Source organism: Manis javanica, chromosome 3 (assembly GCF_040802235.1).
Source record: "Manis javanica isolate MJ-LG chromosome 3, MJ_LKY, whole genome shotgun sequence".
Classification (NCBI taxonomy): Eukaryota; Metazoa; Chordata; class Mammalia; order Pholidota; family Manidae; genus Manis; species Manis javanica.
This window is the reverse complement of record NC_133158.1, coordinates 187,341,553-187,413,641: the sequence shown is the minus strand read 5'-3', so window position 1 is coordinate 187,413,641 and position 72,089 is coordinate 187,341,553. Positions and strand designations below refer to the sequence as shown.

General features: G+C 38.3%; 1 long non-coding RNA gene across 1 annotated transcript; it reads left to right on the top strand.

The window, feature by feature from the left end:
- The first annotated feature begins 35,438 nt into the window (after positions 1-35,438).
- Positions 35,439-40,901, top strand: LOC140848534 (uncharacterized). The gene is made up of 2 exons (XR_012129596.1): positions 35,439-38,998; positions 39,396-40,901. It is a non-coding gene; the product is annotated as an uncharacterized lncRNA (long non-coding RNA).
- The last annotated feature ends 31,188 nt before the right edge of the window (positions 40,902-72,089 follow it).

Genomic DNA, 72,089 nt, shown 5'->3' with positions numbered 1-72,089 from the left:
CAGCTCCAGGAATTTTGTTCTTAGGTAGTTTTTTGATTACCAGTTCAATTTCTTTGCTGATAGTTGGTCTGTTCAGATTTTCTATTTCTTCCTGGGTCAGCTTTGGAAGGTTGTATTTTTCTAGAAAGTAATTTCTTGTAGGTTGTCCAGTTTGTCAGCATATAATTTTTCATAGTATTCTCTCATAATTCTTTGTATTTCTGTGGTGTCTGTAGTGTTTTTTCCTTTCTCATTTATGATTCTATTTATGTGTGCAGACTCTCTTTTTTTCTTGATAAGTCTGGGTAGGGGTGTTTCTATTTTGCTTATTTTCTTAAAGAAACAGCTCCTGCTTTCATTGATTCTTTCTATTGTTTTATTCTTCTCATTTTTATTTATTTTGGCTCTAATCTCTATTATATCCCTCCTTCTACTGACTTTGGGCCTAATTTTTTCTTCCTTTTCTAGTTTCATTAATTGTGAGTTTAGGCTGTTCATATGGGATTGTTCTTCTTTCCTGTGGTAGGCCTGTATTGCAAAATATTTCCCTCTTAGCACGGCCTTTGCTGCATCCCACAGATTTTGTGGTGTTGAATTATTGTTGGCATTTGTCTCCATATATTGCTTGATCTTTGTTTTTATTTGGTCATTGGTCCATTGATTATTTTGGAGCATGTTATTAAGCCTCCATGTGTTTGAGGAATTTTTCATTTTCCTTTTGTAATTTATTAGTTGTTTGATACTTTTGTGATCTAAGAAGCTGGTTGGTACAAGTTCAATCTTTTTTAATTTACTGAGGTTCTGTTTGTGGCCTAGTATATGATCTATTCTTGAAAATAGTCCATGTGCACTTGAGAAGAATGTGTATTCTGTTGGTTTTGACTGGAGTGTCTGTAGATTTCCATTAGGTCCGTCTGTTCTAATATGTTGCTCAGTGTCTCTGTGTCTACTTATTTTCTGTCTGGTTGATCTTTCTGTTTGGATGGGTCACACAGTTCTCTCAATATTCTTTCATTCTTAGAAATTCTTTTTTCTCTCTGTGCCTCAGCTTCTTTGTATTCCTCTTCTCTAATTTCTATTCCATTTACTATCTCTTCTACTGCATCTAATCTGCTTTTAAATCCCTGCATTTTATGTTTCATTTCAGATATAGAATTTCTTAATGATTGAATCTCCATCTAAATTCATTCCTGAGTTCTTGAATATTTTTCTGTACCTCCATAAGCATGTTTATGATTTTTATTTTGAATTTTCTTTCAGGAAGATTGATGGGTTCAGTTTCATTAGGCCCTTTTTCTGGGGTTTGTGAGATTTTCGTCTGAACTAGGTTCTTTTGACATTTCATATTTGTGTGTGGTGCCCTCTAGTGCCCAGAAGCTCCAGTAGAGCTGCTCAGCTGCTAGAGAAAGGTTGGGGGTCATAGGGAAGCAAAGCTGGTGCCTGGGGGGTGGCAAGATCTGTTTCCTGATTCCCATCTGCAGTGACTGTCTCCAGTATCAGAGCCAGTGTGCTGAGCATGCAGGTATAAACCTCTGTGCTTGGCATCTCTATGTGTTGTAGGCGGGACCTCCCTCTGGCTGGCCTAATGCCAGCACAGTGACTGCTGTTTTACAAGCTGGTGCTGTCAGGCCAGGAGGAAGGCTCAGCAGGCTGTGTGTTACAGTGGGGGATTTTGGAACTGTGCAGCCAGCCATAGGATTGGAGTGCCTTATGCTCCTCTAAGTTCCCAACCTTCTGGGCAGAGCATGCTCAGACAAATTGTCCAGCTCTCCCTTCTCCCATGCAGCAAGCTCCATGCCTACTCCACCCCTTCAGCAGCCCTCTTGCTGCTAGGAAGCCTCTCAGACCGCCTGCTCTTCCTCTATCACAGAGCAGCCGGATATAGATTCCATTCTCCACAAACAGCTGGAATTTCAGTCTCTCGGGCACTCCACCTGTTCCAGCTCTCCAACCTCCAGAGCACCACACAGTGTAGGTTTCTGCTCTTAAAGCAGATCTCCAGGTCTAGGTATTCCATAGTCCCAGACTTCCACCCCCCTTCCATCTCCATTTCTCTTCCTCCCAGCAGTGAGCTGGAGTGGGGGAAGGGCTTGGTCCTGCTGGATCAAGGCTTTGGTACGTTACCCTGCTTTGTGAGGTCTGCTCTGTTCATGATGTCTGCATGCAGTCTGGCTCAGCCTTCTTTCCCATTCCTGTTTTAAGGTTAGTTGTATTAATTAACTATATTTTCATACTATTTGTCATTTGGGGAGGAGTTCTGTGTCTCACCTCTCACGCCACCATCTTGAATCTCCCTCAATAAGTTAATCTTTTTAAAAATTATGGATAAAATCCTGCAAATGTCTTAGGCCACTGAAAGTTATTACTAAATGTAAAAATGTGTTATTTTCCCTCTTATATTTCCAGTCTTCATGTTTTACTGAGTATGGTCCCCAAATGAAAAACAATATTAAAAGTAAGAGAAGCTTTTATTCTCAACTTGTTCTAAAATATCCATATTGAAGTGAAAGAAGAAGAAATGGAAATACTAATGTCTTGATTAGAAATTTAATAACTCAGAAATTGTCACATACTTCTCCATTGAATATTTATCTGAGATGATGAATTAGCTTGAGCAAATATAGTTTTCTATAGAAATACATGGGGAATTCTTATTTCTTTTGAATAATATTTTGAGAAACTAACAAAAAAGTTTGTATTCAAGTCCCCTGAAATTTAAAATTCAGGTGATAAATTGATAAATGTTTAGGCAATGGTTATATCATTCCAGACACATGAGGGAATGTTTTAATCTGTTTTATGCATTAGTAAGAATTTTATATATATATATATATATATTAATTGAAGTGTAGTTGATATACTATATTATACTGGTTTCAAGAACACTAGATAGTGATTCAACAGTTATATACATTATAAAATCCTCACTCTAACAACTGTAGTTACTATGTGTCAACACAGAATGATGTTACAGTGCTGTTGACCATATTCTCTGTGCTATACTTTCATCCCTGTGACTAACTAATATTGCAATTGAGATTTTGTGCCTCTTTATCTCCTTCATCTATTTCACCCACCCACCCCAACCTCTCCTGCATGGGAACCACCAGTTACTTCTCAGTGTCTATGAGTCTATTGCTATTTTGTTCATTTGTTTTGTTCTGTTTTAGATTCCATATATAAGTAAAGTCATATATGATTTGTCTTTCTCCATCTGGCTTATTTCACATAGCATAATACCCTCTAAGTCCAACCATGTTGTCACAAATGGCAGGATTTCTTTCTTTTTATGGTTGAGTAATATTCCATTGTATATATGTACCATATCGTCTTTATCCATTCATCTGTTGACAGATACTTTGATTGCCTCCATATCATGGCTATTGAAAATAATGTGACAATACACACAGGGGGGCATATATCTTTTTAAATTGGTCAATTTGTCACATACAAATTTTCTTTGAGTATATCCCCAGAAGTGTAATTATTATATGGCTCTTCTATTTTCAATTTTTTGAGGAACCTCTACACAGCTTTCCATAGTGGGTGGACCAATTTGCATTCCCACCAACAGTATAGGAGGGTCACTTTTTCTCCACACTTACAACACTTGTTATAAGAATGTCATGTTTTAAGGTGTATCTAGATCCTAAAATTGTGGTAGCTAAGAAATTGCCTTATGTAGATAAGAATTTGACACATAAAAAGTAAAAGAAATTGTATAATTTGCTTTATCAAATTTACTTTAGTTGAAATCTGAATAAAGAATGACATAGAATATTAAATAAATAGGGATTCACTTAAAAATAGCCAATTAGCTATTTGAAAATTAAGTTAAAAACTGAGAAAAGTCAAGTTCAATGTCATTCTAGTTTTTTACTCAAGCTGCCACAATAAAAGAAGAAATCTCAGATACTTGGAGCCATATTTGAGATATCTTTACTGCTAGAAAAACATCACCTTTTGTTTTTGGGGTTGGTGGTTTTTTTACTCTAGTGAAACTGGAATTTGATAGATTTTACTAGTCTGACTTAAACTTTAGAATAGAAAATGTTTTTATTTTCTTTGGTTGTAGAACTATGGCATACTTAGTCTGACACATCACTTAAGAAAGGTTTACTAAGAAATTAAGCACAAATTAATATTTGTAATGCATTATTTATTAAATGTAATTTAGCAAGGAAAAAAATGGCACTAAAGAACTGGGATAGATACTATTTTCATCCAAGGAGTAACTTATCTGGAAAACTTTCACTGGCGTGGCAAAATGACCAGATTTTAAGAAATCAGGCAAGTTAAGAAATCATTTGTGAGGAAACAGTAATTAGCAAGTAGAGACTACAGGTTTTGACCATGACAGAATAGCCCATAGCAGACTCAACTGCTTACTTAAAAGAATTGTCAAAACTGGACTAAATACATAAATCCTATTTTTAAAGGCACAGGGGATCGCAGTCAGGATTGCAGGGATAAAATTCAGAGAGAAGAGAGCCACTCAGAGGATAGCTACATATTCACCCTGTTTTGTTTTCCCTGAGGACCTTTACCAATTCACAGAGAGGTAGCACATAGAATGCTAAGATTAAACATAAGTAAGTAGGATACAGACACAGGAGTTTATGTTGAGAGATACCAAAGTGGCTGAGCAAAATCCCAGAAATGGAGAAACTCCATGCACTTGAGCCACTATGCTACCCTTGAAGCTTTGTAGAGGAGATAAGAATCATGAACTAAAGGCTTTGTTTTCCTGAGGGTATTTTGAGATTCTGGTGAAGAAAGAGGGCTGGAGTCTGACACAGATATTGACAAGATAATTCCATGAGGTGCCTAGTGCATCTAGACCTGTCCTGGAAAACAGTAGGTGTAGCATAGATTAGGGGAAGATCATACGTACAATATCTATGTTCAAGACAATAACATTCTGGCACCTCAAGAACTAAGCATTCTTGATGTTAATGTCAGACTTCTAAAACCAGACATCTCCATGGCAGAGGTAGTTTTCTTAAGCAGCTTCAGTGAGAGGAGCCACTACAACATGGAACCTAAGTAGGAGATAAAGAAAAATACAGAACTCATATACTATCAGAACTCTAAACATGTGTGTGCATACTTTAAAAGATCCCAGTAATAATTGGGGAATATTTTGAAAAAGGCTACTTTATGTGATGTATGTTTATGTGTACATGCATATACACAGCAAGCTGGCATCTATCATAGTTTGTTTTTTAAAAAAATTGATATGATTTAAATCTTGATCTCATCCTGAAATGTGGACATTTTGATTAGATTACAAACATGGACACTTACTAAAAACCTTAGACTTCTTCAGAAGTAAATAAATAGTAAAACAAATGCAGATGCGCCTATTGTATTGTTTCCACATAAATCTCCATGAATCTTAGACAAGCTAACTTGTGGTGATAAGCAAAACCAACTTGTGGTGTAGCAAAAGGTGTTTATCTCAACAAAAGCAACTTATAGAATAAGAAAAAAAAGTGACATAGTTTGATTCCTCAATACATAATTTAAAAATAAACAGGTCTGGGAATTTAAAAAAAATTATTTCTAACTGCTGCATTGTAGAGAAAAGAAATTCAAATTCTGAAATGTAGAAGCAATGTCAGGCATACATTACCCAGTGAAAACATCCTGAATTTCATCCACAGGTGATATTTGATTTATCTCAGATACCAGGAAGCTAAGAATTTTGGGCAAAAGTAAAATAGCCCTGAACTGGGATTCAGAAAACAAAAATTCAAGTCTGAGTAAATCAATTATTCCACTGGCACTTAGTTCTCTCAGATAAAGACTAAGGAAGTTTAACTAAATGATCACTTGGAATTTTTCATCTGGGACAGTCTAGTTTTCTTTTTTTTTTTAAGGATAATAGATTATACTTGCAATATCTTAACAAAGAATAGGAAAATGACAAAATCCTTGTTCTAATCATCAGCATATACTTTGAACCTACAGTTTCTGAATGGAAAGCAGAATGGATTAATAGTTAACTTTGTAGACTCAACGTTAGGCATGATATCTAGTTAGCTATTCTGCTTTTAGCAATCATCCCTTTTTTTCCCTCCCTTCTGAGGTTGTGACCTCCCAGATATAATCTTGAGCAATTTGTAACAACAACAGCTTTTTCAAAGCTTTTGGGTACCATCACACTATTACCAGGGGACTGACATTAAGTAGAATAGCCCCTCATTAAACTGGCATAGTTGAGAATTAGCTGGACCCACACAGGTGCAATTAGTTGTGAGTGCATAAACTTTCAGCTTTAGGGTATGAGCTTATGGCACCCTTTTTGATGGCTTACAGTTCCGACTCTTGGTTCAGGTCTAATCTCATGGATGATGAATTTTGTTAGAAAATGCCTTATGCTAACTGGTATCATTGACTGAAAATTTTACTTGCCTTGAAAGAGCATAACATAATTTCAGAAGTGATTTTAACTGAAGAGAATAGACATAATTTTACTTAATATTAAAAATAACTGTGTTTGCAAGGAAGATTTTGCCATTCAGAGATTTATGTATTCATTATTATTCTCATTATTATTATTATTATTATTATTATTAATTGTTCAGCAGAAATCCTACTTATAAGAACTCAGTTATATGGGATACTTTTTCCTTAAGGAATTCTTTTTTTCTATTCTAAAATTGGTACAAAAGGAAACTGTGTTCTAGATCCACAAGCTAATGTGGAAATTGCCCTTTGGTAGCTGGTAGTGTGGGGAAAATGGAAGTTCCTATGGCCAGGATCCTCACCTGACCCTAAACTACTTGATGATGTAACTGGCCTACTGCTAGGCTACTGCTTCCATGCCTGTAGGCAATAAGCTATTATTAACTGAGTCACTAGATAAAGAGCCCTGCCCAGTGCTCTGGGTGGAGGCAGAGACAGAGGTGGGTTACAGACCTGCAGACTGCTGGATGCAGATGTAATTCTAGTGCTTGGCCTACCACCTGGAGAATAAAGGCAGGTATAAACCCTTTTTACCCTAAGAATGGCCCATTGTCATTTCTCGTTCCCACTGAATCTGTAGTGAACATGCCTAGGGCTGAAACACTCAGGCAAGACAGGTAGTAAAGAGCATAACTTTATAGTCTGGTAACTAAATTTCACATATAATTGTAGCATTAAGAGTCGGAACACAGTTTGAAGACACAATGAAATCATCATGAAGTGGAGCCATAAAACCAATAGAAATTGAGCAAGAAGTTTAGCAACGTCACCACCATCCAAAAGGCAGATAAATAATGGCTTTGAAAGCAATAGGGAATCCAAAATAAAATTTCTACAGATGTAAAAGAATGAACTACAATAGAAATTGTAGCATTATGACCTGTTAAGAAAAACAAATTTCTTCACTTTTTTTTAATGAAAAAATATACCTATTTCAAGTCTAACACGTTTTTAAATCTATGTAACTGTAATTACCAGAAAATCTACTGAGCTAGAATGATCTTTGAAATGAAATACAAATCTTATGTTAAAAGGATATTGATATGATAAAAAAGTAACCTTACAAAATATTGAATTTGTAATATAGCTGATATCTTTTAGAAACAAGGACTACATCTATATTAAAAGTGTTTATAATAAATATCTTTACATTTTATCTTATTAAAATACTATGATAAACTTCTAAAATAATATCGCTATAAATTACACTTCAAAGCTGAATAAAAAAACTTACAGAAACTTTTCATGATGTGAAGGTGTGGATAAAATGAGAGTTCCTGTGGCCAGGATTCTCACCTGGCCCTGGTTGACTAGCTCACTGCACACCTGTGGGCAATACATGACTGTTGACTATAAAAAGAGCTCCACCCAGTGTTCTGGGCATGACACGGAGGCAGGGCTGCAAGGCTGCAGAAGAGCTGAGCAGAGGCTGGAGTGATGGCAGCACTGAGGACAGAGACCTGGAGGATGGCTGTGTGGGATGACTGTGCAGAAGCCCAGAGGATGGCTGTGCAGACAGAGGGGCCCAGAGGCAGAGAGCGGCTTGCTGCATGCAGACTTGCTCTGAGTGAATGGGATTTTAGTGACTGACCTGCCACCTAGAAATAAAACTGGGTATAACCCTTTCACCCCAAGAATGTTTTGCTGTCATTTTATTTGGTCACACTGAATCCACAGTGAACTTGTCCAGGGCTGAAACCCATTGGCAAGACAGTAGATAATCTTGTATTTTCAGACAATTCTATCTGATACATGATTCCTTTATAAAATCCATAAACATTAGTCAAAAATGATTAGATTTCTAAGAATTATTTTATTAACCCCCATGTGCCTTTCTGAATTAATGACAAGCATACTTTTTCAGTAGATACAGTTTAGAATATAAATGATATAAATGGATTATAGTGGTTCATGTAAAGTTAGATTATTATGGATTGGGGTAGTCAGAGAAAATTTAGTTTAGAAAAGAATTAAGCTTGCTTTAAAGGAAGGGATTATCAGAATTGAGCTTTGTGTCTTGAGAAGGAGAAGCAGGATGTGCATATTGGTGGGAATTAGCACATATGTTGGAACAATGAGGAATTAGGGCAGACACAACAAGAATTTATACAGAAAAGATAAGTGGTGAAAAACGAGCAGAATCCATCACTTTTTAACAGAGAAGTAAAATTGTTCAGGCTTAATGTATGCAAAAATAGGGAGTCAACGCGTCTGATATTTACTCTTTAATACTGAATAGGGACATGCTGTACATGTTATTTTAGAAAAATTAATCTTACAGCAATATTCAGGCTGACTCTAAGAAAGCAAAAGCAATCACCAGAAAACACCAAAAAAATAAAATAAAACATTTGAATAATGTGAATGTAGGAGTATGAACACCTGGTTTCTGTAGAGAATAAATATAAATGGAGGCGTGGCAAACCAAGGGCCCTGTGGTGCTCTGGCCTGACTGGAGACAATAGGGAGGTATATTATTGGTAGAGAATTTGAAAACAAAACTGAGTATAAGTCTGTTTCTAATGCCAGTAATAAATGCTTTTCCGTGAAAATAATCCTATTTTTGGTTTACATTCTAAATGATCACCGTAATTTACTGATGAGTTTTAATCATATATACACAAACTTTAACTCAGCATATTTTACTTACTTTTCCTGTAAATAAACATTGTTTCTGCAGGGATATTAATGCAAAGAACTCCTAACTATAAAATCAACTCCCATTACCTGTGGCCTCAGCTGTATCAGGTCATTTCAAGACAATTCATAAGAATTTGAAATCCTTTGATTTCATTTTAGGTAGAGTTTGTGTTTCAATCCCTGTAGTATGAGATATTCTTCCCATGAAAATCAATAAGTTTGAAATAAGCAAAGAGGGTATACTGTTTTAAAAATGAAGAAACAATTTCAGTTGTTAAATTTCTGAATTTTTTACTTATTATTAATTGTGTATTTTTAAATGACAAAGTTGTATATATGAGGTTCAATAAAACAAAAATTTCACTGCTTTTATTCCCCTGGCCATTGTCATAATTTATCTTACTTTACACTAATAACTTTCCTGTAAAGAAAAGGTAGATGTTAGAAAATAATCCACTTGAAATGTCAAAATGATAAGCTTGCCACAGAAATAAAGTGAGAGTAGAGGCATTGGTAGGTCTATATAGGAGGAAAGTGAAATAGAATCATCAGAGAATTTTTGGGCTTCTTGTTTAGGGATTTGGAATATTAAAAATAATAAATAATTTGGAACAAGCAGTCATTTCGTGAGTTCTTGAGAAAGAGGGGGAGAAAAAAAGTTGAATTTTTTACATAGTTTATGTTATATGGTGGTGAATACGCTGAGATAGAACATATACCTTTATGAATCTATGTATACATAATAGTACTTACTTTATATTCTATTACTGTGATTTTGTTCGAATATTTATTTCTTTGGATATATTGTGAATTTTTGATATTTAGCCAAGAGTAGGGCACAGAACATTCAAAAGCACTCAGAGCCTGAGCAATTAACACATATGGATCAGTTTCAGACCTGAGAACAGATGGTCTGTGAGGGCTAGAATGTTTATTATTTGTATAACTGTATAATATAACTGATGGTGTGTTTCATTAATCTGGTACATGAAATATAATTGTATATATAAAAAGACTAACAGGATATGATATACATTTTTAACATTGGGCATAAATTTTAGTAAAAAGCTATTAGTTGAATAAGTATGTGTTTTTACCTCCTTATTAAGAACAATAGTGATTATTGAGAAAAAAGAACTGACAATATATAAAAATATCATTTTTCCTTAATTTGAAAAGTGTTAGTTATTGACTAAATTTTATCTTCAAATAAGATCCTATATACTTTGTCATGCAACATTTCAAAACAAATGAGCTTCTTGCGCCTTAAACTTACAAATTCCAAATCAGTGACATCATGTTCATGAAGTTTTATCTTATTCTCACCATGATAGAAGGGGCAAGAGAAGTTTGTCAGGGGCAGACAGGATGGCTGGCTGCTTAAGGATTTTGTTGCATTTCAATGTCTTATAATTAGACAGGTGTCATGTCCATTCTAAGGAGACCTATCAAAATAAGCTGCATTTTTTCTTTTTTTCTCGTCCTGTCGTTTGAATTGACTGAAAAGAAAATTGAATAAAGAGAAATGTTTGATTTTTTTACTTAAGCTACTTCCAAAATAGAAAAGCAATGAGAAAGCAGAGATTGAGTGACAGGCAACTAACTGAATAATGGTTAATATTTACCTCATAAGAAAGCTTCATTTTCATGACGGTCCTCTCTGGGACATAAAGAAGACTTTATCTTGATTCTAGCTATCATTTGTACATAGATTAAGGTTTATGTAGCTCTGTTTGATCATCTCTAAGACCAGTTGTGTTAATTCAAAGAGATATTGACATAGAACTATCTTTGTAGAGTCAATGTGTACATGGCTTAATTCACTAATATCACTAATATATATCATATATATCATTATATATGACATACATAATATAAAATAATATATATATATAATATAATATAAAATTTGGAATAAGTAATCAGTTGGATGGTTTGTGAAGAGAAAGAATGGAGAGAAAATAAAGTGTTTGTTTTTTTTCATATTTAGTTTGCTGTGGTGATGGTTGCATAAATTGCCACTGCACAGTACACTTAAAAGTCTTTAAAAATGATAACTTTTGTGTTATGTATAACATACTATGATAAAAATGTTACATAAATGTGTTTTCATGCAAATGCATTCTTGTTTTCTCAAGATATCCTTATGCCCTTTTCATATTTATTCACAGCATATATGGATCATTCACTCTCATACATGTGAACGCAGCACAGAAAATACTGACTTTCCTCAAAATTGTCCAGCATCAAATTGACCATGACACACTTACATGATCCAAGATATTCACAGATATGTGTATTAAATAGTGGTTAATGTTTCTTTAACATTTCAAAGCCATACTAATATCTATCTAAAATATCATGATTTTATTTAATTCAGGATACAAATACTATAAGCTATAGTACACATTGGAGCCTGAACAATTTTTTCCAAGAATTCTTTGGTATCTAAGGATAATTTTGAAATTTTCAATGGGAAATACAATTTGAAATAAAGAAGATAGAGTTCAAATATGGATAGATGATGTCACTGTGGTACTAACTATGCGACATATTGAATCACTTCTATGTATGTACCAGACAACTAGACCAAAAAAATAAAAATAGAATTTAAAGAGAGAACTGCAGGACACTAAGCATGGCCTATAGAAGAGAAGGTAAATTCTCATGTCACTTGATTTTCAATTACTTTGTTCTGTGCATTTGTTAGTTTTTGCTGTATATCAAATAGCCCCAACATTTAGTGGCTTAAAAAGCAATCATGTATTTAGCCTATAAAACTGCAAGTCAACAGTCTGGGTTGGGCTTAGATGGTGGTTTTTCAAAGTGAGTCTTAGCTGGGCTCATTCATGCATCTATAATGGCCTGTGTAGCTGAGGGATGTCTGGTGTGAATAGCCTTGAATATGATAGTTTGTCTTTACTTCACGTGGTCTCATGTCCTTCTATAGGCTAGCCTGTGTTTATCAAGTAGGCCATGACAAAATTTAAGCACGCTAAGATTGTTAGGACTGAAGCTATAGCTGGCACAAGGCCACTTCTACCACATTTTATTGGCAAAGAAAATATCATAAAAATAGGCCAGAATAAAGAGTTAAATAGACTACATTTTAATGGGAAGAGCTTCAGAATCTCATTTCAACTTTCTGTGGATAAAGGGATGGAAGACTCTATATACATTTTTATGATTCGTCACATTCTATAAGAGAAGTAATGAAATCAGCTTTATGTGAAAATGAATAAGACACCATCTTTGCGTTCCAGAAGCTCTATAACATGATTAGAAATGGTGCATGTTGTAGGAACTGGGATGATGAAAATGTAAATAAAAATAAATATTTTCTCAGCATTAGAGCAGATATTCTGAAGTAAGTATAATTTTGCATAATGCCTTGTTTTATAAGAGCTGATCTAGAAACGCTGCAGTGGTCTGAAATAATCTGTACCATTTTCTCAGTCATAAAACTAACTCAGAGAGTGGCCTCGGTACTGGACGAAGTGGCCTACAGGCAGTTTTGTGGCAACAACAGTGATATGAAAGATAAATTTGTATCTCAAAAGTGAGTCAAAACTTCTGAATTTTTCAATTTAATATCTGTTGTGAATACAAAAAAAACAACAACAGGGAAAGGAGAGGAATCACTGAATTAAAGAAAAATTGCCAAAGTTAAATGAACATGTTTCATTTGACATTAAAAATGTGTGGAGAATAGAAGAACTTGTTCGTTATGCTTCAGAAGATTGGAGACTGACGAAAATTAGGCTTGGAGTGGATTAATGATTGTGCATTGAGCATTGAATTCACTATACAGAATTTTATTGTTGTTAACAACCATTTGATCAATAAATATGAGAGATGCCCTCTCAAAAAACAAAAAACAAACAAACAAACAAAAAGTACAGACTTCCAATTGTAAAATAAATAAGTAACCGGGATGTAATGTATAGCATAAGGAATATAGTCAAAATATTGTAACAACTTTGTATGGTGATAGCTGGTAGCTAGAATTATCATGTATACAAATGTTGAATCACTGTATTGTAGACCTGAAACTAATGTAATACTGTGTGTCAACTACCCTTCAATAAAAAAAAAAAATGTGTGGAGAAAAGCTCATACTCGATAGTGAATACTAGACTAACAGAATAAATAAATAAGTGATGGCAATGGAACTTGTGTCCTGGGATATTTTGAATATTTCCCATAGTGTAAAATGCAACTTCACAACAAAGAATTAAATAGTGCATATAAATTGTACTATTCCTGCAGTAGATCTTGAAATTTCACGTGTTCAAAAATGTGGAAACAATTTTTTCCTTTGGAATAACAAGTTCCCAAACATTCTCAATTTCTGCAATGCAGTGCCTTTATTAGTGAGATATTTTTATTTCCATCAAAAGCTTCAGTTTTAAAATAGTCTGTTATTAGTGTATAATTTGTTATTCTATGGCTATTTATGTGTTTTCTTTCTTGTTTTATTTGTTTTTTGAAACTATAATGAAACGTCTTGTCTGCAAAATGAATTTTAGATATTAGCAAGATTATGAGGGAGTTGTGGTTTTTTTTTCTCTGAGGTGTGACAGCATTGTACATACATAAGGATTCATGTTATTCCTTGGTTGTATTGTATAATCAAGTAATCTTCAAAAATGAGCCATATACTCCTGGAGTCTGTAAAGCCTTCCCAAGGGTTCAGGGCATCCAACTAGTTTTGAAAGAATTAATTTCCACATCCTCAACTTCCATATATGCTTTTCTCCAAAACTGCCTTAGAATTTTTCTGAGTTTAAAATATCCTGTCTCCTACTTGTCAAATAAAGAACATTAATTTTTACTAAGTTATGCTTTATCAAAAATACTTCTAAATTTCAGAGTCTTATAAGAGAAAATTATTTGGTACTCACATTGTACATTGGCTGCTGATGGGCTAGGCCTGACTCTAGGCTAAAGGTCAACTTCAAATATTCTTCAAGTGTCCTCTTACTTTTTGAATCTAGGCTGAAAGAGCAGCACCTGTTTGGGATGTGGCAGAGACAAAGAAATAAACATTCAGAGGAAACGTTACAGGAGCTCTCAAAATTTCCCTAGGGTCTTGTCAAATGTGACCTCCCCGTATATTTCACAGGCCAAAGAGGTTCATACCAAAGCCTGAAAATGAGACAAAATTGATGTTGTTCTTCTATATAAAGGCCTAGGATTCACACGGAAGCTGGCAGGGATGTATCCTCCTCTTATAAGGGACAACAGGCTCTAACAAAGAAGCCAAGCTCCTCAGACATCCTGAATCTCACTGGGGTACAGTGTACCAGAATGTAAAAATATCCCAAGAACTAAATTAATGAGTATTTCAAGGTTTGGTATTTGCTTTAGGAAGCATCCTTAATTAACACATTAATTAAGCCAGTTTAGTGCCAATAGTAAAACTGATCCTCAAAGACCACCGTTTTGAAGTGGGCTGGTACACTTATACATGAGATGTTTTCGATAAATATATTGGAAAAAATTTTGGAGCTTCATGACAGCTTGAAAAAACATTTTCTTTTCTCTAGCTTACTTTATTTTAAGAATACAGTTTATAATACTTATGACATACAAAGTATGTGTTCACTAGCTATGCTTTATTTTAAGGATTCTTGTCAATAGTAACCTATTAGTAGTTAAGTTTTTGGAAAGTCAAAAGTTATGCACACATTTTTAATTGTACAAGGGTCAGTGGCCCTAACCCTCATGTTGTTCACGGGTCAGCTGCATTTTTGCCTTACCCTCCCTTTTTCATATTTATATTCTTATTCATATATATGGGCCAATGTTGGGACATTCAGAATTTAAAACAAATATATATTTTTTGTATTGAATCTGGTTTTAAAATTTTTAATTAGAATATTTTCCAGATAGAAGGATTTTTTATGAAATAATTTTTACATATGATAACATTTCAAATCCATCGTGAGAGATGTAATAAGACACTTCAGATGTATTTTTATAAACTACATAGTGGCAAATTAATCCACGTAGAGTTGAGTCCTCATTTTATTTCTAACTCATGTTAACACAAAAATAAATATATTTAAACTTATGATGAAAATTTTGAATTTCAGCTTAATAATGTGCAAAGTAGTACATAACATTTTTAAAAAGTTGTTTTAAGTAGTTGTGTAAGCTCTTGTTTCTCATTTCTTTTTCCTCACTTTAATATCTTCTTCAAAGATGCAAGGAGTGAGGTATACCACAGACTTCATTTCTCCCTTCTGAATTCTTATTGAGTTCTGCAAAAAAGAAATGCAAGATGGAGATTGCAAGACAAGAGACAAAAAGTACTTACTTTTCACCCTAATACAAAAACCAGGCAAAGAACCCACCAAAAAAGAAAACTACAGACCAATATCCCTGATGAACGTAGATGCAAAAATACTCAACAAAATATTAGCAAACCGAATTCAAAAATACATCAAAAGGATCATACACCATGACCAAGTGGAGTTCATCCCAGGGATGCAAGGATGGTACAACATTCGAAAATCCATCAACATCATCCACCACATCAACAAAAAGAAAGACAAAAACCACATGATCATCTCCATAGATGCTGAAAAAGCATTTGACAAAATTCAACATCCACTCATGGTAAAAACTCTCAACAAAATGGGTATAGAGGGCAAGTACCTCAACAGAATAAAGGCCATATATGATAAACCCACAGCCAACATCATACTGAACAGCGAGAAGCTGAAAGCTTTTCCTCTGAGATCGGGAACAAGACAGGGATGCCCACTCTCCCCACTGTTATTCAACATAGTACTGGAAGTCCTAGCCATGGCAATTAGACAAAACAAAGAAATACAAGGAATCCAGATTGGTAAAGAAGAAGTTAAACTGTTACTATTTGCAGATGACATGATATTGTACATAAAAAACCCTAAAGACTCCACTCCAAAACTACTAGAGCTAATATCGGAATTCAGCAAAGTTGCAGGATACAAAATTAACACACAGAAATCTGTGGCTTTCCTAGACACCAACAATAAACTAATAGAAAGAGAAATCAGGAAGACAATTCCATTCACAATAGCATCAAAAAGAATAAAATACCTAGGAATAAACCTAACCAAGGAAGTGAAAGACCTATACCCTGAAAACTATAAGAAACTCTTAAGAGAAATTAAAGAGGACACTAACAAATGGAAACTCATCCCATGCTCATGGCTAGGAAGAATTAATATCATCAAAATGGCCATCCTGCCCAAAGCAGTATACAGATTCGATGCAATCCCTATCAAACTACCAACAGCATTCCTCAATGAACTGAAACAAATAGTTCAAAAATTCATATGGAAACACCAAAGACCCAGAATAGGTAAAGCAATCCTGAGAAGAAAGAATAAAGTGGGGGGGGGGATCTCACTCCCCAACTTCAAGCTCTACTACAAAGCTACAGTACTCAAGACAATTTGGTACTGGCACAGGAACAGAGCCACAGACCAATGGAATTGAATAGAGACTCCAAACATTAACCCAAACATATATGGTCAACTAGTATTTGATAAAGGGGCCATGGACATACAATGGGGAAATGACAGTCTCTTCAACAGATGGTGCTGGCAAAACTGGACAGCTACATGTAAGAGAATGAAACTGGATCACTGTCTAACCCCATATACAAAAGTAATTTCAAAATGGATCAAAGACTTGAATGTAAGTCATGAAACCATAAAACTCTTAGAAAAAAACATAGGCAAAAATCTCTTAGACATAAACATGAGTGACCTCTTCTTGAACATGTCTCTCCAGGCAAGGGAAACAAAAGCAAAGATGAACAAATGGGACTCTATCAAGCTGAAAAGCTTCTGTACAGCAAAGGACACCATCAGTACAACAAAAAGGTATCCTACAGTATGGGAGAATATATTCATAAATGACAGATCCAATAAAGGGTTGACATCCAAAATATATAAAGTGCTCACATACCTCAGCAAACAAAAAGCAAATAATCCAATTAAAAAATGGGCAGAGGAGCTGAAAAGACAGTTCTCTAAAGAAGAAATTCAGATGGCCAAGAGACACATGAAAAGATGCTCCACATCGCTTGTCATCAGAGAAATGCAAATTAAAACCACAATGAGATATCACTTCACACCAGTAAGGATAGCTGCCATCCAAAAGACAAACAACAACAAATGTTGGTGAGGTTGTGGAGAAAGAGGAACCCTGCTACACTGTTGGTGGGAATGTAAATTAGTTCAACCATTGTGGAAAGCAGTACGGAGGTTCCTCAAAATGCTCAAAATAGAAGTACCATTTGACCCAGGAATTCCACTTCTAGGAATTTACCCCAAAAATGCAGCACTCCAGTTTGAAAAAGACAGATGCACCCCTATGTTTATTGCTGCACTATTTACAATAGCCAATATATGGAAGCAACCTAAATGTCCATCAGTAGATGAATGGATAAAGAAGAGGTGGTACATATACACAATGGAATATTACTCAGCTATAAGAAAAAAACAGATCCTACCATTTGCAACAACATGGATGGAGCTAGAGGGTATTATACTCAGTGAAATAAGCCAGGCGGAGAAAGACAAGTACCAAATGATCTCACTCACATGTGGAGTATAAAAACAAAAGAAAACTGAAGGAACAAAACAGCAGCAGAAGCACAGAACCCAAGAATGAACTAACAGTTACCAAAGGGAAAGGGACTGGGGAGGATGGGTGGGAAGGGAGGGATAAGGGCGGCAAAAAAGAAAGGGGGCATTACGATTAGCATGTATAGTGTGGGGGGCACGGGGAGGGCTGTGCAACACAGAGAAGACAAGTAGTGATTTTACAGCATCTTACTTCACTGATGGACAGTGACTGTGAAGGGGTATGTGGAGGGGACTTGGTGAAGGGGGGAGCCTAGTAAACATAATGTCCTTCATGTAATTGTAGATTAATGATACCAAAATAAAAGTAATAAAAAAAAGTACTTACTTTTACCTGTTTTGTACCACCTTAGCAATAGCTCTTTTTTCCCTCAGCAGTGGTTGGCTTTAGTTTCCAGATTCTTAACTATATTGATATCCTGACCTTACCATGGATTCTAGACTTAGTGAGTTGGCTCAAGCACCTCAAATTCCCTCCCACTTCATTTAATTAATTTAAATCTGGATTTATAATAATTGAAATGCTATAAGAACTTCAAAGGCAGAAAGAATTTCTTTGGAAGAAAGAAATTATTAGAGTACATTTATCATGTGTGACCTGCACACCATCCTCCATTACATCCCTAATAGAGCCTAGAAGGCATTCCATTCACTAAGACATTGACAAATACATTAATGAAGGGAATGCCAGAATGCCTGAAGATCTCTGTAGTGGTGGCCCTCTATAGGCTGGATATCACTCTGGGAAATATTGCCGTTAAGATGGCTTCCCTATTTCAGTAGGGCTGACATCATCTTAAAGTAGTAGGGTTCAACTGATGTATAAGACTTAACCCTTACAGACAAGTCCTCACCATCACTGTATTGCACAGCATTACACAATGTATGTGTGTGTGTTTGGATTTCCCTTCCCTTTCTCCTTCTATGACCATATTGTTTACAATTTTGTCAGTACATTGAGGAACTGGCATTCATTCAATCTGAGGAGAAAGATGATTGTTGAAATGTGTATCCCCCTCTCTTGGGGAAGACTGTGAAAATCTTTTTTATTTGTAAGAAATGTATATATGTAGAGTGTAAGTAATACCTTGACTAGGCATAGGAGTGGACTATGAGGCTGCAGTTGCAATCTATATTTCTTCTGTGCCTACTGACTCCTGTCAGGTCCTACCAGTAGGTCATACAAGGGGAATCCTGCCAGGCAGGAGGAAGAGACAAGTTTCTTCCTGTTGGCTTCCGATTTCTGCTAGTGTCACTCCAGTCACTGTTTATCACATTAGCGGAGGCAAAAGGTTTTAGTTTCCAGCTTCTTCCAGTATTCTCCGATCCAGCCTCGTAGAGACAACATAGAGACATTGACGTGAGCTGGGTTTCTCTGCTTTCTCAGAGTTTTGAGTCCCAGCTCTTTAGGGCACCGCATTTTGGACTGATGACATAGAATTTGTGGACCAACACTGGTATACAGATTACACACAGAGTGACACTGACGTTCAGCAGCCATTCAATTTTTGTCTTTAGGCCTAGTGGGGACAAAAATATTTTATTTCTTCTGCCCTTTTGTTTCTTTCTTTTTTCATCAGGTTTATGTTTACTCAGCCCCCCACCCCTTTCTCCAGATGAAACAATTGTCCCCAGTGATATTCACACCCTTCTGTGGTTGTTTACATTGTATCAGAATTTTCTGTGTGACTGAAAGAATGTGGTAGAAGTGAAGGTGTGTCACTTCTGAAAAATCACTGTAGCTACTTCTTTGCTCTCTTTTATTCACTCACTGTTGGGGGAAACAGCTGCCATGCTATCAGCTGCCTTTGGAGAGGTCCATGTGTCAAGACCTTGAGGTTTTCAGCCAATACTGAGGAACTGAGACCTTCTGCCAGCAGCCATGTTTATGAGACATCTTCTGGGGGGATCCTCCAGCCCCACACAGTCCTTCAGATACATTCAGCTCCAGTCAACATCTTGACTGCAGCCTCATGGCAGACCTTTAGCTAGTACTATCCAGCTAATATGATCCTGGGTTCCTGACATTAATAAATTGTAGGATCCAGAAAATATGGGGGCAGTTTTTTGCACAGTAAACAAATATGCAACATGTCTTCTATCAGGTAAAATTGAATTTTAGATGTCAATACTTCCAGTAAGCTAAATACTGCAACAGTATATAGAGCTTGAGAATGTAGAGGAATTTTCTTTGTATTGTGTCTGTCTTAATTGCTAGTAAGGAAGAATAATTTGGTTTGGTGCATCCAAAGAAGACAGACCTTCTGAAATCCTTAATTACTTAGATCGTATTATTAAAACATTAAGTATGTATTATATGTGACTGTCTGAAATTTCTAATAGTAACAGTTTGTATCTCTTTAAGCAATGAAAATAAGGCTGAATTTTTTTAAAGGAATGTTGAGGAAGAAAAAAGTCACCTAGGTGCATGCGGTGCTGTGGGGTTTGAATATCATCTTTCTCTTACATTCATACTTTTTTTCTAGTCTGTAATTTCCTAAAAATCTTATTCACAATGTTAATCCTGATTGTTTATTTAAGTTCTAAATGATACCCTCTCTCCCAGCCCCTCAATCTTTAAATTTCCTTTCAATACCTAAATCCATATTCAGAGCTGCCTAAAATGTAATTCTTCTTAAAAAAAAAAGTCCTCTTACTTGTGAGGACACACATCAAACTCTTCTTTCAGCTTAAATTTCTTAGTTTATAATAAAAAGTTTTCAGATTAACATAATTTCTTTATTCTTTCTGAAACTATTACAAGACTTGCTTACTTAGCTACAACTCTTTACTAAAATTTACAACAAAAAGGGAAAAGTATGTTCATAACAGGCCTAATGAGAAGAAACTTAACAGAATTTTAAACAGAAATATAATTTAACTTCATTTGATCTTATTGCAAGTACTAAGACATGCTCTTTACCTGCTTCTTCTGCAGCACCTATGCATATAAGTGTTATGATTGATTTCTAGTGCATAACTATGGATAAGGCGAGCCTCATTTGTACGAATGTGGTTTCCCCCTTTCACTGTTTTCAATTTTTGGAGAGTAACTATGGCTCAATTCTATTATCAATTAGTGCCTTTTCACATTTATTTAACAGATAATTACTGAGTTAAATCACATACAACATGGACAACATTGTTTTAGATGATGAAAAGTCTATATGAGAGGAGCTTGCATTTAAGCAAAAGGAATAAGGTATGCATCCAAATAACTACTGTATTGCTAGGATTACTGTATTCAATTTAATATATTTTGATTAATTATTGTCTTAGGCCATTAGATGTCATCAATACAATTACATATTGTGATAGCAAGTATGTAAAAAATGTCAACAATTTGGTAGAAAATTTAATTTTTCTAACACATAATGTTTTAATTTATAACATTAATATGTGTGGTAATTGAAAGGAAAGGAGCGACACATACATAGCAGCAATTCACCAGAGAGTCCCGCTTTATTAGGGAAAGGTGCTGGGTTATATAGGAAGGGGCATGAATTGATTGAGGTGTCACTTCTACGGGGCTGGTGGCTGTTGGCTAGATGCTGGGATTGGGAGGGGAGTGAGAGGTGATTGGGCTTCAGGTGGCGCCGGCGGGAACCGAGGACCCCGAAGAGAAGCCAGAAGTTTGCCATCTTACTGGTGGGGGCCCTTCATTCCCCCCTTTCTCCTCTATGGGTTTGTGGACGTTGCTTTCTCTCTGACTGCTTCTTGCTGAACAGGGGTGTAGAAGGGAGTGAGGGTTTGAGGATTAGGAGGAAAGGATTGATAGGATTCCCCACAGTAAGGATGAGTAGATGTGGACTTCTTCAGGTTTGGAAATCAATGAAGGTTCCCTGTAACCATAGGTTGAGGACCTGTTGATTCCAATGGTGCCAAGAGGATATGGGTGTCAGGAGCCAGGCGTCTGCGGCCATTGTTTCCAGGAACAGTTTCCAGTGGAGAGAGGGGTCCATCTCAGCGTGTGGTGAGGAGGTCATGTGAGGGTGAGAGATCTTCTGTGGCCAGAAGCTGGTAGTTCCTGAGTAAAAGCTGGTTGAAAGCTTGATTAGAGATTTTTCCGACTTGGGATTTGATGAACTTTATTATACAGGGTAAGAAGAGACAGATGAGAAGAATGATTATTATGGGGCCTGCAATGGGCCAAAGCCAGGTGAGGAGGGGGTTTGTTAGTATTGAAGAGAATGGATTGGAATTGGAAGCAGAGTGGAGGCTGGAGGCAAGGTCAGTGAGTTTGGTAATGTCAGTTTCTACAATGCTGGATTCGTTGATGTAATAGCAGCACTCTTCTCAGAGGAAGACGCAGGTGCCGCCCTTCTCGGCTGTAAGCAAATCTAGGGCCCGCCAGATTTGAAGGGTGACTTTAGCTAGCGAAGTGACCTGTCTTTGGAGAGAGGCTAGGGAATCGGCAGTGGATGTCAGGGCTCCCTCAAGTTTGGCGTTGAGATCTCTAACTGCCTATAGAGAGTGACCCAAGGCTTCTCCAGAAAACCCTGCCCCAATGGCTGAGGTGATCAAAGAGCTACTGACCATGATGGGAAGGAAAGCAGCTCTTTTTGTGCACGAGGGCAAGGGAGGTTGGAGCTCAAGAAATTCTGCCATGCTGTAAAGTGTAAACTGTGGGATTAGGGTGACGAGAATGCAGGGTGTATCGGAGTTGAGAGGCAGTGAGTTGAAAAGACTGCTATTACACCAAAAGAAGTGTCTCAGTTGCATAAAAGTCTTAGAGCCGGAGGTAGGGGTGTAGATAGAGAGGCAGTGAAGTGCGCTGGAGGGGGGTGGAGTTGGGCCTACACAGTGGTGGATGGTGAGATTATCTGCATATTCTGGTTCCCATAGGGGTATGTCTGCCAGGGGGCAGAGGGGTTGTCTTTCTGCATGGAAGGAGCAGTTGGAAATATTAAGGGGCACGGCGGCCAGCAGTGGGCGCTGTAGTGATGCGCACAAGAAACAATTGGCTGTGTTAAGGGTGTGGCTGAGAAAGATGGTGGTGTCCTGAATGAGCTGTAATGAAGACTAGGAGAAGTGGGAAGAGGGGCGGGGATAAAAAGATGAAGAGGCGCCGTCAAGAGTTTGGATAATGACTTTTTCGGAATGTCTGCTATCTGATGCAACTTGAGAGATCTGGGAATGAGAGGGAACATACTTTCGAGAGATATGAAGGGTACCGTGGGGGGTTGAGGACCCCCCCGTAGTAAACTGAGGCTGTGACTCCGGCGGCCCATCGAGAGTCCCAGGGATCTGGGATTGATAAGGAGAATGAGCCGTTGGGATATTTCATGAAACGGTTGGAGGAGTAATACTGTGGGTACTGGAAGTTACTCATGTAGTGAATGGCGCAAGACCAGTAGGGACATCTCCTATAGGTGTCTGGCCATCGCTTGCAATAGGCTTGTTTTTGGTCATAGAGGAAGCAGAGGTAGGGAGAATAAGGGTAGCTTCTAGTGAACACTTCAGTGGAGGGAGGAAAGTGGAGGTATAAAGGCTCAGAGCAGCTTTTCAGAGGGCAGTCTGGTGTGGCAATGAGGGCAGTAACTTTTGTTTGATGCTGTGTGTAAGTCTGTCTGACTTTGAATCGCCATACAAAGGAGGCTGGGGTGGCAGGGAAGACAATAAGAATGAGGGGAAAAAACCGAGAGCACAGTAAAGGAGGAAAAGTCATGATTCGGGTATGGATGGCAAAGGGGGTGAACGGGATTTTGGAGAAAAGAGGACAGTAAGGTCACGAGTCTGGAGGGAGGGAGAGTCTGTAAACTTTTGTAGGTTAAGAGATCTTTTAGGTGATGTGGGGACAGAATGGTAAGGGGTGCCCTGAATGTCAATCTATGTATGAGCTGCCTTCTGCAAGAGCTGTCTAGCGGCTAATGCTCGTAGGCAGGGGGATCATCTCTGAACTGTGGGGTCTAATTACTTGGAGAGATAAGCTACTAGGGCAAAGGATGGGCCATAATATTGGCCTAGGACTCCTAGAGCTTGACTGGACCTCTCATGAATGTATAATGAGAAGGGCTTCAACAAATCAGGAAGATGGAGAGCTGGGGCTACTACAAGGGCTTGACGGAGCTTAATGAAGGAGTGTCGGGGTGAGGAGGATAATGGTTTTTTAGGGGGGCTCTTGCTGAGGTCGTATAGGGGTCTTGCCAACAGGGAGCAGGGAGAAGTTAGGGATCTATGTTCTAAAATATCTAGCTAGGCTTAGAAAGGAAAGGATTTCTGTCTTGGTTTTGGGAATGGGCAGGTCAGAGAGGAGCTATTTTCTGTCTAAGGTAGTGGACTTTCTTTGTTGAGATAGAAGGAATCTGAGGTAAGTGACAGAAGGGGAAGAGATTTGAGCTTTGACGGGGGATACTCGGTAACTTCTGGAAGCTAGAAGGTTAAGTAGGGAGGCAGTGTCAAGTTGAGACTGTTCCCACGAGGGACTGCAGAGTAGAAGATTGTCCATGTATTATGATAAGGTGGACTTGGAGTGATCATGATGAAACTGTTTGAGGTCCTGAGCTAGGACCTATCTAAAAATATGGGGGCTATCTCGGAAGCTTTGTGGCAAAACTGTCCAAGTGAGTTGTTCAGAATGTCTTGTGTATGGGTCCGTCGAGGTGCAAGGGTCTAGAGGGATAGAAAAATGGGTCCTTGAGACCTAGGACTGAGAAGTGGGATGCTGAGGCAGGGATCTGCGATAAAAGGCTGTATGGATTTGGAACTAAGGGATGGATAGGGACAACGGCCATGTTGATGAGGTGAAGGTCTTGGACAAGGCGGAAAGATCCATTGGTTTTTTTAACAGCTAATATGGAGGTATTAAATGTGGACTGAGTGGGTCTGAGGTAATTTTTGTTTAAGAGAACTTGAATGATGGGTTGGAAGCCTATGAGGGCTGAAGTGGTTAGGGGGTATTGGGCCTGACAGATATACTGAGAGGGATCACGTAATTTGATAGAGTCTGGAGGACATAGGACCACGGAGGGGCTTGTAATGTCCCAAACTTTGGGATTTACAGGGTGTATGAGGGCGGAACCGGAGCTTTCATTGGGTAGAGGGGGGTTGTCGGCTATGAGGGCCATCAGAAAGGGAGTACTGGGGGCTGTGGGAGTGGATATAGTTATGGAAACGTGGAGGAGAGAAAGGATGTCCCGTCCTAGTAAAGGGATGGGACACTGGGGCATAACCAGGAAGGAGTGGGAAAAAGGTATGGGATTGTCTAGGATTGTGCATAAAAGGGGGGGGGGGAGTTAATGGGAAAATCTGTTTACCTCTTACCCTGACTATAGGAGTAATGGCAGGTGTGGTAGGGCCCCGGTATTCTCGCAAGACTGAGAAGGTGGCTCCTGTGTCTAGGAGGAAGGAGATGGGGCGACCGTCTACTGTTAAAGTAACCCTGGGCTCCTGTTTGGTGATGGAAATGGTCGGGCGAGAAGCCCCTGGGCCCCGTCAATTTTCTTCTGTCAGCCCCACTATGGCGGGCTTAGGATGGGGGTTGTTCGTCCAGCCTCCCCTTCGGGTGGTTGGGCAATCAGACCCCCAGTGGCCCTTTTTGTGGCATCTGGGGCATGGGGTGGTAGGAGATCTGGGGGAGGGGCACACCCTTGACCAATGTCTCTCTTTTCTGCACTTGAAACAAGCTCCTGGGGGGTCTTGTTTATAGAGGGGCACCTAGGTTGTGGTTTTATCAGCTGGGCCAACATTTGGAAATTGGCCTGATCAGACTTTTGTTTACGGCGGTCTTTCTCCTCTTCCCGGTTATGGAAGACTTTAAAGGCCACTGTTAGGATCTCAGTCTGTGGGGTAGTGGGGCCCTGTTCTAACTTTTTGAGTTTAGCTTTAATGTCGGAGTAGCTTTGAGCTAGGAAGTATGTCATAAGGACATGTCTTCCTTCAGGTGTTTCTGGGTCCAGGCTGGTATACTGTAATAGGGCTTGAGTGAGTCTGTCTAAGACCTCGGATGGGGTTTCGTCTCTCTTTTGAATTATGTCTTGGAGCTTTTGAAAATTGACTACTTTACGAGCTGCCTTTTTCAGACCTGCTATTAAGCAGGAGGCAAAAATATCTCGAGAGCGGTGACTTACCGCGGTGTTATAATCTCAGTGTGGGTCTTGTTCGGGGACAGCAGTGGGGCCAGGGGGATAGGTGGGGTCAGTCCTGTGGGTTTTGGTAGAGTGCGTTTGGGCGAAGTCCCAAACTCATCTACGTTCTTCAGGGAGGAGAGTATTGGCCAGGAGCATGAAAATGTCATGATGCGTGAGGCTGTAAGACTGGAGGGTCCATTGAAACTCCCTGATGTATGTCATGGGATCAGTGGAAAAGGAACCTAGGCGTTTCTCTAGTTGGGCTAAATCTCCTAAGGAGAAAGGGACATGAACCCGCACGATGCCTTCAGATTGTGCTACCTCCAGTTGGGGGGCGATAATTTTGGGAGGCTCTCAGGACCGGGTCTGAGGGGGACTGAAGGGTTCTGGCTCAGTCTGTGGGGGAGTTACGTGCTAAGTCGAGCAGGTCCTGAGTGCAGAAGGGGGGCAAAGAAAATAAAGATAGAATCGGACCCACGTGTCGCCAGTTAGCAGCCCAGCTGCTTACTTCTGCCGCTCTAGTTGGGCTTGAACTCATGACTCTGAGGTTAATCTGAGGTTAAGAGTCCCATGCTCTACTAACTGAGCTACAGCAGGGCTCTAGTTAATTGCTTATGGTATGCGTAAACAGAATGTTCTTTGTTCTCCATTCCTGCCACATCGGCAAGTGGGGGAATGGCATATCTAGAAGCAGGGGTGGTGTTTTTACACATCTTCAAGGTCTCCCTATTTTCAGAGTGAGGAGTCTTGGCAAGATATGTTTTTGTGGACAGATAACTTCTAAGGACTGCACCGGTTGTTCTCTAGCTTGTGCTTACCCATGCTGCGTTCAGACATGGGGGAAGGTGCTTTCCCATTCTCCCTACAAACATGTGAGAAGACAAAGGTGGTCCCTAACAGGGGAGAAACAGGTGATGAGGGCAAAGACGGAGGAGGCCCTTGGGACCTAGTTAAAGGGGGGGCTGAAAGGCTCAGGCTTAATCTGCGGGGGACGAAGGTGGAGGAGGTGAGATAGGGGAGGAGATGGTGGGGAAGGAAGGGAGAAGGGCTGTTGTAGAAGAAGAAGGGGAAGGGAGTGAATGGGAGGCTTCTGCGGGGGCGGCAGCTTGCAGGCTAGGAGAACTTGGGAGGGGGCGGGGGGAGGAGGAGGCGGAAAGCTTCGATATAGGGAATCTCCTTCCATTTTTTCAGGCGCTGGCAGTAGTTAAAAAGATCGCGAGTGATGTTAGGATCAAGAGTTCCCCCTGCAGGCCATTGGTTGTTATTGTCTAGGGGGTATGTCGGCCAATCTTGGGAGCAGTATTTACGGAGAAGTTTTGGTTTTATATCAGGCGTTAGGGAGAGGGTAGCCAGATGCTTAAACAGGCATTCAAGAGGTGAACTTTCAGGGAGGGATGAGAAGGCTCCCATGGCTAAAGGACAGAGAAGGAGACAAACAGGGGAAGATGAACGGAGATCCTCGGACTGGAAGCAGACCGCAAGGAGACAAAGGGCATCCCCAATGATCCTTGGTGGTCTGCAGAAACTCGTATACGAGTCAGAATTTCTTAGGAAGTGTGGGTCGTCACCCAGACTTCCCTATGAAGGCAGAGTGCTGGAGTCACATGGTACCTAGCGCTAGGTATTTTTGGCAGACAGAATGGATTTCAGCGGACAGAACAGAAGGAGGAGGGGGGGGAAAGGGAGCATTCTCATCTGCAAAGGAGTCACCTCGTTTATGGCTGTTGGAGGGGGGGGCCTGAGAGTATGCCGCAGCTGTGAAGGCCTGAGGCAGGGATTTATGGCTGTCAGAGGAGGGGCCTGAGGGTCTGCCGCAGCCGTGAAGGTCTGAGGCGGGGAGAGTTCCCTCCTTGTCCCCGAGCGTCAGGGCCTTGCCGGATGATCACGGTCAATGGCACTGCGATAGCTCAGGGAAGAGTGGCCCACTCCAGGGGGAAAACTTACCTAAAGGTCAGAGAGGAGTGGTGAGTGTGATGAGCCAGCGCTGGAAAAAGAGGACGAGGGCAAGCTGCTGCTGGTGTTGGGGGGAAGATGGGGCCCAGTTGGGGTGTCCTGTCTCCCGGGTTTCGGCACCAATGAAAGGAAAGGAGCGACACATAGCAGCAATTCACCGGAGAGTTCCGCTTTATTAGGGAAAGGTGCTGGGTTATAAAGGAAGGGGCATGAATTGTTTGAGGTGTCACTTCTACGGGGCTGGTGGCTATTGGCTAGGTGCTGGGATTGGGAGGGGGGCGAGAGGTGATTGGGCTTCAGGTGGCGCCGGCGGGAACCGAGGACCCCGAAGAGAAGCCGGAAGTTTGCCATCTTACTGGTGGGGGCCCTTCAGTAATAAATTAGTTTAACCAAGAAAAAAAAAATATTTTCTTCTAATTCTTTTTTCTTTTTCTCTCTCATCCCTCCTTTGTTCTCTCCCTTTCCCTATGTCTCCTTTGTTTTCTTGCCTCTCTTCTCCTATCATTGTTGAAGGCTTTTCTTTAAATTCAAACATTCTAAAATACTAAGGTGGAAAATTCTGTGGTTCTTATGCTTATCCTGAACTCCATGTTTGAGTTGACTAAAGAGAGGAAAAATCTGAGATTGAGAAGAAAATGTTATTTGTAGAATAGAAGGAATTTTTTTAAGTGTGTCTGTGATTTATGAAAGAGAGAGAATTGGAATATCAGAGAATCCATTACCAAAGAGGAATCCTTGAATTTGCACTAACTGTTTGGAAAATAATTTATATCCATTTATATGAATTAAATAAAAATGGAAATATATTATGAAATTATATTTATGGATCCTTTAAATTTTATTTTATGATTCTTTCCTTTAGCTATTTTTAAATGTAGAACAGAGTGACTATAGTTAATAATACTATATGGCATATTTGGAATTTGCTAAGAGTAAACCTTAAGTGCTCTCAAAAAAGAGATATATAGTGAGTTGCTAGATGGGTATGGGTAAAATTGCAATATTTCCAGAATCTCTAGCCTGGCCTTAGTGAATCTCCATATCAATAGGTGTTTCCAAGGAGTGGAGAGAAGTAGTCCATCTCCACATCAATAGGTGATTACAAAGTCGGTGGGGAGTGAGCACACACCTGCACCAGAGAGGCTTGGTGGGGTCCCTTTTGCAATCTGGTTGCAAAAGGCAGGGGCAAGCAGAGGTAGATGACTGCTTGTAAACAATAAACAGGTTTCTCCCACTTTATTTATCCCTTTGACTGATTTCAGCTTCAAAGGCTATTTGACCCAGGCTGGTAACATGTTTTCCCTCTGGAGTTACACCTGGCAGTAATTGGCATAACCTCTGAACCTGAAATCTGTCTTCATGTGTGTGATGCTAGAGTGGACTGTGCCTAGAGATGGTGGGGAGATACCTGGAACCCACCCTGTGGATGGTGGGGAGGCCCCAGAGGCTGCAGTGCTTGGGATTGATGACTCACCCCTCCCTCCAGCAGCGGTGGATGGTGCAGCTTCACCCGGAAACACCCCATCCATGGGACTTCCACTCAGGGAGCTCCTACTGAGAAATTGGTCTAGGATAAAGTGCCTGTAGATGGGTGGGCCCTTTCCCAATCCCAGGGTTGGGAAAGGGTGGAGACACTGGAAGCTGCAGAATTAGCCCTCAAGAGATAAAAGACCCCTTAGAGTCCCTGAGTCCCTGCCATGTGTCAACCAGGATTGTAGGATGTTTGTTTCTCAAGATAGTGGAAAGGGTTATTGAGGAGAAAGACACACTCCAGCATCAGTTGGAGGAGCTGGGTGATGACCTATGGGATGCCCTCAAGAAAGAGAGACTGTTATTGAGAAGACAGGTCGTGCTCCTGGAAGATTTGTTAGCATTCAGGGAAGAGGCAGCAGGAGAAGCTGCATTGCAGGAGAATGTGAGGGAAGGGAAAAAAGGAACAGTGCTTTTAGCCCTGGAAATGGTAGAGGAGATATGGGGAGGGGGAGCATTGGGATGGAGCTGAGAGCAGAGCTGTTGCCAAGGCACCTCCTGAGGCACCAGCCCCTCCTGTATTAAAGGCCCTCCTGGTTGTTATTAAGAAAATAAAAGCACAACCAATGCATGGTCCTCAGAAGAAGGAGCAGCCCCTCCCCAGGTTGTGGAGCAGTCCATGCTCTGCCCCCATACCCAGGATGAGCTGGTAGACATCAGCGTGAAGTTTAGTCAGAAGCCACTGGAACCTCTGCCTACATGGCTTTGTGTCTTTGGGATATGGGGGTGGAAAACATTGTTATGTCTGGTTCTGAAAGGGTACACTGGCTTCCCTGATGAATTACTCTTCTCTCCAGCAGTGGTTGCAAAGTACCTGTCACACCCCAAGAAATCATGAGCTTCTGGTTGAGCTAATAAGAGCCATCAGGACAGTTTGGCCTAATCAGAGTGATTTACCATACTTACCCACTAGCTGGAAAGCATATGCAGAGCTCCAGCAGGTGTTACAGGAGCTGGGCATGAAAAATATCACCTATAATATGAAGCCCCAGGGCCCTGATGAGGAGTTGTTCACCATAGGAATGAGGAATCTGCTGCTCTATACAGCTCCCCATCTCTCTTTGGGTTCCTAGTGAAACTATTCTTGCCCTGACATATGGCAACTCATAAGTGAGGCTACTTGTATTTTAGCAGATCTGCGGGAGGTTGAAGCAAGAAGAACATAGGAGGAAGTATGGACTATGACTATTAAGAGAGGTGCAAAGGACCTTGCAAGGGTCCTGAGGGGCCAGATGTCAGTTGATTTGATAAAAGCAGGGGTAGTGAAATTAAAAAATGATGGGCAGCCCAATCAGATCGTGTTATAACTGTGGCACTAATTAAAACCAGAGCAGCAGTTCCAGCCACTGAGGTCCAGAGCACGGAACCCATAGGCAAAGCCTCATGTCCACCCTGTGTCCCTGAAAGGCTTCCTGGGGGACAGTACTCAGGATCTGCCTGGGCCCTCACCCCCACAGGAGGATGATTGGGCATAGTGGTTTGACTGAGGGTGAGGTGAAGGTCCCCACATTGGGGGATATGGTGGGGACAAGAGGCCACCTGCAGATTTATAAATTCATTGGTCCCCCATGAATGTACAACATGTCCTGGCTCTGGTGAGCAGAGCTGAATGTCTCTGATTTATGACAATCCTGAGCATTTTCCTGGGACCCCTTACAGATAGATGGCTATAGGAGTAAAGCAATTAGAGGAAAGAAAACTCAAATCCTATTGGGGAAAGGCCATTTACCCACAAAGGAGCATACTGTGTACTTTTCTCCCATCCCTGATTATATTTGGGGAGTGGGTATCCTGTAAGGCCTGTGTTACAGACCACTTCTGGTGAGTTCAGACTAATAGTAAGTGTGGTAAAGGCAATTCTGAGGGGACATACTAAGTACCTAGCTGTAGCTATGCCTGTCTCTCGGCCAGTGACAAATACTAAGCAGTATAAATTGCCTGGGGGAGACAAGAAAATTGAAGAGACTGTACAGGAGTTGGAGAAGGTGGGCATCATAAAGACCACTCATAGTCCTTTTAATTCCCCAGTGTGGCCAGTGAAAAATCCAGACAGCTCCTGGTGTATGACCTTGGATTATAGAAAATTGTATAAAGTCACACCCCCTTTGTATGCTGTTGTCCCCTCTATAACAGCCCTTATGGACACCCTCTGTGATGAACTAGGGATGTATCATTATGTTGTGGACCTTGCTAATGCTTTCTTCTCTATTGACATAGCACAGGAAAGTCAGGAACAGTTTGCCTTTATGTGGGAAGGTCAGCAGTATCCTAGTATCCCAGTGTCCTTCCACAGGGATACCTCCAGTCCCACCATCTGTCATATACTTGTAGCTCAGGACATGGACACATGAAAGAAACCATAAAAGGTGTGGCTGTGGCAATACATTGATGCTACCACAGTCACGTCTGATTCCCTTGCATATTTAGAAAGGGCAGTTCCTAGGCTGCAACATCTACTGGAACTTTTTGTCTACTGGAAAGTGTTTTCCTGTGCTTTGCACAAATTCTGAAGCCTTCATACTGGTTGGTACAAAAGAGCATCAGATGGTACTGGCATGAGACATATGCAGCTGCTTTAACTGCTGCTAAGCGAGCAGTCAAGGATATTACAGGTCTTGAGTGTAACAGACTCATCAAGGCCCTGTGAGCTAGATGTTCATGTAACCAAAGATGGTTATGGATGGGGCTTTTGGCAGATTCTTGAATGGACTCACCAACCTACTGGATTCTAGTCACAACTTTGGAAAGGAGCAGAAGTATGGTACACCTTGGTAGAGAAGCAACTGGCTGCTGTGTACTGCACCTTGATGACTATGGAGCCCATAACTGGGACAACTCCAACCAAGGTAATAATCACCTATCCCTTCAAGGGGTGGGTACAGTCTTGAAGGCCAGAGAGTGGCTTGGCACAGATGCCTACACTTGCCAAATGGGGTGCATATTTAGTGTCCTTCCTCTCTAATAGCCCCTTAAGTGGAGAACTCCAATACTTATTAGAGCCAGTGACCTCTACCAGTGGAAAGCTGTAATAACTTGCTTTTGAGGCATTGGTAGCCAAGAGTCCTAATCAGGAGGGAAAAGCCCCTATACCTGAAGTTGCTTGGTACACAGACGGCTCCGGTTATGGCAGCCCCCAAAGTGGAGGGCTGTGGCTTTCCTTCCTAAGACTGAGACAATATGGATGGAGGACAGAAAGGGGAAGAGCACTCAGTGGGCTGAGTTGTGGGCACCATGACTTGTAATCCCCCAGGAGCCCTCCCCTATAGTCGTCTTCACTGACAGCTGGGCTGTCTATTGTGGACTGACCCTGTGGTTACCGACATGGTACCATGCCAACTGGGTGGTCGGTCACTGCCCCCATTGGAGGCAAGAATTGTGGCAAGACGTATGGGCCTTTGGTCAAACTAAGAAGGTTACCATATATCATGTTGCTGGCCATTTGCCTTTGGCATATTCAGAGGATGATGAAGCAGACACACTGGCTCAGGTGCGCTGGCTAGAAGGGAAGCCTGCCTCTGATGTAGCCCAGTGATTACATCAGCATTTGTTGCACATGGGGCAAAAGACAATGTGGGCTGTAGTCCATCGGCGAGGCTTGCCATTGACCTTTGAAGAAGTCAGCAGAGCCTAGGAGTGTCTTGTTTCCTCTTAGAGGAACTTACATGAAGTCCTGCAGCAACATGAGTCAATCGTAAATGGACCAATACCCCTTATGAGGTGGCTGATAGACTATATTTGGCCTCTGAGCATGTCAGAAGAATATCAGTATGCCATGACTTGGGTGAACACAGCTACTGGACTGTTGGTTGCTCTTTGTGCACATTGGGCTGATCAGCAAATGACCAAAATGGTCCTAGAGCATTTTTTTTGTAGCCTATGGCTGGCCTCAAGTGATTGACAGGGATCAAGGCACCCACTTTACTAGACATGTGTAACAAGAATGGGTGCAGAAATTAGGAATAAAGTGGAGGTTTCATGTACCATATAACCCAATTGGGGCAGGCATGATAGAGAAGTACAATTGTTTGTTGATATCTGTCCCAAAGTTGGACACCGATAGTCTGTGGACTGGTCAGTTCACTTATGGACAGTGTTACAGCATTTGATTGAGAAGCCCAGAAGAGGAACCTTGAGCCCTGTGGACATGTTAACACACCTTGCTGCCTCTCCTACACAACTATATATACAAACCAAAGAGGAGTTATTGAAGCCAGGATATGGCCAGCAGAGCAACATCCTACTACCAGCCCCTAATGCATTAAACCCTGGAGACACTGTTGAATTGATGTGGCCCTGGACATTTCAACACATGGACCAGTGATGGCTGGCCCTTCTGGCACTTTGGAGAAAAGGCCTGGAAGCTGACCTCCTGTGTATTCCTGGAGTAACATCAGAGTGGTCCCCAAAGATCATGGTAGTGTACCCCAAATGTCCAGGAGGTAAGAGCATCTTACAGGGAAGTTTTGTTTTATCTTTATGATCAGTGTGTGTACCTCCTATAATCCTATATATTAAACCATCTGTAACTGCCACAGGGAAAGGTGTGGAGTTCTGGTATACGATAACAGGACAAGATCCTATTCCTACTACTATCCTATCATAGGATCACTCTCTTGCATGAACCCTATATGATAGACAAGATTTGCCTATGCTGGTGTCATTAAACATATATATTATTGCCCTTAAGGATTTTTTCTTCTACAGTCCCTGTGACCGGGACCTGCCCCATGGCTGCAGCTGCTGCATAATGAGGGCACAGAACTCCCTACTAGTTAATGTACTGATGTTCTGTGCAATGTAAGCTATGGACTTAATATACACAGGACTTTGGACCCAGTTGGACCTTCTAGCTTGAGGATTATCATGATTTTATTGCTGTTGTTATTGTATGTTATTATCTTGTTACACTGCTCCAGTTTTCTTTCACAGGGGCCATTTCCAAAGATAGAAGGCAAGTAGATTGTGAGGCAGTGTTTCTGGAGGGGTGGGCTGTGGGTAAAAATGCAGTATTTCCAGAATCTCTCACCTGGCCTTAGTGCATCTCCATATCCATAGGTGTTTCCAAGGGGTAAGAGATTAGGTGAGCTCTATATCAACAGGTGATTATAAGAGAGGTGTGGAGTGAGCGCACACCTGGGGCCTTTTTGCAGTCAAGTCATGTGAGACATGGATGAGCAGAAGTAGATGACTTCTTATAAGCAATAAATGGGTTTTTCCCTCTTTATTTCTCCCTTTTACTGATTGCAGATTCGAAGGTTTATTTTCCCTTGGCTGGAAACATAATTTACTGCTGGAGTTAAAATGGGTTAATTGGCTTTTGTATTTAAACAAATACATGTCTTTATCAGGAAACTTTTATTTTAATTCTCCATCTTAAATAAATAAAATTAAATTTAAAGCAATAAAAAAGATAAGTAAGAAATCCTGAATACTTCAAAAAGAATTGAAATGTATTACTAAGACACTTCAGCACATGTCCTGAGGATAATTAAGAAAATTGAAATTGAGTTTGTAATGCTGTGACGTTCAGAGCTGGGTTCCAAGCTAAGCATCCCTCAACAGACTTGGTCAGACAGTCAGAGGTAAAGCACTCTTTGACATGTATCAAAGGTTTGAATATTACTTGCCTGAGAGAAAAATAAGAAGGCTGCAATCACTCAAGTCAGATTCTATCTGCTTCCCTAGTCTGCTTGTGCATATTCAGAAAAAATATCAAATAAATCACTTCTCTCCATCGTGGCAAGTGGTGAAGCTGATATTTCCAGCTCAGATGCAAGATAGACTCTATAAAAAGATGTAAGAAACTGTTCAGGTGAAGTTATTTATGGAACATCAAATACTTTCACTTTGTCAAATAACTTCATTTAAAATGTATGTGTGTCTACATGTGTGTGTGTGTGTGTGTGTGTGTGTGTGTGTGTGTGTGTGTGTGTGTGTGTGTGGTGACACCCAAATTCTTACCTTTGACATTGGAAAGCTTTGGGTTAAAGCAGTACATTTTCCCATTCCAAACAGAAAATTGAGAAAGTTTTAGTAATTTGATAACATCCATAATGTAATAGTTTTTATCATGTACTGCTGATGCATGTTTCATAGATTTTGAGGGGAAAACTTAGCAACAAATACCACAATTTAAAATGAAAATACTGTAGGACCCCAACCTCCCTGAGAAATAAGTTAGCTTAAGAGTGGCCATCTTGAAGCCCAAAAAGCCATTCTGATATATGACTCAGAGGGAACAACTGAAACCAGGTAACTCCTCTGGAAAAACAAGTTAATCAATCATGACTGCTGGCAGCGCTAACCTTTCGGTTAGTTAAGCATAAAAGCTGACCCTACCTTGCTACACCCCCAGGACGTGGCACTAACCCAGAAATCGTAGGTTTGAAAAATTACTGCCTTTGTAGTATTGTTATCTTGCTATGTAGTATTGTTATCTTGTTACTACAACATAATCTGTAACCATGGTAATCCTCTAGGGCTGAATGCCTCAGAAAATCCTATATAACCACTTAGTTGTAAGTACTCAGGGTCCTCGTTGAGACCTGCTGGACGGGCTGACTTGGACCCCAACTAGTTGGCTTCCGAATAAATTCCTCTTGCTTGTTGCATCAAGAAACGTCTTTGGTGAGTGATTTGGGGCGGCGCCTTCCTCAGGGGAATCCAACATTTGGGGGCTCGTCCGGGATCATGCGCTCACCCCGCTTCACTCCCGAAGTCGCTCTTGGAGGAAGAGGTAAGATTAGTGGCGCCTTGAGTTGTCTGTGTTCTGTCTTCTGTTTTTCAGTGAGACCGGTCAGAATTCTGAAAAGGGGTACCCACTGTCTGGCAGCTGTCCCGATCCCGTAAAGGGGTCGAGACTGCGGTCGGTAGACATACTAGGAGCACCGCAGGCTGCAACCCTGGGGGACGCCTCGGGGAGGTTGGGAGGCCAGGGACGCCTGGTAGCCTCCCGTCTGTTTTTCTGGCAAGGTGAATCTGATGAGATAGGGTTGATTTTCAGGAGCCAGGAATATCAACCCTCTGATTCCTTTCGGTTTCTGTTTGAAAATCTGAGAAAAAACAAAAAGCGGCCGCTGTGTGTCTAATCTGTGTGTGTCTCTGTTTTTTGTGTCTTTCATGTGCCTAATAATTGTTATACTGACAATGGGACAGACTCAGACAACCCCCTAAGTGTGTAAATGAATATATCTTTCTACCTCCGGATGGTATTAATGAAATTGATTTAAAGACAAGCGCTTGTGAAAATTGAGTGTTCTAAAACTTCCAGAAAACCTGATAAAAAAGTGTTAAGCATTAATGCTAATTTGGGTTTGCCTGAGACGGGCATGTCCTGGTAGTTGTCGGCTGCCTGAGTTTACCTAGAGTCATTTGAGTCATGTTATCTGCTAAATCTTTTAAGAATAGAATGCTTAGAAGCTTGGCTTTGTCTAGTGTTCAGTGGGGGTCTTGTGAGTAGGCTAGCATAGTTGTTGCAGGTAAGTGAACTGGATAAGTGTGGCAAGTGAACACCTTTTTAATTGTGTGTTGCAGTGTGTATGCCTACCTGCAGCCTGAGAATCTTTGTAGTAACTTAAAGCCTTAGAGTTTTGTTAAGTTGAGAAGATGTGCTCTGTGTTTGCTGGGAGATTGTGCTGTGAAGCTCATAGTTGCAGAAATTGTAGAATGTGTTCGTAAGTTTGTCAGTCTAGGAAATGTTGGTTTGACAGTTTGCAGTGTCCTGCTTCTCAGTGTTCACTGGAGCTTGAAGTTTCTAATAGTTTTGAGTTCTGGTTAGAACTGCTTAAAGTGATAGAGAGGGCATTTCTCTATGTTGAAAGATCACAGCAGTTTCTCATGCTTAAAGTCTCAGTGAGTTGCCATGAAATCGTAATGTTAAAGGGACTAAAAGCTAAAGTTTGTTAACAACTGTATAACCTTTATTTGCCTTTGAAATATTTTGTTATTAAAAATGATTGCATGGCCTGAAAAATTGAATTCCTAAGTAGAATAGTAACAAAGCTTTTTTCAGCTGATTAAATGCACTTAGTTAACAAACCAAAATTTATTAAACTGTAGAATCTGGACAAGATTATGTTTCTCCCAGAAAAACAGGTTTCACTGTAAAGGTTTAGATAGACGAACGTGTGACCACTTTTGAGAAAAGTTGTAATAGATTTTTTGAGAACCACCAGGTCTTCTTGTTTAATTTATATGCTGTATGTTTTAAAAAAAAACATGGGGGACTCTCCATATTTTTTAATGCAAATAATCTTAGAGCTTTTAATAGAATTTGCATAGCAGCTTATATCTACTATTAAAGAGTAAAACATTCTTGAAGCTTTCAGGGAAGACCTGTAAACTTAAGCACTTTCTCTGCTTTTTTGTATCTGGTCTTAGACACTTATGCTGAGTTATGTTCTTATTATTTTCACTGTTTGTAAGCTATTGATTGTAAGCCAAAGGTCATCATTTCTCAGTCCCTAAATGAAGAAGTAAAATGCCTGACCTCTTTCATCTCAAATCATATTTCTGGTCATATCTGAATATCTGTGTGAAAGAAAGAGACATTTAAATTTGAGATTCTGCTTAAACTTTTAAGTTGAATTTGACTATAGCCATATTCATTCTTTGTATGTATCTCTAACAGGTCTTTTGTATGCCTGGTGATATTATACTCTGCCTTGAGTTTAGACAGTTCTTTCAGCTAAATATGAATTCTTATTGTAGCTTTTTTCCCCTCCTGAAGATGAAAGCAGAAGAATCTACCATCTGCTACCATTCTCTCAAGAATGCTTAGTAACCTAGAATTAGTTTGACTTTCTGTATGTTGTCTTTAAAAATTGACAGCAGCAGTCTCCCCTGCTGCCCCACTTTTTAAGATATCTTGTTTACTGTGCTGAGTATATAGACAATAAATGTGTAATGATAGTTCTAAAAAAATTAAATGCAAAAAGGTGCTTTTACCTCTAGTTAACTCTGATATTTTCCAGAGGGCCCCTGGAACATGTCAGAAGAATTTTTCTCACTAGAGAAAGTATTTGACTAATTTGGCTTATTTATCTGATATATATATATATATTTATTTACCAGGAAAGCACTGTCAAAGAGAATGATGCTAAACTTTGTTACTGAATGTTTTGTATTACAGAAATATCAGAATTTCCTTATGTCAACTGTTTTACAGTAAGCTCTCATCAGATCTTTAACCATTGTCATTTGTAAGTCTTTTGTCATTTATAGTATTATCCCTAAACTGGTAAAGAACTAGATTTCAGCAGAACAGGTATTAGTTACATAAGATTACATAAACTAAAGAAAATGATTTTGTGTCTTTTTGTTTCAAATGTTGCTGGTAAGATGTTTTAACCTTGTTCTCTTAAACTGACAACAGTTTAGTAAATGACTATCTTTATGAGCAGAATTGAAACATCCTTCTCTCTACTTGATCCCTCCAGAGTTTAAAAACTTTCAGTGACTGTTTTTATATTCCATGGCAGTATGTTTATTTGCATGAGTTCAATAAGAATCTGCTTTCCTTGTGAGAAGACTACTTAAGAACACTGGTTATACTACCAGGGCTTTGACTGGAATGTCGTACCTGAGAGACATGTGCATAGACTCAGATGTGAACAACTTTAAAGAACTAAGATTGACTTTATAAAGCCAACAAAGCCCCTTGGAAGAACTGGCCTAGTACCTTGCTTACAGAGTTCCCAGCAGCCTTACCAGGTGAGTAAAGAAAGTCACTTCCTGGCAGGTGCAGAGACCTCGAGAAGAGAAGAATTCATCCAAATCTACAGGTACTGCAGGTAAAGCCTGATGGCAAGTCTGGCTTGGCTGTCTGGCCTCAAGAGGCCTTTAAAAGTTCAATCTGAAATTCCTTACAAAAAGTTCCAGCAAAGCATATTTAAAAGAACCTGTGTAATCAATTGCTCTTCTTGCTGCACCTGTGCAAATAATCAAGCCAGCTGTTAATTATTTTCTTAACCTAGTTACTTCTAGTAAAAATGAGAGTGATTTTAGAGAGAAGTATCGTTTCAATAATGTAGCCTCCTTCCAGAATAAAAAATCCAACTCCAGATGTTGCTACATAACCTAATAACACAATTTGTTTTATCTTGCCTAGAAGCCACAAAACTGCAAATAGTAATAAAAATGAAACCCAGAATAGAAGCGCCAGCCTTCTGAAGCCCTCTCAACTGACCAGTGATGGAGACCTAGCTGCACCCTTTACTGCGCCCCCTTCTCAGCACGAAGCAGCCAGAGCGGTCATCGCCCCTTTTCCCTAGCAGCAGCTAGAGTCTCTATCTGTAGAAGAAAGAATGAGACCATACCCATAGCCTTCCCTGGTAAAAACAGGTATTTAATCCCTCCTCCCAAGAGATGGTGGGCTTGTAACACTGGAGTGACCCCATGTGTCTCTACTTCTGCCTTCAACTCCTCCCGTGATTTCTGTATCATGGTCCAGTTAGTACCCAGACTAATGTATCATGATGACTTATCATTCGTGGCAGAATTAGAACCTAAACTAAGGTATAAAAGAGAGCCAGTCTCACTCACTCTAGCTGTATTACTAAGAGTAAGAGTCGCAGCCGGAGTAGGACCAGGGGCAGCTGCAATTATACAAGGAAACCAACATTACGAAGGACTAAGAATAGCTATCGATGAAGATTTGAGAACTATAGAACAGTCTATTTCTAAACTTGAAAAGTCCCTAACCTCTCTCTCTGAAGTAGTGCTGCAAAATAGACGAGGGTTAGATTTACTATTTCTAAAAGAAAGTGGATTGTGTGCAGCTCTAAAGGAAGAGTGCTGCTTCTATGCAGACCATACTGGAGTAGTAAGAGACTCAATGTCTAAATTAAGAGAAAGATTAAATCAGCGAAAGCGAGAACGAGAAGCTAACCAGAGCCTGTTTGAATCCTGGTTTTCTAGATCCCCATGGCTTACAACTCTAATATCCACTTTGGCAGGACCCCTGCTTATTTTAATATTGCTCCTCACCTTAAGTCCCTGCATTTTAAATCGAGTAATAACCTTTATTAGAGAAAGAGTAAGTGCTGTGCAGGTGCTAATGCTGAGACAACAGTATCATACCCTCACACAACAAGAAGAAACCAACATTCCATGATTAGAATGTTCAGAAAAAGAAGTGGGGAATGTAGGACCCCAACCTCCCTGAGAAATAAGTTAGCTTAAGAGTGGCCATCTTGAAGCCCAAAAAGCCATTCTGATATATGACTCAGAGGGAACAACTGAAACCAGGTAACTCCTCTGGAAAAACAAGTTAATCAATCATGACTGCTGGCAGCGCTAACCTTTCGGTTAGTTAAGCATAAAAGCTGACCCTACCTTGCTACACCCCCAGGACGTGGCACTAACCCAGAAATCGTAGGTTTGAAAAATTACTGCCTTTGTAGTATTGTTATCTTGCTATGTAGTATTGTTATCTTGTTACTACAACATAATCTGTAACCATGGTAATCCTCTAGGGCTGAATGCCTCAGAAAATCCTATATAACCACTTAGTTGTAAGTACTCAGGGTCCTCGTTGAGACCTGCTGGACGGGCTGACTTGGACCCCAACTAGTTGGCTTCCGAATAAATTCCTCTTGCTTGTTGCATCAAGAAACGTCTTTGGTGAGTGATTTGGGGCGGCGCCTTCCTCAGGGGAATCCAACAATACCAGTGCATTTAATAAGATGGATTCAAGGTTTTCATAATAGATACTACACTTATACATTTGTGAAATGAAATATGCACCAATGTCTATTACTTACAAATAAAACTGTGAATAACATTAATCTTCATTAGTAGAAAAATGTTAAATAAAGAAATTCAAAGGTATATAATGCAGAAATTTTTTGAAGAGTGCATCCATATATGCTTATTGAAGAAAGATTTCCAAGATAAATTGAGATAAATGTTATAAAGAACAGAATACATTGTGCAATTTTCTTCTGTATAAATATACTTGCACACATGCATTTATATTTACATACATTATAGCTGATTGTCTAGCTTGATATATTTCACATATGCGTAAAAATTCCCGAATGGATACACAAGGAATTGTTCTTAGTGGTCACATATGAGATGTTAGGATAATTAATTTTACATTTCATTTTGTACCACTTCTATTTAATATGATTTTTAAAAATTTTGTTTGTAATAGTCAGTGGTACCCCTGCCCTTTCCTCTTATTCACATCTTCTCTACCATTTAATTATTTGAGCTATCAGAACTAATACCATTATGACCATTGTCTTCATTTTCATCAACAAAAATATGAAGTTTCAGATTCCCAGTAACCCCTCATTCTTAAGATTCTCATCCCCAAACATTTTTAACATCTTCTAATCTGCCCCATCTCTCTTCCTTCTCCAAATACTGAAATATTTTAACTGCCTCTGCAATTCATCAGTAAAGCCTCTTTACCATCCCCATTGCTCCTTCACTTTGTTACCCAAACGGAAGCTTGGATTTGCTTCCCTTATGACCTTGTCGCATGGTGGCTAGATGACTGACCCCATTTCCTCCTTGTTTCTCTTTGTCGTTTCTAGATGGTTCTCCCTATCACCTTCCTAACTCACTCAGTCTAGTCCTCTTGTCATCAGGTTATATCTGCACTGTCTTTCTCTGGTGCCTCTTCTACTGATGACCCCACCTTGTTCTTTAAAATTCTAGCACCTGTCTCACTGCCATTCTCTGTATCACTACTCCTGTCAAAATCAGTGGTGATTTTAACATCTATGTAGATAATGGTTTTCATACCCTAATGTATGATCCTTTCACTTCCCGTCCTTCACTGATTTGTCCCCTACCCTCTCTCAGCCACTCCCTCACTCTGCCATCAGAAATAACAGAGCCCCTGCATCAGTCTTCACTCCCTCACCTCCACTCTTGACTTTTCAACACACTCTCTCTACTGACAATTCTTTGACACCATTGCTACATATACAATTTACTGATTTTAGCTCACTTGACTGCTTCCACCCACCTTTAATTGTCATTTCCCTAATTACTTATATTAGATTCCTTATCTTTTATCATAATCATTTTCCAGCTACCATTAAACTTCCTTGCTCCTTTCTCCCTGCATGTACTCACTGTCAAAAATGCCAACTCTGAATAAAACCCAATGTTCTGACTGCTCTGTGCCTGCACAGCCTAATATAACTAGAGAACTATATACAACCAGTAAAAGCTTACCAGGGTGACATTAAATTTGCAGCCATTTCCCTCAGTGGAAACCTCGTGCTGCTTAGCATTCTTGTGCTACTGTCTAGTCCTTTCACTTGCTCACTGAAATAAATTCCTCTGTCATTAAACTTTCAATGTTTATTTCTGTAGTACTTACTCATATTTAATTATTTTTTTTATTTTTAAGAAAACAGAAGCAATCAGAAATTATTAGCATTCTGCCACCATATACCTCTCAACATATCATCATCTGTATCCTTACAAAATGCCTATCATCCTGTAAAGATGAATGAATGAGTCAATTGCTCTACCTGTACATTATGTACAGCTTTTCTTGGGAGACGTCCACTTATTCTCAAATGTATGGTGGTTTAAGTAATAAGTACGTCTGTGATATTGCGCTTTACAATAGGAGATATGTACTTGACCTTTATCCCTGTTTCTGGCACAAAGCTTCTAAATCCCCTGGAATTCCTAAGAGTTGTGAGCTATAAAAAGTGTCTTGTTATGTTAATGAGGTGGCTTTTGGAAAGCACCCAAGGATGGGATCCAGTAGCTCCCAGAGCCAACCATGTTATTAGAGGGTTAGAACTTTCAGTCTCTGCTCCCAGCTCTGGGGAAGGGACCAGGCTAGAATTTTCCAAGGGCCAATGATTTAATTAATAATGCCTATGTAATGAGCCTCCAGACCCAAAAGGACAGGGGTTCAAAGAGCCTCTGCCTTGATTAACAGGTGGAGACGTGGGGGAACCGTCATGCTTGGAGCAGTCATGGAGGCTCTGTGCCCTGTTCACCTCTGCCACTGGCTGTTCCTCAGTCATGTCCTTTTATAATTAACCTGTAATTTAGTGAGTAAAATGTTTCTCTGAGCTCTGTGAGCTGCTCTAACAAATTAATCAAACCTGGGTGAAGGCAGTTTGTCGGAATCTCTAATCTATAGCCAGTAGGTCAGAAGCACAGGTGACAACCTGGACTAGCAACTGGCCTCTGAAGTGGGAGTAGGGGGCTGTCTTGTAGGAGGAAACCCCTAACCTGTGGGATCTGATACTTGTCATTCTCTCTTCAGCTTACTCCAGCCAGGCTTTGTTCCTATCACTCTGACAAGTATTGACTTTTGCATTGCTGCATTCAATGGTCTCAGGTCATGTCTTACGGTATCGATCATCACCATTTGAGAAGCTGACTATTTCTTCCTTCTTGAAGCCTATTCTTTACTTGTCACTGGGGACACAACTATTATTAAGTTTTTCTTCTGTCTTCTTGGCTTTGGTGTTTCAGTTTCTTCATAGTTCCTACATCTCTCTCTGACAATTAAATATTAGTGTGTACTGATACTAGACTTCTTTGATTCCCTATTTAGATGGTGCGATAGACTGATTACAAGAATCCTCTCCATGTATTCCCTGACGTGAAGCCATGCATCTGCAGTGTGATTCTGTGCCTTTTGCCATCAAAAGTGGGGTTCTATTTCCCAGTCCCTTAATCCAGGTTGTCTCTAACAGAGACAGGAGTGATATTGTGCCACTTATGAGTCTAAGCCTCAAGAGACTTGCACACTTTCACTTTGGCTTTGGGAAAACTCTGACCATCATGTTAACAAGACTGGCTTAGCTTATCGGATGAAAGAAAAAACACTGTTCAATTAAATCTGTTGTCCCAGATGCCTGCCAAGTAATTCTCTGACATATAAAAGAAGCCAAATTAAAAGAGCCAGTTTCTGGTCAATCTAACAGTTGACCACAGGCTATGAACAAGCACATCTAAGATCAAATGAGTCTATCCAGGTCAGCAAAACTGCTTAAATGATGCAAGACATGAGAACAACAATGAACATGTATTTTTAAGCCACCTCATTAAGTAGCTGTTGTTCTAAATGCTTGTATGTGAAGGAAGTGAGCATTGCATGACCAAACCCTTTAAACTGTCAGACCCCTACGAAAGTGGGGAAAAACTTATCTGCCTGCAATAATTGGTTTATTACAGCCATCAGATGACCAGACACCTGGAGAGTGCTTTGCTCCTCCAGGTTCTAAGAGTATTTTAACCAAGGATGTGAAGGAGGAGGTGAAGAAGAGTTTCGGGCCACTGGAGAATAAAGCTGAACAATAAGATTTGAAAACCTTGGGAACTGAAACTGACATCTCATCCATTTCAATTTATTTTTTGCCTTGTAGAGAGAGAGCTGAAGGACTTTGTAAAATAAATTTGAAAGTTATGTCAATATGAAGAAGAGAAAAGAAGTTATTTGAATAGTAGTTTTAAAAGAAAAAGGTGTGTAGCAAATAGAAGACAGTAACAGATATTATAACAAGAAATAAGTTTGGGATATTCCTCCCTGCCAAATTTCTTTGTTTAAAAATTCCAAACTTCTATGCTAGAATTATTTTAATGCTTTTACTGACATCTATAGAAAAACAGAGGTTCTTTTAATTATTGGATGAGTCTCTAGCTAAATTTGCTTAAATTCTTTTTTTATGTTAACAGACATTTTATTTTCATTGAACCATAATTAATATACAATATTACATTGGTTTCAATTATACAACATAGTGATACCCCAACTACTATAGTTACTATCAGTCAACACAGAAAGATGTTGTAATATTACAGAATTAATGACTAAATTCTCTGTGCTGTACTTTCATCCTTGTGATGAATTTATATCATGAGAGATTTTTTGCCTCTTATCCCCATCGGCTATTTCACCCACCCCAACCCCTCCACCATGGTAACAACCAGTTATTTCTCAGTGTCTGTCAGTGTATTTCTCTTTTATTCATTTGTTTTGTTTTTTAGATTCCACATATAATTGAAATTATGTGGTATTTATCTTTCTTTTCCTGGCTTATTTCACATAGCATAATACCCTCTAGGTCCAACCATGTTGTCACATGGAAGAATTTCTTTCCTTTATGGCTTAATAATTTTCATATGCATATCATCCTGAAAAGTTCTGAGTCTAAGCCTCAAGAAACTTTGCGCACTTTCACTTTTGCTGTGGGAAAACTCTCGCTAACATGTGAGCAAGGCCAGTATGTTTACATATGTATATATATAGTAAATAAATATATGGTATTATATACACATATGTAATATATACATACTATTATATAAATATATGTAATATATATGTATTATTATATACATAGATGTAATATTTGGGTACTATATATACATCCCACATCTATGTATCCATTACTCTATTCATGGACAATTCTGTTGCTTTTATATCTTGGTTATTGTAAATAATGTGGCAGTAAACATGGGGTACATATATCATTTCAAATGAGAGATTTGTTTTCTTTAGATAAATTCCTAGAAGTAGAATTGCTGGGTCATATGGTATTTCTATTTTTAGCTTTTTGAGGAACTTCCATATTGTTTTCCACAGTGGCTGGACCAGCATCCCCATCAACAATGTAGGAAGGTTCCCTTTTCTCCACATCCTCTCCAATACGTTAATCAGACTGTCTGGTATGGATTTGTGTGGGTCCTTTTTTTTTTATTATTAAGGTATTATTGATAAACAGTCTTATGAAAGTTTCACATGAGAAAACAATGTAGTTACCACATTTACCCATATTATCAAGTCCCTACACATACCTCTTTGCAGTCAGTGTCCATCAGTGTAGTAAGATGCCACAGATTCACCATTTGCTTTCCCTGTGCTACACTCTCTTTCTGTCACCCAACACACACCATGTGCACTAAGCATAATACTCCTCAATCCCTTCTCCCTCCCTCCCACATGCCTTCCCCAAACCCTCCACTTTGGTAACCACTAGTCCTTTCTTGGAGTCTGTGAGTCTGCTGCTGTTTTGTTCCTTCAGTTTTGCTTCGTTGTTACACTTCACAAATGAGGGAAATAATTTGCCACTTGTTTTTCTCCGCCTGGCTTATTTCACTGAGCATAATATCCTCCAGCTCCATCCATGTTGTTGCAAATGGTAGGATTTGTTTCTTTCTTATGCCTGAATAGTATTCCATTGTGTATATGTACCATCTCTTCTTTATCCATTCATCTACTGATGGACACTTAAGTTGCTTCCATATCTTGGCTACTACAAGTAAGGCTGTGATAAACATAGGGGTGCATATGTCTTTTTGAATCAGAGAACTTATATTCTTAGGGTAAATTCCAAGGAGTGGATTCCTGGGTCATATGGCATTTCTATTTTTAGTTTTTTTAGGAACCTCCATATCGCTTTCCACAATGTTTGAACTAGCTTAAATTCAAACCAGCCATATAGGAGAGTTCTCCTTTCTCTGCATCCTCACCAGAATTTGTTGTTCTTAGTCTTTTTCATGCTGGCCATCCTTATAGGTGTGAGGTGATATCTCATAGTGGTTTTAATTTGCATTTCCCTCATGATTAGTGATGTGGAGCATCTTTTCATGTGACTGTTGGCCATCTGAATTTCTCTTTGGAGAATTGTCTTTCATATACTCTGCCCATTTTTTAATCAGGTCATTTGCTTTTTGGTTGTTGAGACATGTGAGTTCTTTATATATTTTGGATGTTAACCCCTTGTCAGGTATGTCATTTATAAATATATACTCCCATACTGCAGGATGTCTTTTTATTCTGTTGATGGTGTCCTTTGCCATACAGGAGCTTTTAGTTTGATGTAGTCCCATGTGTTCATTCTTGCTTTTGTTTCCCTTGCTTGAGGAAATGCTCATGTTTAAAATTAGATATTTGCCTATGTTGTCTTCTAAGAGTATTACAGTTTCATGTCTTACATTCAGGTGTTTCATCCATTTTGAGTTTACTTTTGTGTATGGGGTTAGACAATAATCAAGTTTCATTCTCTTCCATGTAGCTGTCTTGTTTTGCCAACACCAGTTGTTGAAGAGGCTGTCATTTCCCCACTCTATGTCCATAGCTCCTTTATCATGCATTAACTGACCATATATGGTTGGGTTTATATCTGGGCTCTCTAGTCTGTTCCAGTGGTCTATGAGTCTGTTCTGGTGCCAGTACCAAATTGTCTTAATTACTGTGTCTTTGTTGTAAACCTTGAAGTCAGGGAACATAATCCCCCCGGCTTTATTCTTCCTCCTCAAGATTGCTTCATCTATTCAGAGTCTTTTGTGGTTCCATATGAATTTTAGAATGATTTGTTCTAGTTCATTGAAGAATGCTATTGATATTTTGATAGGAATTGCATTGAATCTGTAGATTGCTTTAGGAAGGATGGCCATTTTTACAATATTAATTCTCCTATCCATGAACACAGGATGTGTTTCCATTTATTGGTATCTTCTTTAATTTCTCTCACGAGTGTCTTGTAGTTTTCAAAGTATAGGTCTTTCAATTTCTTGGTTAGGTTTATTCCTAGGTATTTTACTCTTTTTTATGCAATTGTGAATGTAACTGTTTTCCTGATATCTCTTTCTGCTAGTTCATTGTTAGTGTATAGGAACGCAAAAGATTTCTGTGCATTAATTTTGTATCCTGCAAATTTGCTGAATTCAGATATTAGGTCTAGTAGCTTTGAAGTGGATTCTTCAGGGTTTTTATGTACAATATCGTGTCATCTTCAAACAGGGACAGTTTGACTTTTTACTTGCCAATCTGGATGCCCTTTATTTCTTTGTGTTGTCTGACTGCTACGGCTAGGACCTTCAGAACTATAAAGAATAAAAAGTGAGGAGAGTGGGCATCCTTCTCTTGTTCCTTATCTTAAAGGAAAAGCTTTCAGCTTCTTGCTGTTAAGTGTAATGTTGGCTGTGGGTTTGTCATGTATGGCCTTAACTATGCTGAGGTACTTGCCCTCTATACCCATTTTGTTGACAGTTTTTTATCATGAATGGGTGTTGAATTTTTTAAATGCTTTTTCAGCACCTATGGAGATGATCATGTGCTTTCTGTCCTTCTTTTTGTTTTTAGTTTTTTGTTTTTAGTTTTTAGTTTTTGGATGATATTGATGGATTTTCGAATGTAGTATCATCCTTGCATCCCTGGAGTAAATCCTACTTGATCATGATGGAGGCTCTTTTTGACGCATATTTGAATTTGGTTTGCTAATATTTTGTTCAGGATTTTTACATCTATGTTCATCAGGAATACTGGCCTGTAATTTTCTTTTTTTGTGGTGTCTTTCATGGTTTTGGTATTAGAGTGATGTTGGCCTCATAGAATGAGTTTGTAAGTATCGTCTCCTCTTCTACTTTATGTAAAACTTTAAGAAGGATGGGTATTATGTCCTCACTAAATGTTTGATAAAATTCAGTGGGGAAGCCATCTTATCCAGGAGTTTTATTCTTAGGTAGGTTTTTGATTACCAATTCAATTTCATTGCTGGTAATTGGTCTATTCAGATTTTCTGTTTCTTTCTTGGTGAGCCTTGTATTTTTCTAGAAAGTTGTCCATTTCTTCTAGGTTATCCAGTTTGTTAGCATATAATTTTTTGTAGTATTCTCTGATAATCATTTGTATTCCTGTGGTGTCTGTAGTGATTTTTCCTTTCTTATTTCTGATTCTGTTTATGTGTGTAGACACTCTTTTTTTCTTGATAAGTCTGGCTAGGGGTTCATCTACTTTGTTCATTTTTTCAAAGAACCAGCTCTTGCTTTCATTGTTTCTTCCTATTGTTTTATTCTTCTCAATTTTATTTATTTCTGCTCTAATCTTTATTATGTCCCTCCTTCTACTGACTTTCTGTGTCATATGTTCTTCTTTTTCTAGTTTTGTTAGTTCTGAGTTTAGACTTTTCGTATGGAATTATTCTTCTTTCCTGAGGTTCGCCTGTGTTGCAGTATACTTCCCTCTTAGCACAGCCTTTGCTGCATCTCACAGGTTTTGCACTGTTGAATTATTGTTGTCATTTTTCTCCATATATTGCTTGATCTCTGTTTTTATTTGGTCATTTATCCATTGATTATTTTGTACCATGTTGTGAAGCCTCCATGTGTTTGTGGGATTTTTCATTTTCTTTGCATAATTTATTTCTAGTTTCATACCTTTGTGGTCTGAGAAACTAGTTGGTACAATTTCAATCTTTTTGAATTTACTGAAGCTCATTTTGTGGCATGGCATGTGAACTATTCTTGAAAATGTTCCATGTGCATTTGAGAAGAATGTGTATTATGCTGCTGTTGGGTGTAGAGTTCTGTAGATATCTGTTAGGTCCATCTGTTCTAATGTGTTGTTCAGTGCCTTTGTGTTCTTACTTATTTTCTGTCTTGTTGATTTATCCTTCAGATTGAGTAGAGTGTTGATGTCTACTAGAATGAATGCATTGCATTCTATTTCCCCTTTTAATTCTGTTAGGATTTATTTCACATATGTAGGTGCTCCTGTGTTGGGTACATAGATATTTATAATGGTTATCTCTTCTTGTTGGATTGACCCCTTTATCATTATATAATGTCCTTCTTTTCTCTTGTGACTTTCTTTGTTTTGAAGTCTATTTTGTCTGATACATGTTCTGCAACTCCTGCTCTTTTCTGACTATTAGTTGCAAGAAATGTCTTTTTCCATCCCTTCACTTTTAGTCTGTGTATGTCTTTTGGTTTATAGTGAGTCTCTTTTAGGCAGCATATAGATGGGTCTTGTTTTTTTATCCATTCAATTACTCTATGTCTTTTGATTGGTGCATTCAGAACATTTACATTTATGGTTATTATCAATAGGTATGTATTTATTGCCATTGCAGGCTTTAGATTTGTGGTTACCAAATGTTCAAGATTACCTTCCTTACTATCTAAGAGTCTAACTTAACTCACTTAATATGCTATTACAAACACAATCTAAAGGTTCTATTTTTATTCGCTCTTTTTCTTCCTCTTCTATTTTTTATATATTAGGTAACATATTCCATACTCTTTGTCTATCCCTTGATTGATTTTGAGAGTAGTTGATTTAATTTAGCATTTGCTTAGTAATTAACTGTTCTACTTTGTTTACTGTGCTCTTATTACCTTTCATAACAGCTATTAAACTTTACATAGGAACACCTCCATGTATAGCAGTCTCTCCAAAAATACATTGTAGAGACACTTTGTGTGTGGTAAATTTTCTCAGCTTTTCCTTATCTGGAAATTGTTTAATTGCTCCTTCAAGTTTAAATGATAATCTTGACATATTAAGTATTCTTGGTTGGTGCCTTTCTGCTTCATTGCATTAAATATATCATGCTACTCCCTTCTGTCCTGTAAAGTTTCTGCTGAGAAATCCAATGATAGCCTGATGAGCTTTCCTTTGTATGTGATCTTATTTCTCTTATTTCTCTCTCCGGCTGCGTTTAATAGTCTGTCCTTATCCTTGATCTTTGACATTTTAATTACTATATGTCTTGGTGTTGTCTTCCTTGGGTCCCTTGTTTTGGGAGATCTGTGCAACTCCATGGCCTGAGAGACTATCTCCCTCCCCAGACTGGGGAAGTTTCCAGCAATTACCTCCTCAAAGACACTCTCTATCCCTTTTTCTCTCTCTTCTTCCTCTGGTACCCCTAGAATATGAATATTGTTCCATTTGGATTGTTCACACAGTTCTCTCACTATTCTTTTATTCGTAGAGTTCCTTTATTCTCTCTGTGCCTCAGCTTCTTTGTATTCTGCTTCTCTAATTTCTATGTCATTTATTGTCTCCTGCCCTGTATCTAATCTGCTTTTAAAACCTTCCACTGTATGTTTCATTTCTGATACTGTGTACCATAATGATTGGATCTCCAACTGGAATTCATTTCTGAGTTATTGAGTATTTTTCTGTACCCCCATAGACATGTTTATGATTTTTATTTTGAAATCTCTTTCAGGAAGATTCATGAAGTCAATTTCATTTGACTCTTTCTCTGGTGTGTGTATGATTTGGCTTTGAACCAGGTTCCTTTCATATTTCCTATTTGTGTGTGGCTCCCCCTCTTGTCCAGAAGCTCTACTTTCTGGAGCTGCTCAGTCCCTGGAGCAACGTTGGGGATCACAGGGGAGGGGTGTTGGTGCCTTGGGGGGAGGAAAGAGCTGTTTCCTGCTTCCTGGCTGCTATGCCTGTCTACACTGCCAGAACCAGTGGGCTGAGCACACAGGTATAAGCCTCTGTGCTTTGCATTTGTAGCCGCTGTAGACAGGGCTTCCCTCTGGCTGGCCTGATGCCAGGGCAGGATCTGCCGGTTTGCCAGTCAGGTGTGGGTCAGCTAGGAGGAAGGCACAGCAGGCTGTGTATCACCTTGGGGATCCTTGGAGCTGCATAGCCAGCCAGGCGAATAGAGCACCTGAAGATCCTGAAAGTTCCCAACCCACTGGCAGAGTGCACTCAGACAATTTTGTCTACCTGTCCTTTCTCCTGAGCTCTGTGCAATCCTGAACCCTTTAGCAGCCCTCTCGCTGTTAGGAAGTATCTCAGACTGCCCGCCTTCCTTTTATCCCAGAGCAGCCGCATATGGATCCCTGTTTTCCACAACTGGCTTGAATCTCAGTCTCTCCAGGTATTCTGCCTGTCTTAGCTTTCCAACCCCCCTAAACACCAGAGCACTATGCAATGTAGGTTCGTGCTCCAGAGCTGATCTCCAGAGTAGGTGTTCAGTAGTCCCAGGCCTCCACTCCCTTCCTGCTCCGTTTCTATTCCTCCTGCCAGTGAGCTGAGGTTGGGGAAAGGACTTGGGTCTGGTCAAGCCATGACTTTGGTATGTTGCCCTGTTCCATGAAGTCTATTCTTTTCTCCAGGTGTCTGGCACAGTCCTCTTTCCTGGTTCTCTTTCAGGATTAGTTGTATTAATTATATTTACGTATTATATGTGGTTTTAGGAGGAGGCCTCTGTCTCACCCCTCACAATTCATCTTTAATCCTCTTTGATGAGTTCTTTATATGTTTTGAATATTAGCTCCTTATCAGATATATCATTTACAAATATATTTTCTCAGAAGTATGTTGCCTTTTTGTTTTGCTGATGGGTTCATTTTCTGTACAGAAACTGTTTAGCTTGATTTACTCCCACTTGTGACTTTTGTTTTTGTTTCCCTGTGCATAGATATGTATCCTGAAAAAATTTCTCATGCTGATGTTCAAGAAATTTTTGCCCATTTTCTTCTAAGAGTTTTGTGAATTCATGTCTTATGTTTAGGTCTTTAACCCATTTTGAGTTTACTTTTATGTATGAAGTTAGACAGTAATCCAGTTTTATTCTCTAACAGGTAGCTGTCCAGTTTTACCAACACTGGTAAATTGAAGAGACTGTTTTTTCCTAATTGTGCATTCTCTTGTAGGCTGATATGAGTCTCTTTTAGGCAGCATATAGATGGGTCCTCTTTCTTTATCCATTTGGCCACCCTAGGCTTTTTTATTGCATTTAGTCCATTTATATTTAAGATAATTATTGATACGTGTATACTTATTGCCATATCTTGTATAGCTGGTTTAGTAGTACTGAATTCTTTTAACTTTTACATATGTGGAAAATTTGAGTCTGTTGTTCAATTCTAAATAATAACCTTGCTGGGGAGAGTATTCTGCTTGCAGGTTTTTCTCTTTCAATACTTTGAACATTTGCTACTCCCTTTTGGTCTATTAAGTTTCTGCTGAGAAATCTGCTTGTAGCCTTATAGTTTTCTTTACAGGTAATTGTCTGTCTTTCTCTTGCTGCTTTCATACTCTTTCTTTGACTTTAGTCTTTGCCATTTAATTACTATGTGTCTTGGTGTTGTCCTGCTGGGGTTCCTCTTGTTAGGGGCTCTCTGAACTTTTAGGACCTAGATGTCTACTTCCTTCCTTATATGAGGGAAGTTTTCAGCTTTCTACCGCTTTGTCTCTGTTCTCCTTCTGAAAGCCCTATTCTGCAAATAATGTTTTGTTTGGAGATGTCTCACAGCTCTGTTAGTATCTTCTCATTTTTAGAAATTCTTTTTTGTCTCTGTTCCTCAGCTTGGTTTTCTGCATTTCTTTGTTTTCTATCATGCTGATCCATTCCTTTGCCTCCTGCAGCCTGCTATTCATTCCCTCAATTGTATTTTTCATTTCAGTTATTGTATTCTTCACCTCTGAATGCCTTTTTTATTATATTTCCTATCTCTCTGTTAAAATTCTCTTTGAGATCCTGAACTGTTTTTCCCATTTCAGTGAGTATCTTTATGACTGTTACTGTGAATTCTTTATCAGGAAGATTGCTTATTTCCATTTCATTTGGTCCTTTTTCTGGTGCTTTATCTTATTTTTTTGTTTGGAACATACTCCACTGCCTCCACATTTTGTCTGGGTCTCTGTGTTTCTGCCTTTATATTAGATAAATCAGCTGTGCCTCTTGGTCTTGAAATCAGTAACTTTATTTAGTAGGTTTTCTGTGGTACCTGTAAGGTCCAAGCCCTCTGCTCACAAAAGCCCAGTTCTCTGTTGCTGCTGAGCCACAGCTCCTTTTGGTGAGCTGTGGGTGGGGCCCACCTTTCTGTTTGCCAGTAATGCCAAAGACACACAGCTAGCCTGAGTGACCTTTGTGTAACACGAGGCTCTTCTATTGGGATTCATTGTGTGTGGGGCCTCCCTCTGCCTGTCCCCCACATCTAGGCTGGGCATGCTGGCTGGGCTGAGTGCACAGGAGAATGCTGGAGCTGAGCTAGCAGTGCCATTGGTGAGTTTCAGGACTGGATCCCACGAGTATGGCCAGCTGGACTGAGAGAGCACTGGGAAAGTGTCAACCACTTGTTCTTTCTCCCCAGAGAGAGCTCCCTCATACCACTGCCCCACTGGCACACTCCCCATGGCTGGCAAACCTTTGAAACTGCCACCCCTATGCTGTATTTCAGCAGAACTGACACAGTACACTGGTACTCCATGAATGATAGGAGTACTGGGCCCCCAAAGTGCTCCAGCTCTCCTTGGTGTCCAGTCCCATTAATTATCAAAGTCCAGTTCAACATGGACTTTTTTTCTTGGGGAAGATATCAGGACCAAGTGTTCCAGATACCTGAGCATTTATCCCCCTCCCCATTCCATTCCTTTCCTTCCCATTTGTGAGTTGTAATAGGAGAAGGTCATGGGTCCCAGCTGATCACAGCTCTGCCCCTTAGCCCTTCTCAGTGTGGTCTTTTCTTCTTTACCAAGTGTAGGCGGTCTGTTCTGCAGTCTTCAGGTCATTTTCAGGGTTGGTTGTACTTAATGTAGTTGCTTCTTTGCCATGTACATGAGAGGAGATTTTCAAAGAATCATCCTATTTCACCATCTTCCTGATCAAGAACTCAAAGGTACTTAAAATTCTCATAAACTAATTTTTCTAGTTTTATGAAAAATATAAGAATTGGCATCTCTAAGATCACAGTAGTTAAAGTATTAGCATGATGTTCATATCAATGAACTTTTCAAATTTATTATTTGACATTGGAGAAAACATAGTCCTAAAGGAAAAGTACTTTAAATTTTTAAGAATACAAGATGGAGAAAAATCAAGATGTTGAATCATTTTGGGGCTATGAACTTATGCTGCAAAGGGAACAGATATTATAAAACTGGATATCTGAACTAGTAACAGAAAGAGGGAGAGAGAGAAAGGATGGATCATGTTATTGAGCAATGATTTAACTTTTATATTAGCAACAGTGATTTTTTTTCTATTAAAATAGATTGTGGACTCTCATTAACAATGAGCACACATAACACCCAGATCTGGGATTTATACACTCACACCCCAGTAAAAGGAACCAAGCAGTCATGAATGATTCTAAGACTGGGGCAGGAAATGTTCAAGATGAGCTGTAGAATATTTGGAAGTAGGGAATTACCACAAACATGCACATAAACACACATTAATGTGAGTATGCCAAAGGGACATGGGAGCTAACTGATATAGCTCTTGATTTCCAAAGCTGGAAAATTTTGAGGAAAAAAAACAGTATTGACTTATAATCCAAAGTATAAGTACATATCTATGAGTCCTTTCTGATTTAAATAATTGGTTGTATAAATAAATAAATACATAAGAATAGATAGATATCTCATATAAATTTCAAAATATTTAATGTAGATACTCCCTTCTTAAGAAGAAGGATACCCCCCTTAAGTGTGGGCTGCTCATAGTGACTTCTTCAAAAGAGTAAGTTACAGAAATTGAGAAAAAATTACAGTGAATAAATATGACAAACACAGCTTCAACCAGGTGATCAAGCTGACAACATTGACAAGTCCTGTTGATAGTAGAATATACTCTTTTTTTTATTATTTATTTTTTATTTTTATTTTGGTATCATTAATCTACAATTACATGAAGGACATTATGGTCACTCTGCTGCCCCCTTCACCAAGTCCCCACCACATACCCCTTCATAGTCATTGTCCATCAGCATAGTAAGATGCTGTAAAATCACTACTTGTCTTCTCTGTTGCACAGCCCTCTCCATGCCCCCCCACACCATACATGCTAATCATAATGCCCTCTTTCTTTTTCCCTGCCCTTATCCCTCCCCATCCATCCTCCCCAGTCCCCTTGCCTTTGGTAACTATTAGTCCATTCTTGGGTTCTGTGATTCTGCTGTTGTTTTGTTCCTTCAGTTTCCTTTGTTCTTATACTCCACATATGAGTGAAATCATTTGGTACTTGTCTTTCTCTGCCTGGCTTATTTCACTGAGCATAATACCCTCTAGCTCCATCCATGTTGTTGTGAATGGTAGGATTCGTTTTTATCTTTTGGCTGAATAATATTCCGTTGTGTGTATGTACCACATCTTCTTTATCCATTCATCTACTGATGAACACTTAGGTTGCTTCCATATCTTGGCTATTGTAAATAGTGCAGCAATAAACATAGGGGTGCATCTGTCTTTTTCAAACTAGAGTGCTGCATTCTTAGGGTAAATTCCTAGAAGTGGAATTCCTGGGTCAAATGGTATTTCTATTTTGAGCATTTTGAGGAACCTCCATACTGCTTTACACAATGGTTGATCTAATTTATATTCCTACCAGCAGTGTAGGAGGGTTCCCCTTTCTCCACAACTTCACCAACATTTGTTGTTGATTGTCTTTTCAATGATGGTGGTCCTTAACTGGTGTGAGGTGATATCTCATTGTGGTTTTAATTTGCATATCTCTGATGACAAGTGATATGGAATATCTTTTCATGTGTCTCTTGGCCATCTGAATTTCTTCTTTAGAGAACTGTCTATTCAGCTCCTCTGCCCATTTTTTAATTGGATTATTTGCTTTATGTTTGTTGAGGTGTGTGAGCTCTTTATATATTATAGATGTCAACCCTTTATTGGATCTGTCATTTATGAATATATTCTCCCATACTGTAGGATACCTTTTTGTTCTATTGATGGTGTCCTTTGCTGCACAGAAGCTTTTCAGTTTGACATAGTCCCACTTGTTCATTTTTGCTTTTGTTTCCCTTTCCCAGGGAGATATGTTCAAGAGAGGTCACTCATGTTTATGTCTAAGGGATTTTTGCTTGTATTTTTTTCTAAGAGTTTTATGGTTTCATTGACTTATGTTCAAGTCTTTGATCCATTTCGAATTTACTTTTGTGTATGGGGTTAGACAGTGATTCAGTTTCATTCTCTTACATGTAGCTGTCCAGTTTTGCCAGCACCATTTGTTGAAGAGACTGTCATTTCCCCTTTGTATGTCCATGGCTCCTTTATCGAATATTAATTGACCATATATGTTTGGGTAAATGTTTGGAGTCTCTATTCTGTTCCATTGGTCTGTGGCTCTGTTCTTGTGCCAGTACCAAATTGTCTTGATTACTGTGAGCCAGGAATCCTTGTGTATGAAATGTGGCATATGTGCTTTTACATATATTTGATTGGAACCAATAGAATCAAACATTGGCTAGCTTGCTGTGCGTGGCAGTCTACAGTGTAAACCCTGAAAATATTTATAGCAAGTAGGAATTTCAAAGCAGAATATACTCTTGATATGATGTTAAGAAAATAGCATTTTATCTCTGTGAACTTCATCTCAAAAAGTATATAATGCCAGGCTAATCAGGAGGAAAGAATGAGACAATCCTAAGTTGAGGGACATTCTAGACAATATTTGATCAAAACTTTCAAGGTCATCAAAAACAAGGACAATCTGAGAAACTGTCATAAGCAAGAAGGATCTAAGGACACCTGAACACAAAATCTAATGTGAAATGCTTGATAGGATTCTGGAACAGAGAAAAGACATTAGGTCAATACTAAAGAAACTGAAGAAAGCATGGGCTTTAGTTCATAAGAATGCATCAAAATTGTTTCATTAGTTATGTCAAATGCACCATAGTAAAATAACATGCTAATACCAGGAAAATCTGTTGCATGTGGGAACTCTTTATATTATCTTTACAACTTTTTGGTAAATTTAAGACAATTCAAAAATAAAAGGTTTATTTAAAAAATAACCTGAAACTCAATTATATATGAAAGAGTTAAAATTAAGTTTGTTTTAGGTAAAATGGAAACATTGGGCTGGCTTGGATTTCTATATATTCTACAAATCTCCCTCGGTGTCCTGCATACTCTTCCCTGGAACATTAAATCTTCACAACATGATTAAGGATCCACTGACAGAAAGAATAGTATTATTCTTGAGATTCATGAAATAAACCCAATAGTCTTTACATTTTAGTAAGAGAAAAAGCAATGAATTCAGTACTTATTTTTGTTTCCTCCACAACACCCACAAGTACATACCCCAGCATTGTGCTGGCACAGAGAAGCAGCTTAGTAATTGGGAGCTAGCATTTTTAATGCTAGCTTGTATAGTGAATACTACATTATGTTCCTGCACAAAGAAAAAGAAGAGAGTAGTAAGTGGAAACATAGAAGATAGATACTATTTTATAGAATTCCATCACCTTTTCTGTGGTTAATATTTTCCTTATTTGTTCTAAGAAACTATACAGATAAGATTTGTGATTCATTCTCCAAAATAATGAAGCCATATACATTGCTTCTATCATTTAGGAGAGCATCAGTTAAGCATAGCTGTGGAAGCATCTATATTTGAGCACACTATTTTTTAAGATATTGCAATAGTTCCCCAATCTCTCTTTTACTTGGGAGATTATTCTTTACTCTGTAATATGTGCTATATCATTAAAGGTCCACATTTATCTTTGAGGGAGGGTAACAACATGGTGTTTGATAGCAAGAAAAAACTTGAATTGGATAAAGCATTTTCTAAATCCAGTGTGTGTGGGCTGGTTTTATAACAGTACATCAGTGAATGCTGTCTATTAACAGAATTTAGTTTGCTTATGACCTGAAAGTGTGACATAACATTAGCAGAGACATTTTGGAATCATTCTTGGTTTTGATAATTTTGTGAGCTGATAGAGAGTTGCTGAAAGCAGTGGTCTGCACTTTGATATGATATTTTGCCATTTCATCTAGGAATAAACTCAGTCTTTTCTGACTGCTTTAGCACTGATACGTTCATTTAAATTTAAGATGTTCTCAAATCAATCAAGCATCTAAACAGCAGCAAAATTCAACTGTAAGAAATGAATTTCCTGACTGACACAAATGAAGCAACTGGGACATCTGAAGAGAATACATGTCCTTAGGTCATTGATGACTTTCACTTCAAAATGCTGGTTTTTCAGTGTCATGATAAATCTACCTATAATGAAATATCACTCATATGGTGTTTTCACAGCTTTGATCTCTATGTTAGGTTACTTTCCTTCCTTTTTCTTTTAGTAAAATGGATCATCAAAAGACAACTCAAGGAGAAATAAATAGAGAAACACTTGAATCTAATACTTCATAGGTTTTAAAAACAGTCTTACACTTTGATCATTTCTCATTTGATCAAGAAGTATTTGCTACCATAATATTGTAGTATCCATCAGATTTGATTCACAACTTCATTATGACAAAACAGAAAGTAAAAATCTCTACTTTTACTGTGCATTGAATGTGTTTATATGAAAAAAGCAGAGATGATATGTAATATGTGTGTTACACAGATGATATGAAAATAATTTAGCTATATTTAAAATGTTTTTTCAATTGTATAAATACCTCAACTGATTTACAACCCATGGAAGTTTATATTATTTGAATTTAGTGTTTAATTATTTCTCATAGTGTGATAAATGTCATGAAATAGATAGATAGATACAACTTTAGTTCTTAAAGCTTACAATATAAGACAGAATATTTTATTTTTCTATAGTGCCTAGGAGATATATATATACATATATACATATATATTTAGAATATCTAAGTTAAGGGAAACAATGAATCTGTGAGCTTTGCTTATACAAGTTCATAAACTCATTTCTTTAGAAACAAAGGGATATTTGTGGCCTTACTGAAATATTCCAAGCTATTGATTGAGAGCAGTTTAAATATTAGAGGGAGCCGGCTAGCCATTGGATCACCTCTGATGGTCTGTATTAGGGATTTTGCTTCCATAAATAATATAAGCGGGATAATTTTGTCCCCATCTATTATATTTTGCTTTATTGCTTTTTTGGTGAGAAGGAAAAGTGATGTTTAGAGATCCACCAAAATAGTATTTTTTTCCCAAGTGCTGTTAAAGTTTTCTTTTTTATCCCTTTCTCTTAAGATCTATTTAGACATTGGTAATTCAGAATGAACTTAATAGTAAATGGGAAGTTATGATGATGTTATCTTTTGCTTTGCTCACTTAATTTTTTGAAAGGAGAACAGAGGTATTTGTTCATATCATTGGTTTTTAGGTTGAGTTTTCTTCCTATATTTAAAATTTTTTATTCAGTGATTCAAAAAATTGTTCTTCCCTTCATTCAGTTCTTGTATTATAGCTAGCTATTACTTGTTTTGTGGAGTAGTTTTTTAGGGTCTTCTTATCCTTATCTGTTAGCTCTACTGTTACTAACAGAGGGTAATAAACTTTACATGGCCTTATTAAATCTATATATATGATTACGTTATATTTCTGCTTTCTCTACTACCACAGGAAAAATAAAATCATATATGAATAGATAAAACATGTTTTATAGACACTTTGTCAAAAATTCTTAGAAGCAAATAGAGGTAATGATCAACTACAGAATTATAATCAAAGATATAAACAAAAACAGGTATTAGCAAAGATACTGAGATAGTGAAACCCTCATATGTTGTTGTGGGGGATGTAAAATAGCTCAACTACTCTGGAAAACAGTTTGGAAATTCCTCAAAATGTTAAACATGAAGTTATCATATTACCTAGCAATTGTACTTCTAAGAATAGACAAGACAAATGAAAACATCTTCACAAATAGACTTACATATGAATATTCATCACATTATTCATAATAGCTCAAAACTGGGAAAAACACATCAATTGATGAGTCATTAAACAAAATGTAGTATATTCCTAGAATGTCATGTTATTTGGTAATGAAAAATAGTGAAGTACTGATACATGCCACAATCTGGACGAACTTCAAAAATATCATGATCAGATTCCATTTATATAAATTGTGTAGAATAGGCAAGTCTACAGACAGAAAGTACATTAGCGCTTGCCTAAGGTTGGGGAACATGGAACAAAATACTGTTACCTGCAACAACGTGGATGAATATCATAGACATTATGCTGTATGGAAGGAGCTAGATAGCAAAGAGTTTCACGATTCAATTTTGTTACATTCTTGAGTGGACAAAACTCATCCATAGTGAAAACAATCAGAAGATTGGTTGCCTCTGTTGGGAGGGATGGACCAGTTAAGGTCACAAGGGACAATTCTGGGGTAATAAAAATGATCTATAGCTAACTAGGGCTTTGGTTAAATAAGTATATTAATTTGTCAAGTGTATACACTTTAGATATATAAAATTCAATTCAGATTGATTTTTACCTAAGAAAAGATTAGACTATAAAATAGTGGTAGGTATGGGAGCTTGGAACTGGGATAGGTATTGATGAATCAAGAGTATTGAGTTATTGAAGCTAGGAGACAGGAACATGTTGTTTATGATAACATTTTGTTTGCTTTGTACATGTTTGAAATTTCTCATAACCAAAAGTTTGTTTTTTTTTTCAAAGTTTCATGAGCAAGAATGGTAATGATGCCTGAGATCAGAGAGTTCCCTACAACAGAAAGTGACATGGCAGACTAGTTCCTTTAGACTGAGAATGTATAGTCCACTCTAGTGAATTAGAGACTTAATCATTGTGAAAGCTACAAGCAAGATTTAAGTACTTAGTGGAGATCTCATTAAGATGGAACCATGAGACTGTATACCTAAAAATGATTAACCGAATTGCTTGAAAAGACATACAACATTCTTCCAAACACATGGCATTGGATGTCTTAGTTTGTGCCTCTACATACATTTGTACATTTTTTAAAGGATCCATTTAATATGTTTTGCTGTTTCTAATTGTATGAACTTGTGAAATACTTAATATCAATTTTTAATTCATAAATTATATTTGTGAACTGTTATAGATTTAAAACATCTAATATTTTACTCATGAATATATACACAGGGTCATACCTTTAGGTATTGCCAAAGATGTGACTCATGATATCTACTTTCACTCAATTCTTTTCGATATTATAGGTTAAGTGCACTATTCAGGATTGTTGCATATTTAGGCTTATTCTGAATTTCTAATTTCAAGGTCATTCTATACTAAAATGCATTTTCTTTCTTTCATGCTAAAATGTAACAACCGTACTTGAAAAGTTAATATCATGTCTCACAGTAAGATGTAAAGGTTTTGCTTTAGAAAACTTAACTTTCATAACCAGATAAGTCTGAATATTTAAGAGTTCATTAATTTTCTTCAAAAAGCACATAAATATGTATTTGGTTACAGTATAAATATAAATATGTGTTCTGTAGTTTAAACCAGGTATTTTGTGCAACTGCATGCATATCATTATTTTTATTATTACCATTATATTTTAATTTTGGAGGATCAGTGGTTGATGAGGAGTGTAAGATGAAGAGTTTTTAGACTTAAACATTCCATTTATCCTCACATAATCCATCAAAATATTAGCGTAAATTTCCATATCTTTTCATTGCAATTATATTGGTAAGATCAAAAGAATACCATGCCTTAAATTAATAACCATGGAGGTCAAACAGTACAGTCAAACCATAAAATGACGACAGTTTACTTAACAATATTTAAAAATGGGGTATTCAGAATTCAGTTATAAATAATAGGAAGTATTACATTTTTTTAAATGTAAAAAGCAGGGATGAGATTTTTGGTAAATGTGAAGACATACCCCAACTGCAACACAAAAATGAGTTGTTTTAAGAAAACATAGTTCATCATTTTTACCTGCCCTAATTAATTCTCACCATATTCTTACTCTGCAGCCCTCACTCTCAGAGGTCCTTCTCCACTAGCCTGGCAGCTGTCATTGAACACTGAAGCATCAGAGCCTTCACATGACTTTTGGGAAATTACTGTCAGTTCCTCTACCACAGTGGCTGCTCATTCTCAGTTTTCTTTTCTGATGTGGCTTCATAACTTTGACGTCTTAGGACTCAGACCTCATTTATTCTCTACTCCCCCTCATTCACATCTTTGAGGTTTGCACAAGTTTTTGACTTTAAATACCATCCTCGTGCTTATGACCCACAATTTGCTTATCTTCCTTGAGTTTCAGATGTGTTTATATCTGCCTACTTGAAATCTTAATTTTGCTATCCAGTAGCTATCAGTAACTTAACAAATGTCCCCAAAATATTTTTTTTTCATTTCCTGCCTCCAAATATTCTTCTACTTTCTTATGTACCTCAGAAAAGAGACACTTCATCCTTCCATTTATCCAGGACAACAACTGGGAGCCTTCAAAGATCCATCTTTCTCTAGTATATCACATTTAATCTGTCTACTGTAATGCTACCTTCAAAATCTCCCCAGGGTCTGAAGCTTTCTTACCTACTCCTCCTCCATCTATATAACTCTTCCTCAGTTTTGTCAAGATGTCAGTTCTTCCCAATCAAAATCCCACCAAGTTATTTTACAGATATCAAAAAACTGATTATGAATTTATATAGAGAGGTAAAAGACCAGAATAGCCAAAATGATATTGAAGAATAAAATGTTGGAGGATGCTAGTGTCAACTTCAAGACTTACTATAAAGCTACAGTGATGAAGACGTGTGGTCTTGCTGAAAGAAAAAGATAGAGAAACAATAAACAGACCCCCGTAAATATAGTCAACTGACAAAGGAGCAAAGGCTATGCAATGGAGCAAAGACAGTTACTTCAACAAGCGGTTCTCAAACAGCTAAAATTCCACATGTGTTAGTGGGGGTTGAGTTTCCTAAGTTCTTGTCCCCACTGCAACAAATATTTAAAGGGCAGAGATGCAGTAATGAAGCAGAGAAAAAGTTTTATTTAAAGTTACACATTTAAATAGAGATAAAATGAGGGCAACCTCAGGGAAGAGGTGCCCTGAAAGAGAGGACAAGTGTGAGCATCCTCAGAGAAGGGGCGAGAAAGGTTGGGGTTCCCCTTTTTAAGGATTGTTCAGGAATGTGACAAAGGGCTAGGGGTTGTAGACTTGTCAAGTCATCTCAAGATGTTTATCTTTGGTGAATGACATTAAATCTCTTCTCTTCTGTTATCAGTCCTTTAGGTAATTCTTCAAAATTAACACCAGAAATTTACTGATCCAGTTTCTACCCAGGATAGGAGCTTCCCTCTGGGAACATATTAATCAAAACCACCTTCCCTGCCCACAAGGGTGGACTGAGTTATTGTCTGTTTGCTAAAGATTATTTTAGGAATCCAACCTCCTAACTTTCTGGCTTTTAAAATACAATCTTAGCTTTATGATGGAATCTTTCCTGTTCTTACAATACTGTTTATATCTGGCTTTTTTCGTTCACAGACAGGAAAAGTTAACTGTGATTCTTGTCTCTTGTCCAGGTTGCAAATAACTTGATTAGGGGCCGGAGGAAGAAAAAACAGCATAGAGTTTAAGTTAAAGAATAATCTGGGCCTTTTAGCAGGTTAAAGTAAATCTTACAATGGCATGCTCTGACACAATGAAGATGTGGGCTATGCTGGGATACTTTTTTTTATCTGGGGAATTTGGACATTCCAAGTTACTCCTGGCCTTTGGAGCTTCAACTGATTAACTCATTAACTCTCTGAGTCTTTTCTGGCTCTCTAATTTTAACTGCCTAACTCTTTGAGTCCCTTCTAGTGGGCTTTACTGGCCTTATTCTCTCTCCATCCTGCTCATATCTATTTTTTGGCCTAACACATGAAGAAAAAATAATCTATACATAGAGCTTATATCCTTCAGAAAAATTAATTCATAATGGATCATTGACCTAATGTAATATGCAAAACTATAAAAATTATAGAAAATAACATAGGAGTAAACCTAAATGATATTGGGTATGGTGATGCCTTTTTAGACACAAGACCAAAAAATCATGATTCATGAAAAAAAGAACTGATAAGCTAGATTTCATTAAAACTGAAAATTTTCTTCTTTGTGAACATCGAGAATGTGAAGAGAAGCAACATACTGGGAGAAAATATTTTTAAAAGATAAATCTGATAAATGATTATTATCCAAAATATAAAAAGAATTCTTAAAACACAACAATAAGAAAACAACCCACTTAAAAAATGGGCCAAAGAACTTAGTAGACACTTCACCAAAGAAGTTATACAGATGGCAAATAAGAATAGCAAAAGGAATGATGACATCATATGCCATCAGGGAAATGCAGATTAAAACAACAGTGAGACACAAAAACACATTTATAGAATGGTCAAAATTTAGAACACAGACAACAACAAAGGTGATGAGGAAGTGGAGCAAAAGGGAGTCTCATATGTTGTTATACGAAGGAATGCAAAAATGTTGCAGCTATTTAGGAAGTAAGTTTAACAGTTTCATACAAAACCAAGCATATTCTTACCATGCAATCCAGCAAGCTATTAGGTATTTATGCATCCAAAAGAGTTGAAAGTTATGTCCACACAAAAACCTGCACATGGGTGTTTATGGCAATTATTTATAATTGCCAATATTTGTAAGCAACCAAGATGTCCTTCAGTAGGTGAATGGATAAACAAACCATGGTATCCAGACAAATGGAATGTTACTCAGCACTAAAAATAAATAAGCTATCAAGTCATGGAAAGATATGGAGAAAACATAAAAGATTATTAGTAAGTGGAAGAAGCCATTTTCTTCTACACACTGTATGATTCCAACTAAATGGCATTCTGGAAAAAAGCAAATCTATATATTCAGTAAAAAGATCACATGTTTTTTGTATTTCACAAGTCCTTCTAAGGTTAACCTTATCCTTTGAAAGATAGGGGATCTTTTTCCTATATTCTTCCTCTTATAAATGACAGGATTATAGTATACATGATGATTCACATTTGAGTGAATTAGCATTTTAGTTTGGCAATAATGTAACTGGGAAGAGTATGTATGTATTTTATATTTAGATTTGTACTAATCCCTATTTTTTCACTTAACTTATTTATTTGTTTGTTTATTTATTTATCATTATGCTACAATTACATGAAGAACATTATGTTTACTAGATTTCCCCCTTCACCAAGTCTCCCCAACAAACCCCATTACAGTCACTGTCCATCAGCATAGTAAGATGCTGTAGAATCACTACTTGTCTTCTCTGTGTTGTACATCCTTCACTATGCCCCCCCCACATTATACATACTAATCATAAGGCCCCCTTTCTTTTTCCCTGCCCTTATCCCTCCCTTCCCACCCATCCTCCCCAGTCCCTTTCCCTTTGGTAATTGTTAGTACATTCTTGGGTTCTGTGCTTCTGCTGCTCTTTTGTTTCTTCAGTTTTCTTTTGTTCTTATACTCCACATATGAGGGAAATCATTTGGTACTTGTCTTTCTCCACCTGGCTTATTTCACTGAGCATAATACCCTCTAGCTCCATCCATGTTGTTGCAAATGGTAGGATTTGTTTCCTTCTTATGGCTGAGTAATATTCCATTGTGTATATGTACCACATCTTCTTTATCCATTCATCTACTGATGGACACTTAGGTTGCTTCCATTTCTTGGTTATTGTAAACAGTGCTACTATAAACATAGGGGTGCATCTGTCTTTTTCAAACTGGGCTGCTGCATTCTTAGGCTAAATTCCTAGAAGTGGAATTCCTGGGTCAAATGGTATTTCTATTTTGAGCTTTTTGAAGAAGCTCCATACTGCTTTTCACAATGGTTGAACTAATTTACATTTCCACTAGCAGTGTAGGAGGGTTCCACTTTCTCCACAACCTTGCCAACATTTGTTGTTTGTCTTTTGGATGGTAGTGATACTTACTGGTGTGAGGTGATATCTCATTGTGGTTTTAATTTGCATTTCTCAGATGACTAGCAATGTGTAGCATCTTTTCATGTGTCTGTTGGCCATCTTCATTTCTTCTTTGGAGAACTTTCTGTTCAGCTCCTCTGCCCATTTTTTAATTGAATCATTTGCTTTTTGTTTGTTGAGGTGCGTGAGCTCTTTATATATTTTGGATGTCAACCCTTTATTGGATCTGTCATTTAGGAATATATTCTCCCATACTGTAGGGTACCTTTTTGTTCTATTGATGGTGTCCTCTGCTGTACAGAAGCTTTTCAGCTTGATATAGTACCACTTGTTCATTTTTACTTTTATTTCCCTTGCCTGGGGAGATATGTTCATGAAGAAGTCGCTCATGTTTATGTCCAAGAGATTTTTCCCTATGTTTTTTTCTAAGAGTTTTATGGTTTCATGACTTACATTCAGTTCTTTGATCGATTTTGAATTTACTTTTGTGTATGGGGTTAGACAGTGTTCTAGTTTCATTCTCTTACATGGAGTTGTCCAGTTTTGCCAGCACCATCTGTTGAAGAGACTGCAATTTCCCCATTGTATGTCCATGGCTCCTTTATCATATATTAATTGACCATATATGTTTGGGTTAATGTCTGGAGTCTCTATTCTGTTCGTTGGTCTGTGGCTCTGTTCTTGTGCCAGTATGAAATTGTCTTGAGCAATGTGGCTTTGTAGTAGAGCTTGAAATTGGGGAGCAAGATCCCCCCCACTTTATTCTTTCTTCTCAGGATTTCTATGGCTATTCAGGGTCTTTGGTGTTTCCATTTGAATTTTTGAACTGTTTGTTCCAGTTCGTTGAAGGTAATTTGATAGGGATTGCATCAAATCTGTAGAAGGTAATTTGATAGGGATTGCATCAAATCTGTATATTGCTTTGGGCAGGATGACCATTTTGACGATATTAATTCTTCCTAGCCAAGAGCATGGAATAAGTTTCGATTTGTTAGTGTCCTCTTTAATTTCTCTTAAGAGTGTCTTATAGTTTTCAGGATATAGGTCTTTCACTTCCTTGGTTAGGTTTATTCCTAGGTATTTTATTCTTTTTGATACAATTGTGAATGGAATTGCTTTCCTGATTTCTCTTTCTATTAGTTCATTGTTATTGTACAGGAAAGTCACAGATTTCTGTGTGTTAATTTTGTATCCTGCAACTTTGCTGTATTCCAATATCAGTTCTAGTAGTTTGGAGTGGAGTATTTAGGGTTTTATATGTACAATATTATATCATCTGCAAATAGTGACAGTTTAACTTCTTCTTTACCAATTTGGATTCATTTTATTTCTTTGTTTTGTCTAATTGCCTGGCTAGAACCTCCAGTACTATGTTGAATTACAGTGGGGAGAGTGGACATCCCTGTCTTGTTCCCAATCTCAGAGAAAAGCTTTCAGTTTCTCACTGTTCAGTATGATGTTAGCTGTGGGTTTGTCATATATGGCTTTTATTATGTTGAGGTACTTGATCTCTATACCCATTTTGCTGAGAGCTTTTATCATGAATTGATGTTGAATTTTGTCAAATGCTTTTTCAGCATCTATGTAGATGATCATGTGGTTTTTATCTTTCTTTTTGTTGATATGGTGGATGATGTTGATGGATTTTCGAATGTTGTACCATCCTTGCATCACTGCGATGAATCCCACTTGGTCATGGTGTATGATCGTTTTGATGTATTTTTGAATTCAGTTTGCTAACATTTTGTTGAGTATTTTTGCATCTATGTTCATCAGGGATATTGGTCTGTAGTTTACTTTTTTGGTGGGGTCTTTGCCTGGTTTTGGTATTAGGGTGATGTTGGCTTCATAGAAAGAGTTTGGGAGTATTCCCTCCTCTTCTATTTTTTGGAAAACATTAAGGAGATGGGTATTATATCTTCTCTGTATGTCTGATAAAATTCTGAAGTAAATCCATCTGGCCTGGGGTTTGTTCTTGGGTAGTATTTTGATGACAGCTTCAATTTCTTTGCTAGTAATTGGTTTGTTTAGATTTTGTGTTTCTTCCTTGGTCAGTCTTGGAAGGTTGTATTTTTCTAGGAAGTTGTCCATTTCTTCTAGGTTTTCCAGCTTGTTAGCATATAGGTTTTCATAGTAGTCTCTAATAATTCTTTGTATTTCTGTGGGGTCTGTCATGATGTTTCCTTTCTCATTTCTGATTCTTTTGATGTGTGTTGATTCTCTTTTTCTCTTAATAAGTCTGGCTAGAGGCTTATCTATTTTGTTTACTTTCTCAAGGAACCAGCTCTTGGTTTCATTGATTTTTTTCTATTGTTTGGTCTTCTCAATTTTATTTATTTCTTCTCTGATCTTTACTATTTCTGCTGACTTTAGGCCTCATTTGTTCTTCTTGTTCCAATTTCAATAATTGTGATGTTAGACTATTCATTTGGGATTGTTCTTCCTTCTTCAAGTGTGCCTGGATTGCTATATACTTTCCTCTTAAGACTGCTTTCGCTGCTTCCCACAGAAGTTGGGGCTTTGTGTTGTTGTTGTCATTTGTTTCCATATATTGCTTGATCTCTATTTTAATTTGTTCGTTGATCCATTGATTATTTAGGAGCATGTTGTTAAGCCTCCATGTGTTTGTGGGCCTTTTTTTCTTTTTTTGTGCAATTTATTTCTAGTGTTATACCTTTGTGGTCTGAAAAGTTGGTTGGTAGGATTTCAATCTTTTTGAATTTACTGAGGCTCTTTTTGTGGCCTAGCATGTGGTCTATTCTGAAGAATGTTAAATGTGCACTTGAGAAGAATATGTATCCTGTTGCTTTTGGATGTAGAGTTCTATAGATGTCTATTAGGTCCATCTGTTCTAGTGTGTTGTTCAGTGCCTCTGTGTCCTTACTTTTCTGTCTGGTGGATCTGTCCTTTGTAGTGAATGGTGTCTTGAAGTGTCCTAAAATGAATGCATTGCATTGTATTTCCTCTGTTAGTTCTGTTAGTATTTATTTCACATATGCTGGTGCTCCTGTGTTGTGTGCATATATATGTATAATGGTTATATTCTCTTGTTGGACTGACCCCTTTATCATTATGTGATGTCCTTCTTTATCTCTTGTTACTTTCTTTGTTTTGAAGTCTATTTTTTCTGGCACTTACCTTTTTTAAGCCTCATCTTTTTAATTATCCTAAAGAAGGATAATATCTCCTGCATTGCAATGCTATTACAAAATATATTAGTTTCTATTGCTGTGTAATGAATTACCTCACACTTACTGTCTTAAAGCAGCTCAAAGTTTGTTATCTCAGTTTTTGTGGGTCAGAAATCTAGGTCTGGTGTGTAGGTTGTCCACTTGTTTCTCACAAAATTGAAATCAAGATGTAGAGTGGGCCTCAGATTCTCATGTTGATCTATGATTTCTCTTCTCACTAGGGTTATTGGTAAAATCCAGTTCCTTGTGCCTGAAGGACTGAGGTGTCTCATTTTGCTGGCTGCCATCTAGGGTTCAATCTCAGATCCAAGGAGTTACCCTCAGGTCCTAACTGTGTGGCTACTTCCATGGTCAGTTTGCAACACAGCAAGTTGCTTTTACCTAATTTAACGATAGTGTGTGTGGCTGCTTGTCTCTTTTTAAGGACTCACTTGAATAGATCCTGCTCCCTCAGGATAATCTTCCTTTGAATTCACTCAAAGTCAAGTGATTAGGGACCTTCATTACATCTACGGTGGCATTTTACTATATAACATGGTATATCATGGGAGTGATATCCATCGTGTGCATAGGTCCTACTCCCACTTAAGGGGAATGGTTTATACAATGGCAGAACTCATTGGTGGTTAGCTTAGAATTCTACCTACCATATGAGAACTAAAAGTTATTGTATATGAAGCCTTTCCCCAGGCTTTATGTACTGTAGGCACTCAATAAAAGAGCTCTATTATTATTTTTCCTTGTTTTAACTCCTAAGTGCATACTGTATTCATACTTTTGGTAATAGCTTGTACTTTTTTTTTTTAATTGCCTCATTTTTTTTTTGAGAGGGCATCTCTCATATTTATTGATCAAATGGTTGTTAACAACAATAAAATTCTGTATAGGGGGGTCAATGCTCAATGCACAATCATTAATCCATCTCAAGCCTAATTCTCGTCAGTCTCCAATCTTCTGAAGCATAACGAACAAGTTCTTACATGGTAAACGAATTCTTACATACTGAATAAGTTCTTACATGGTGAACAGTACAAGGGCATTCATCACAGAAACTTTCGGTTTTGATCACGCATTATGAACTATAAACAATCAGGTCAAATATGAATATTCATTTGATTTTTATACTTGATTTATATGTGGATCCCACATTTCTCCCTTTATTATTATTATTATTTTTATTTTTAATAAAATGCTGAAGTGGTAGGTAGATGCAAGATAAAGTTAGAAAACATAGTTTAATGTTGTAAGAGAGTAATTGTAGATGATCAGGTGTGTGCCTGTAGACTATGTGCTAATCTGAGCTAGACAAGGGCAATAAAACATCCACGGATGCAGAAGCTTTCTCTCAAAACAGGGGTGGGGGGTGAGGTTCTAAGCTTCACCACTGTTGTTCCCCGATTTCTCACCTGATGGCCCCCCTGGTAATAGCTTGTACTTTTAGGATACTTGTAATTTAGGAACTTACTGATTATACAGATCACATGAAAGTATGTCCAGATCTTGAACTGAAGGAGACACTGATAAAATGTATGTAATACCTGTTCTTTTTTTTACTTCTATCTTAACTGACAATTTCTTCACTTGAGGAATTTGCCCATTACTTTCCCTAGGGGACTGAGAAAATTGTACTTGTAAGATGTTGCAAAAGGAAACTTCCATGGCCTTCAAGTATATGCTACATTATTTATGATCAGATCAATGTTCTGGCAGTGTTGCTTGTAAGTAGATATACTGATTTAATCTCCAGATCAGTCAGGTGAGCTGAGTTTTGCCTTGGGCTACAGGATAAGGAATGCATCTTACTTTGCTAGAACATTTGAAGCCAAGCTCACTGATTTTCAGCAATTGTTGACAATATTATTCTGCATCTTTGGCCAATAGAATTGAATAAAAACCTAAATTTTTAATTGAAATTATTCTCATGTACATCAGCCATGAAGTATTGGCAAAGGCATGATTCTCAAGGTAAATACGAAAATCGTTAATTCAAGACATAAGTTGGTTATTAATGAAATGAGAAGCTCCTAATACATAGCTTCTCCCATAAGATGTTTAGCTTTGCTTTTTAATATCAGCAAATTGTTGAACATTCCCAACAACTTATTTAATACTGCATTATAAAATGTGAAAACTGCATAAAAACACCCAGAGATAGACTGTCAGTAAATTTTATAAACTAGTATTAAGACAATTCTGATATAAAATATAGGAATTGAAAAAAGGGTTCATTTGGTAA